Source organism: Papaver somniferum, chromosome 11, assembly GCF_003573695.1.
Source record: "Papaver somniferum cultivar HN1 chromosome 11, ASM357369v1, whole genome shotgun sequence".
Taxonomy (NCBI): domain Eukaryota; kingdom Viridiplantae; phylum Streptophyta; class Magnoliopsida; order Ranunculales; family Papaveraceae; genus Papaver; species Papaver somniferum.
Genome location: NC_039368.1, coordinates 39,891,699 through 39,953,413, shown reverse-complemented (window position 1 = coordinate 39,953,413; position 61,715 = coordinate 39,891,699). Strand labels below are relative to the sequence as shown.

The 61,715-nt window shown below is 40.4% G+C and overlaps 2 protein-coding genes across 2 annotated transcripts; one reads left to right on the top strand and one right to left on the bottom strand.

Annotated features, from left to right (window-relative positions):
• The first annotated feature begins 27,218 nt into the window (after positions 1 to 27,218).
• On the top strand, positions 27,219 to 28,664 carry LOC113324331 (embryonic protein DC-8-like). The gene is made up of 3 exons (XM_026572647.1): positions 27,219 to 27,351; positions 27,741 to 28,329; positions 28,454 to 28,664. The coding sequence occupies exons 1-3, from the start codon at positions 27,219 to 27,221 to the stop codon at positions 28,662 to 28,664; spliced, it is 933 nt and encodes a 310-aa protein (XP_026428432.1).
• Positions 28,665 to 58,483: 29,819 nt separating this feature from the next.
• LOC113323457 lies at positions 58,484 to 60,411 on the bottom strand. The gene is made up of 3 exons (XM_026571774.1): positions 60,180 to 60,411; positions 59,809 to 60,106; positions 58,484 to 58,771 (listed from the first exon to the last, which is right to left on the bottom strand). Exons 1-2 carry the CDS (start codon positions 60,318 to 60,320, stop codon positions 59,861 to 59,863), a joined length of 387 nt encoding a protein of 128 aa, XP_026427559.1. The 5' UTR covers positions 60,321 to 60,411; the 3' UTR covers positions 58,484 to 58,771; positions 59,809 to 59,860.
• Between the last annotated feature and the right edge of the window lie 1,304 nt (positions 60,412 to 61,715).

Genomic DNA, 61,715 nt, shown 5'->3' with positions numbered 1-61,715 from the left:
CCCCCCCCCCTTACACAATGATCCAAAAACCATATATATTTGTAGTGTGAACTACATATTAATTCTCCCCCTTTTTGTCAATAAAATTGGCAAAAGTACAAGAACGGGATCATAATGAAATTTCTGAGAGAGACATTTCATGACAAAAGGAAAAAAATACATACCAACTAATTTAGATGCAATCATAAAGCCGAAACTAAATGCATTCATCAAGGAGTTTAAAGATACAAGATAACCCCTCTAAAATTCCACAGCCGCACACCCCTCAAGATATGACCATTAAGCACAAGTTCAAAATAACTCTCCCCCATTTGATGTCATTCCCTAAGGAACAACAAGACCGACCTTAATTTCAAAAGAAAAGAAGAATTTTATTGGACACCAAAACCATAGGAATGATTTTTATATTCAAAAACTCAATCAAATTAATCACAAGTAAACCCATGATTAATTTAATTGGAATACACAATCAAATTTAAACACAAAAAGTGATCAATTTAATTGATTATGCTCGACATAAGTAAACTTATGGAGCTACGACTAAGTTAACCATTCGAGAAAGATTAGCTTAATCGTCCATATACTTAACACAAGAAAACACTTATGGAGTACTGCAGTATACCCATAAAATATGGATCAGGGATGATCAATACTGCGGAATACACAAGGATTCATTCTATTTTCCATCACCATTTGCACAATGACACACAATAGACATAATCCTTGAAAAAAAAGATTTTAACCTATCTTCCATCAATAATTGACAATATAGGCGTAACTTTTGTATTTGTCAAAAGTCTATTCATTCTTTTATCAATACGTGAATATTGACAACGAATGACTTTACTTTTGACAAAGTATGGGACAATCAAGTTCATGGACGTAAACACACATATCCCATAACAAATTGCAACATATAAAATCATAAAGATTAATACTGCAAAAATCATCCTCCAACAGTTTTTAGAATTTAAACGAATAAATCTAAAAATATGAAGATGAAAACGTTGGAATAGAAAATAGTAATCCTTCTCAAAAACAAGAATAAATTCTCATAAGAAGTTTCCTAGGCATCAAGACAAACTCGTAATGCACATATAAGATGATTTGTCCATAGAGAGTAGAATCAATCTTTTTCGCCCAGATTTATACCAAGAATAGCTATCAAATGCTTATAAAAAGATTTTCAAAGAATAACATACAAAGTCATTAACGACCATGCACCATAGTTCACATAAAATGATTGTGAATATTCAAGAATCCCATAGTAATGCGTACTACTGCCCATTCTTGAACTTCCTTCTTTGTGATTCACCAACAACATTATTGTAAAAGATAAAAATGAGCTTAGAAGAGTACTAATCCACGAATCCAAGTGCCCAAGTCCAAGAGAAGTGGAACAAGTGCAACGAAACGGAGCAAAACACTCAAAAACAAGAGACAGGAAAAATACCAATCTTAACTCATACAAATTCAATAATTATCACCTCCATTTTGAAGAGAATTCAAAGAGGAAGAGAATGTAAAAAGAATGAGGTCATTCCGAGTTCGTACGAAGAAGATATGCCCAAAACAAGGTTACCGAATATTGACGTCAAGTATGCATACGGGTTTGCAAACGAATTTTCAAGTACGCGAACTTAAACCCCTGGATTTTGATTTTAAAAGATGTTATGCATATCTGGTAGGTGTACCATGAATTCCAAACATCCCGAACTACTATTTTCAAACCTAAACGTTTAAGAACCTTAAACACAGATCAAGTTAGGTAGAAAAGAACGATAAGAAAGGTACGTGAATCATTATAAGTTCTCTAAACAAATAAAAGCACAAATATTGCTCAAGTTTATAGACATACCTTTTTTGATGAATCCAATTGAATTCTACATCCTTATCGAACATAATCTATGCGCCCCAATTTTCGTGCTTCCCTCACCGTATACATAGCAGGGCATTCCTTTGGTGAGGATGCACTTACAACACAATCAAGTTGTGTTGGGGTGAACAATGTCTTGTTCACCACAATTGACCTTTGGATTATCATGAGAGGGATCACTTTTATAGCCTTTCACATCCAATTCCATTTTTCCAAAAAAACTTGTTAAGTTTCAACATCATGGATACTGCCTTCTCCATAGTCATGGAATTTTCTGGAAGATCATTCCTTTTCAGACTCAAAGCATCATTAGATTTCTTTGGTACCCATTTCTGAGTGCGTTTAGGAACAATCAGAATCTTCTTCTCATTACTCTCTTCAAGATTTCTCGGAAGGGAATTGGAATTCTTTTGCAAGTTAGTCTTTCTCCAATTGGGATCATCGGATCTTGTCTTCGTCTTTACGAAGTTATCCTTTTGATAACCATTACGATTATGAAAAGTTTTCGTATAACGTTTATAGGAAAATCTAGGTTTATCACAGCAACGATTCCTTTTCCTAAAGGTTAGAAAGTTACAACCTGTAATGTTAAGGGGATTAGCCTTAACATATGATCTTGGTTTCACAACTTCTTGTGATTCCCAAACAAGAACATCATGAAGTTTCTTATTCCTTATACGAAAACGACATCTCCTTTCTAGGTGACCTTTATTTCCGCAATAGTGGCAAACATAAGGAATGTTCTTACCTCGATCCGTATGTGCTGACTTTGGAGGTTGATATTCTTTGCTCTTTTCGAACCTTAATTTTCGGTGAAGGTATTTCACTTTTTCCATCAGTGGAAACCTTTTGTTGAGAAGAATCACTAGCCTTGACAAATTTTACCTCTTTGCTAATACTTGGAGCATCTATTCCCTTATAGCCCAATCCTCGTGTATCAGGATGATTTTTACTTGCTCCTAGCATAGTGGTTAATTTGCTTGAACTAGTATTGAACTTTTTCAAGTCATCTTCCAACATCTTGATTTTATCAAGAGCAGCAGCTAAATCAGCCTCAAGGCGTTTTTCTCGAGCGAGACAAGCACTTTATATGTCATCAAAACTAATTTGTTGAGAGTTAAACCTTGCTTCAGATTCTGCAAGTTTCTCTTCCAACAAAAAGTATGTTTGATAAAGATCATCACATTCAAGTGACTTCATACGTAGGTTTTCCTCATAATCCTTGAGGATCGATTCGTTAGAACGATTCGAAAAATAAACACCTGCGTAACATCTTCTCAATTTCTTGTTTTCTCGACAGAGAGGAGTCAGAAGAGGTGAGAGAAGTTGTAATCTTCTTCATCTTCCACGAATCCAAAAACTTAACATACTCTGAGACTTCCTCATCAACATCTCTATCAATATCTGAATCACCTTCATCATAAAGTTCATCCAACTGTTCTTCTAGGAGAGTTTCACAATCAACAGTTTTTACATCAAAAGAATGTTTAGATATTGACTTAGATGTGATAGTTCTCTCAGGTGAATCCAAGATTTTAGAATCATATGGTAATTTCTGAACTTGTACGTTATTAGAGATAGCACCTCTGTCCATAGAGTCAGATCGCAACAAACACAGACTTGTAAGGTCTTAAACGTGTTTGCCCGCTCTGATACCAATTGAAAAAGCGGGGGTCTAACAACACCACCAATATTTCTCTTAGCAATCTATATGGACTAACTCCGAAATAATTTCTAGAAAATCAACTAGACAGTTAGACTCAATCTAAGTAGAAGTATCTCAAGGAGTTAATATCTCTCTCTTGTTTTGATTTACTCGAGATAATATAAATCAGCGAGTCCTTAATCAAACACAAGGAATAACTTGGATGGTACCAAATACCAATATCCAAGGATCAATCAATGACAATCAACAACCAAAGGTTGGATAACTCCAATTGATGATCTAACGCACAACCTGCATTATTTCAATTATAAATATAAAACAATATAATGCGGAAATTGAAATAACACAGTCACCAGAAATTTTGTTAACGAGGAAACCGCAAATGCAGAAAAACCGCGGGACCTAGTCCAGATTGAACACACACTTTATTAAGCCGCTACAGATACTAGCCTACTCCAAGCTAACTTCGGACTGGACTGTAGTTGAACCCCAATCAGTCTCCCACCGATCCAAGGTACAGTTGTACTCCCCACGCCTCTGATCCCAGCAGGATACTGCGCACTTGATTCCCTAAGCTGATCTCACCCACAACTAAGAGTTGCTACAACCAAAAATCGTAGGATTTGACAATAAACAAATCTGTCTCACACAGATAAGTCTATCAAAGGATCAATCTGTCTCCCACAGATAAACCCTAAAGGTTTTGTTCCGTCTTTTGATAATAATCAAGGTGAACATGAACCAATTGATAATCCGGTCTTATATTCCCAAAGAACATCCTAGAGTTATCAATCACCTCACAACAATCTTAATTGTATGGTAGTGAAACAAGATGTTGTGGAATCACAAACAATAAGACGAAGATGTTTGTGATTACTTTTAATATCTTGCCTATCGGGGATATTAATCTCAAGCCAATCAATCTGATTGTACTCGTACGATAAAAGATGCAAGATCAGATCACACAACTACGATAAAAGTAGTATCGGTCTTGCTTCACAATCTCAATGAAGTCTTTAAGTCGTTAACCTGGTTTTAGAAGAAGAAAACCAAAGGTTAAAGGAGAAACGACTCTAGCATGCAAACTAGTATCACACATGAGGTGTGGGGATTAGTTTTGCAAAATACTAGATGTCTCCTTTTTATAGTCTTTCAAATCATGGTTTGCAATTAAGTTACCTTGGTAACAAAGCAATCAATATCCACTATTAGACGAAAACCTGATTTAGATTCAAGCTAATATTTCTCAACCGTTAGATCGAAAACTTAGCTTGTTACATACACTTGACAATGCACGCTTCTAGGTTTGTTAACCGTACCTAAACGTATGCACTTGTTGGTTCAAAAATAGTTAACCAAATGGTTAGCCATATGAGCCTTTCATATCAACCATGTTCTTCTTCACCATAACTAATTCAACTGACTTCAAGATGAACTAGTTATAGATTTGTTCAATTGCAAGGAAAACATAAGACACAATTGAAGCAAAGATGATTTGATTCACTTGAATCGGTTCATGAAATTTTATATCCACGGTTTGCAAACTGCATTCCTTAGTCTTTTTAAGTTTAAGTTCAGAAATCATCTTTAGATATATAACATTCTCAAGTTCGCAGACTAGGTTGGCGGACTTAAGTTACCGGGAAGAGTTTACAAACTCCAGCAGAAATTCTCGGGTATGAGAACTTCGCCGATTCGCGGACTGGATTCGCAGACTGAGTTCGCGCACGCAAGTAGTTTGTCAAATCCAGCAGAAATTCTCGGGTTTCAGAACTTCGGCAGTTCGCGGACTGAGTTCGCGGACTTGGATCACGCCATTCTTATGGTTCTCTTGATCAACAAAGTTCGCAAACTTTGGTGCAAGGAATAGGACTTATACATAAATGTGTTTCCACAACAATTATTATGTCCACCATTGGTTATGTAATCTAAACTCTCATTTCAATCATTGAAACATTCTTAGAGGACGTTATATAGTTGTTACACCATTTCTCGTCAAAGAAATTTTCAAGATGATTGAAACATATCATGAATTTCGTCACATGGTAAAGATAAACTTGATCGAAGTGAAAAGATTACCAACAAATATTTCGAGATATAGATAGGCGATGTATACTCGGCTCGAAATACCAAATGTGTATAATCCAAGTCTATATATATAGCATACGACTTCTTGTCTCAAAGAGTAGCAGATAGAGTAGATAGACTTTTGAGTGATATATAAGTTCAAGTCTTCACATACCTTTTTGTCGAGAAGTTCCACCGGTTCCTTGAGTAGTTCTTCTACTTGTATGATGAATCGCCATGAAGTCCTTGAGCTCAACTACACTTTCTATCCTAGTCCGAGACTTAGCTATAGTAGACTAGAAATCAAGACTTATAGTTTTGATCACTAACATTGATAAACATGCTTGAGATAGCAACACATGCCAGTTCGACCGAGCAGTGCTCTAACACCTTGGACACCAAGTCCTCTATCTATATAAATAGAGACTTGAACTCTGTATTATATACAGATTAACGGAAACCTGTCATTTCACTGGAAAGAACCTTAGCCTATGGTCCCTTTACTTGTACTTGCGAACAAAAGCCCATGCTTGGGTAATTTTTCCCTTCTGTTTTATTTCCTTCTTTAGGGTTAATTATTAGTTTTTTCCACCCGTTGGGTGATCAAGTAAGAATGGCGGCTATTTATTGGCCATTAAGCTGTAAGAATAAACCAGTGAGGATAATCAAATTATTAGGCTCTTTCCTTAAGTTAGGAAGAGAAGGTATTGTAGTTAGTTTGATATTCAATTATGTTCCATGACATTTGGTATCAACCATTCTCGATCCTGATTCCATGAAGTTATGATCGTAGGTGTTGATAAAGCTACTGCAATAAAGGAGGATGCATCTCAGTTGCAGGCTCACTCAGATCGTTTCCTGACTTTAGAGGAGGCTGTTGATAACATCTCTTCTGAGGTTCGGTCATTATCTAGTGAACTGATTCCTGTTAAAGAATCTCTCACTATCATCACCTTGTTATGTCAACGGATGGGTATTCCTACAACCCCAATTCCGCAGGAGACGCCAGAGCAAGCTTATATACCAAACCCTCATGATTTAATTCCACAGTCTGGTAAATTTTCTCGACACCCTAAAATCGATTTTCCAAGATTATATGGTACTAATCCTAGAGGCTGAATTCGTAAATGTAATAGATATTTCCAGTTAAATTCAATTGGGGAACTTCATAAAGTAGATTTAGCTTCTATTCATTTTGATGGCAAGGAAGACTCATGGTTTTTAGATTACCAATAGGGTAAGCCTTTTATAAATTGGTCTCAATTTTCATCTGATATTTGTTGTCGCTTTGAGGATGTAGCTTATGATAATTATGTAGGCAGTTTTAACAAATTGTCTCAAATTACCACTGCTGAAGAGTATCATGAGCGCTATGAGTCTTTGAAGGCCTTAATGAAATATAAAAATCCCAGTCTCTCTTAAGATTACTTTACTATGAGCTTTGTCAGTGGATTAAAGGAAGAGATTCGTAGTTTTGTACAAATGTTCAAGCCTACTTCTGATACAGATGCCTTCTATTTGGCTAGAATGCAACAAGCCTCTATTGACTTTCAGCATAAACATCCTAAACCATTTTCTAGACCATTTCAATCCCCTTCCACTTATTATTTGGCATCCACCTCCAAACCAATTTTAGCACCACTTACCACTATACCTAAACCATCTTTTTCCAGCTCTAAACCATTTTTTACACTTCCTCCTACACCTACTAAACTGGAACCCACCACACCTCCAATCAAAAGACTCACTCCATCTCAAATGAAGGTGAGAAGAGACAAAGGTTTGTGATATAACTGTGATGAATTACATAAACAGGGTCATATGTGCAAGACTCAACAATTGTTCATGTTAGTAGCCTCATATGATATTGCTTCTCCTTATTCTGTTGAAGACCTTGAAGAGGATGTTTCATCTCCTTCTTCCATGAGTTATCTACAATGGAAATCTCCTTACATGCTTTAACTGAATTAGTAATTCAGAATACTATAAGAGTGACTGGTCAACTTCACTCTCATGATATACTTATCCTGGTGGACACTGGTAGAACACATAGTTTTGTGGATGCTAAATTGGCTGAAAAATTACAACTCCCTATTGAGTCCACAGGACAAATGTTGGTGACAGTTGCTAATGGGGATTCAACTATCTGTAAAGGTGTATGCAATCAATTGGAGTGGCACATACAGGGTTATCAATTGGAGATTTGAGAGTTTTGCCACTTGGTGGTTGTGACATGGTTCTTGGTGTAGACTGGTTTAAACAACTTGGCGATATTACATTCAATTTGGCTGACTCAAGCTTACCTTCTTTCATCAAGGCCACCATATCACTCTACAACGAAGTTCTACATTACCTTCTTTTAACTTGATTAGTGGTAATACCTTTATGAAATTCTTGAAAAACAATACACCAACTATAATTGGTTAGTTCTTTTCTGTTTCCACTACCCCACTAGAACCAATTCATCCTAATTTCACATTGTTAGAATCATTTTCATATGTCTTTGAGCCTCCTACATCTTTACCTCCCCCAAGAGCTTTGGATCACCAAATACTCTTAAAGAAAAATTATGCACCTATCTCTCAAAGGCCATATAGATGTCCACATCTATAAAAGTCAGTGGTTGAAAAGTTAATTCAAGAAATGTTGGATGCTGGATTCATTCAGGACAGCCACAGTCTTTTTGCTTCACCAATACTATTATTCAAGAAGAAGGATGGCTCTTGGAGATTTTGTGTTGATTACAGAAAATTGAATGACATCACGATCAAAGATAAGTTCCCAATTCCTTTGATTGATAATTTATTAGATGAATTGCATGGTGCTATACTTTTTACAAAAATTGATCTTAAGTCTGGTTATTATTAAATTTTAATGAATATAACTGATATCCACAAGACTGCATTTAGAACTCACCAAGGTCGTTATGAATGTAGAGTCATGCCATTTGGTTTGACAAATGCACCTGCCACATTTCAGTCACTTATGAACACCATTTTAAACCATTCTTAAGAAAGTTAATTATTCTAGTGTTCTTTGATGACATTTTTATCTATAGTAAATCCTTAGAAGAGCATGCAGTGCATTTAGCTCAAACTCTCACATTATTAAGACGACATTCTTTGTCTGCCAACAAGAACAAGTGTTTTTTTTCTCAATCCAAACTGGCTTATTTGTGCCACTTGATTACTCCTGAAGGAGTGGCTGTTGATCCTGACAAAATTGCTCCAATGCAACAATGCCCCCGCCAACAACCTTAAAGCAATTGAGAGGATTTCTAGGCTTGATTGGCTATTACATGAGGTTTATTAAAGGATATGGCAACATCAACAAACCTTTAACTGATATGCTTAGAAATGATTCTTTCTTTTGGTCACCCTCAGCTTTGCAGGCTTTTGTATCTCTCAAAAATGCCATGACATCTTCTCCATTTTTGGCCTTACCTGATTTCTCTCAGCCATTTGTTCTTGAGGCCGATGCTTGTTTAACAGGAGTTGGAGCAGTTTTAATGTAATCTGGCCAACCAATTGCTTTCTATAACAAACCCTTGGGACCACAAGCTCTAGCTTTCTCCACTTATGAAAAAGAACTACTGGCCATTGTTATGGAAGTTCAAAAGTGGAACCACTATTTGTCTCACCACCAGTTTATCATCCACACTGATCACCAAAGCTTAAAGTATTTCATGGAACAGAGGATCACCACTGTGTTACAAAAAAAATGGCTTATGAAACTCTTGGGTCTGAACTATATTATCAAGTATAAAAAGGGCTAGATAATAAAGCAGCTGATGCGTTATCCAGAGTTCACCATACTCTTTCTGCTTGTCAATCCTTATCAGAGGCTCAACCACAATGGGCTCAAGACATCATTTCCAGTTATACTGATGATACTTCTGCTCAGAAGCTCATTTCTCAATTGGTCATTTCACCAGTTCACCCTCAGTATTCCTTGTAGAATGGCATTATCAGGTACAAGTCAAGAATTTATGTTGGCTCAGCCTCACAGATTAGGGATCAAATTATGCATTTTGTTCATTCCTCAGCAGTTGGTGGCCATTCTGGCAAGTTAAGCGCTTATAACAGATCTGTCTCTTATTTTTATTGGCCAAAGATGAAAGAAGACATCTTCCAATTTGTTGCTCAATGTGATATTTTTCAGTGCAACAAGAATGAGCATTCTTCACCTGCTGCCCTTTTGCAACCTTTACCAATCCCAGACACAGCCTGGCAGCACATTTCAATGGATTTTATTGAAGGTTTTCCTATGTCTTACAGAAAAAGTGTTATCGGTTGAAAGACTGACTAAGTACAACCATTTCATTTCCTTAAGCCATCCATTCACTGCAATTTATGTGGCCAAGGAGTTCATGCACCATATTTTCAAGCTTCATGGTCTTCCCAGCTCAATTGTGTCAGACAGAGACAAGGTATTTCTCAGTACCTTTTAGCAACATTTATTTAAATCTTTGGGCACTCAGTTAAACCTCAGTACTTCATATCACCCACAAACTGATGGGAAAACTTAGAGGAACAATGCTTGCCTTGAACGATACCTCAGATGTATGACTTGTTCAACTCCTAAACTGTGGCTCAACTGGCTAGATTTGGCAGAATGTTGGCTTAACACAAACTACCACACCAGCCTTAAGATGACTCCATTTCAGGCTTTATATGGATATATTCAACCCTATTTGGCATTTCCAGTCCATGATACCACTTCAGTTGTTGTTGTACATGACTATCTTCTTGACTGAGACCATATGCTCCAACCACTCAAAGAGGATCTATCTAAAGCTCAACACAGGATGAAGCACTTTTCAGATGCCCATAGAACTAACAGATCTTTTGCAGTGGGAGATTTGGTATTCTTAAAGTTGGAACCTTATAGACAGTCCTCTGTTTCTCTGAGAACTAACATGAAATTGTCTGCTAAATATTTTGGGCCATTTGAAATGTTACAGAGGATTGGTACTGTGGCTTACAAGCTCAAACTTCCAGTGTAGTATAAAATTCCAATTTTTCATGTATCATAGTTGAAGAAAAAGATAAGCCAAAATATTACAACAACTGTAGATGTGGATTTTCAACAAAGGTCAAAACCGTAAAATCATGATACATGTTTCTGACACGGCTTTCAGGCATGTGACGATTCAAATTTTACGAAGCCATGATGATTATGCATTTAGGAAGGCCTCCACTAGCTGAACGTTCGATACCTCGCATTTCATCATGCCCTCTATGTAGAATAACATAATTGGGCGGTTCTCCGTAAGATTGAGAGCAATAACGCCTTCAGGACGTCGGTGACACTCACTGTTCCCTGACTACATGAGAGAGACCCCCCTCTACATAGAAGAACGATTGGGAGGTTCTCCGTAAGATTGAGAGCAATAACGCGTTCAGGACATCGGTGACACTCATTGTTCCCTGAATATGTAGAGAGACCGTGTATAGACCCAGGAGGTTCTCCGTAAGATTGAGAGCAATAACGTCTTCACGACTTCGGCAAACATCTGCTGTTTCCTGACTATGCACCTCATAATGGGTATGACGCTTTAACTGGCTAGTATCCCTTCTGCAATAGATTGATTCTACCGTGACATTCACCACTGGATTCCTAGAAAATAATATATCTTATATTATTGCTCCTATTCCATGGTCAAACTCACGACTGGTTATATGGAATGGTAATAGATAAATGTACTGCTCCGATTTCATGATTGAATCCACAGCTTGATCTCATGAAATGGTAATAGATATTACTCCTATTTCATGGTCGAATCCACGCTGATCTCATGAAATGGTAATATCACCACCTATCTTATTACTCCGGTTCTCTGGTCGAATCCACGATCCCATGGAATGGTAATACCTATTTTATTGTTATTCCGAATTCATGGTCGAATCCATTGCTGATCCTATGAATTGATAATAATAAACTACTCACTTTTATTGCTCAATTTCATGAATCATTCTCCACCGAATTTCATAAATTAGTAATAAATACTCAGCAATCGGGCATCTGGACTACCACTGAGTAAGCCCCATAAAATGGTGCAAGTGTACTCGACAATGATGCACGAACGAGCACCCAAATGCGCGAACGCGCATCCAAAATATGGACAAATGAGGAATCCAGCACAAAACAGGAGAGAGAAAATAATAATATTAAAATAATGGAGAAGCGCCCATGGGCCGGGCCCACCGGCCGGCCGATCTTGCCCTAGCCGTGGCCGGTCCCATGCTTCCTCCATTATTTTTCCTTATTTTTGTTGTTTTCATAAACTCATGAAGATTTCTCCATTCCAACAACTTTCCTTGTTTGAGCAAAACTTGTGGTTTCTCCATATTTTCATGGTTTCCCCAATTTTGTGTAGTTTCACAAAAAATAATAATACAAAATAGGGAAAGGTGTTGCGGGACCGGGAAACTTAGCCGGCCGGCCATGCCCTAGCCGTGGCCGGTCCACACCTTGAAATCCCTAATCTTTCATAAATTGTTATTTTTCTCATCTTGTGAAACTCCCCAGTTTTAGTAAAAATCATGGTTTCTCCATATTTTCTCAAATATTGTGCAAATCATGAAAAAGCCAAAAGTCAACATGGTCACATGACCGACTAGGCTACTCATTCGAGCAAAAAAACGAGGATTTCAGTCAAAGATCAAACTCTTCTGAAAACCTGAAATATTGCTCAAACACACATTAGAAAATACTGAAACTCTCATAATTGAAACACGGGAATGCTCCCTTGACCGATCAAGGGCGGCCCCAAGGCTTGCAATAAGTCGCTCCCACACATTTTCACACTTTTGACTTAATTTGCACAATCGCTCATATTGGGTCCAAACTCTTCACAATTAACTCAGAGTTTGTGCAAACACCCATCAGCGGTCCCACGACCACCAAGGGCCGGTATCATGCCACTTTGGTCGGTCCCTCACTTTTATATAATTAGGTTTTATCACCTAATGCTCAATCGAGCACTATTTCAGTAAATGATGAAACCACATTTAATCGTCATTCCTTCACCAACCGGTCGACTCAGGACCCAGGTATACACTCACTCGAGCAAATATGCATCACATGGACGTCCATAGTCCCGTGTGGTCGGTCGCTCCTTGGCTCATGACCTATTTTCATCAATCCGTCAATTAATGAGCAATCGATCAAAATTTGGGTTTCGAACAAACGCTCGACAAATTATCATTCTGAGCATGTTCACACACTGAATAAATTTATGTTGATCCAACAAACAACACGCGGATAAATTATATAATATTTGGTAATCTACCAATATTTTTTAATTATTATTTTTACTTGGTCACGGCATCCCTAAATAATTTGCTGAATTGAGCATTACTTGCTCAATCCATCAAAATTCAGTAAATTATCAGTAATTTGCTAAAATGAGCAATACTTGCTCAGTTGCTCGAATATTGATCCAATTATCAATATTCAGTAATTTTTCAGTAATCCGTCGAATTGAGCAATTGCTCAATTGCTCGAATATTTGATCCAACTGTCAATATTCAGTAATTCGTCGAATTGAGCAATACTTGCTCAATTGCCCAACTATCAATATTCAGTAATTCGCAGTACTTGCTCAATTGCTCGAATATTGGTCCAACCATCAATATCCAGTAATTCGTCGAGTAACACTTGCTCAGTTACTCGAATGTTCCACTGAGAAATTCGTCATTCATGCTCAATTCAAAAAAACCTGGACTGTCTAAATCAGTCAACGTGACTAATTAAACACACGTCTGTCATGCAGACTCCATGATTAGTGAGACATCAATCACGTCACAAATGGGGGATATCACTTAGGGTTTTGGTCTGGAGGCCTACGGCACGTGGATACATCCACAATGAGAGAATGTGAGTAAGTCGTGCAACGATTGAAGGAGTTAGCAAAGTAGTGGGTGAATGATCAACCAAGTCTTCATACGACCTGGAATTGGTTTCACCACGATCTTCCACTTTCCCACTCTTTTACTCAAGAAACCGTCACACTTAAAAGGATCAGGGTGTTCATCATTCTTGCAATATAAATAAGTATAAATCGAGGAAAACCGATAAGGAATCATCATCCGTCAAACAACTCGATTAAAAAACTTATTCACAGAACTCAACTTCAGAAGTTCATCAATTTGCAGAAACCTTCAACACATCCATAATCCTTGATCATCATTGATCCCACACAAGTCTCAGCTTTCCTCCTATAGATCAACTCATCTTCCTCTTTGTGACTGAATTGACTCTGGAACGACCGTTGACTTGGTTTAGGCCGGAGTCCTACAGATTGATCTCTCGAATCTAAGCACTCCCTTTGCAGTGCATCTGTGTGAGGTTCAGCAGTTTGCTCGGTCTAGGAGTCTCGACAACACGTTCGTCCCTTCAATTCCCTGAAAAACCAGCAACCGTTTTTCCCCATCCACAGATTGGCGACCACAGTGGGAGATTAATCTCTCAGTTGAAATTTCACATTTTCGCTAAATGGTTGATCTCAAGTCCGGTTCAGTTACAAATCCTAATGCGAACATCGCTAGCACTAGCAACAATAATGGTATTCCAGAAACCATTCCTGCTTCCAACAATGGCGGTGACAGTACTCCTTCTCGAACCAATGCCGAAAATCATACTCTTTTTGGCCGACATCCCGAGGAAGTCAGAGAAAATCCACCCACTATCGTCGATCTCATGAAAGTCCAGGAAGTTCTCGCCAAAAGTCAAACTGATATGGCTGCTACTCAGAAGGAGCTATGTAACTACCTCAAAACTCTTACTGATAAGATGTCAGACAAAACTCAAGAGAAAGTAAAATAAAAGGAAATATCTCCAAGCACGGATCCTGAAGTTATTCCAGTCCAAGACGATGACGAGGCCCACAAAGCTGCAGAACCCGATGATTTTTAATCACTCGTGAGGACCTGGAACGTTTTATGGAGAATCGGGGAAAGGGCCATACACCGTCCGTGCACCGTCATCAACCTCCATACCCTACTGCTATGCAAAGAATCCCTCTCCCAAAGGGATACACTTCTCCAACGTTCACACTCTACAATGGAACGAGGAATGCTCGAGAACACGTTTCCCGATTCTTGGAAGCCTTAGGAGAGCATGAACACAACCATGTTGTCCGTCTGAATGAGTTTTCAAAATCCCTGACGGGTCGAGCATATACTTGGTACAACAACATCGCACCAGGGAGCATATCAAATTGGGGAGAAATGATTAACGCTTTCTACAGGAAATACTTCTTTGTTTCTGAGCAAGTTACCCTTTCCGACTTAGGAAGGATGGCTCAGAAGAATACTGAAAAATCCGAACGACTATGTGAAGAAGTTCATAATTCAAGCTTTGGATTGTCAGGATCCTAATGTTACTGATCAACAACTGGTGGACTTGCGTATCAACGGAATGATTCTAATCTATAGAGCCTTATTGGAAAATCTCCGATTTCAAACCTTTTCAGAACTTCATGAAGCGGCCAAGAGATCAGCAACCACTGCTCCAGCTTTGTTAGAAAGAACAAAAACTGTCAAAGTCGAGGAACCGAACGCTCGAAGCAGCACCAAAAGGTGTTTGATCAACATGCAGTATAACGTTGAATCTTCCATGAATGTTGCTGAAGGGAGCAAGATAAAATCTGAGGCACAACAACACAAGAATGCTCCTCCGGCGTCTCACTCTCCAAAAACACCAAGGAAGGACAACCAGACCAGAAACATGCAACCACCAGTTCAGCCTCAACAGAACGATCAGGAAGCGCCTGACTTTCCTTTTCCTATTGAAGAAGTGATCCAACTATTAGAAATATGGATTCAAGATGGTGCAATCAAATTACCTTCCGTCAAAAAGGAACCAACTGAGGAACAAATGGAAAATGCACGCTACTGCCATTTTCATAGGTATGTCAGTCATCCAACAAGTGATTGCAGAACTTTGAAGCACATATTCAATGAAAAGGACGACTCAGGGGAACTGGGAACTGAAGGAGTGCACAGAATTCCTCTCCCGATTAGAACGTTTGCACTCTCCGAGCAACCGGTCAAGGAAGCAGTTCAATCCCTAATTAAGCATATCTGCGAGTTGTTGTACTTGTCAAAGGCCCAAAGAGATGACATGTTTACTGCACTAAACCACATTGTGTCAGTGAGACGACTAACAATTCAGGAGACGCTCCCTGAACCTCCAGCAACAGACAAAGAGATGTATGACTGGGGACTTCTCACTACAGTCCATCTCAAAGGAAATGAATTCAAGAGAGCGTTGGTCGACGTTGGCACTACTGTTAACATCATCCCCTTGAAAACTCTCAGAGTTGATGGCATCACTCGACAAGAAGCAACTCATGCACCTATCTCAGTCAGATACCATGAAGGAATATCCAGGGATGCTTACGGTTACATCATTCTCAAAATAAGGAATGATTCAATCTGGACATAAACTAAATTCTTCATAATTAAGGAGGATCCAGGATATGACATGGTCCTTGGGCGAGCATGGACTCATGATGGAAAAGTTGTTGCGATATCTTCATCTTCAGCTGCACATTTCTCCGTGAAAGAAAGCTCTGACTCGGAAGATGACCAACCGTTCGAGCATTTGGGAAAAGTCGAATCCTTGATAAAACTCACACAAAAACCTAGGGAAAGCGCTCACGAATTCGTCAGAAGGTTTCGCACTCAGGCAAGTCTTATTCCCCCTGATGCATATGTATTACCAACTTTCAAATATGTTACCCTAGTTCGAGGACTCAGTTCTGCTCAAAACCTAGCTATCACCATGAGTGGCTAGTTTCACTTCTGCAATACTTCACTAAGTGGTTAGATGCAGAACCTCTCAAAATTCAGCACTCCACCAACACGGTCATCTCCAGAATAATGAGCGAGTTTGATAAACAGTATCCTAGATGCTTCCCTCTGCGCGAGTGTCCACATGTACCACAACCATGGAACTCCACTGCTCGGGGAATCCCAAATCAGCAGAAGATATTCTAGGCACGTACAACCAAGCCTAACAAATTTCAGGAAGGAGATTTAGTTCTTAAGGAAGCTAAACGTGATCTCCATTCTTCAAGGAGCTCCAATTGGGAGGACCTTTTATGGTTGCAAGATCCATAATTGGAGGATACTACAAGCTAATCAACATGGATGGCAGGACCATACCATTAATTCATGAGAATTGGCTCAAAGCTTTTGATGTCTAAGGTATTCGGCAATTCAGACGTTCCCTGCCAGACACAGAAATATTTGGTTTGCTTTTAGGATTTTCTTTCACATGTATTTTCAATTCCTCCAAAACGTTTGCAATACTTGCATCTATTATTTGAATTCAGTAATTTAACAAAGTTCTTTATTTAAGAAAAAATCTCTATCAGATCCAAAATTCAAAAGAAAATCCTGAGTCACTCATGAATTCAAAACCAATAAAAAATTCAAAACCAAAATAAAACATCACATCTCTCAGAAGTTCAATGTTCGGATATTATCGAAAGAAAACTAAAGAAAGCCATCAAAGTATGATTTCTGCTGCTCAGCATTCTCCAAGACTTGCAAAGCCGCTCTCTCCAACTCAAGCTTTTTGGTCAGCCCAACAATCTTGGTCATTTTCTCCATCACGAAGTCACTTGTAAAATGGATGTTCTTCACTACTGCATCCTTGATGGTGTTGATCTTCTGACGAAGCCACTTCAAGTTAAAGCCAAGTCTCTCAGAATTCTCCAGGTTGTACTCCCCATCAAAGAGTACATCTTGAGTAACAGTATTTCTGGCGTTGGTTCGTATATCGTCTATAACACGCAATATGTTTCCTAATTGCATTGTCAAGAAGTAGCTACGTTCAGAATCTCTTGTAATGACAATATGGCCATACATCTTCCACAACTTCTCATACATGCTGGCATACCCAGTGGGAACGCTGAATCCACCAACAAATACATGATACGGGAGTGAAGCACCAAATGGAGGTTCACAAATAATCCCTGCATTGGGATATTCGTGTATTACTACACGATTCTCAGCTACTGGAGCAGCCTCTATTGTCATTGCGACATCTTCTTCTGGGACAATCTCTTCTGTTCTTGGCTCGGTTTCGAAAAAAACTGGAGTCTCAGTTTCCTCCATGGCTTTAGCAGCGATATTCTCATAACCCGGAGGTGCAGAACTCTCTTCTGTTCTTGACTCGGTTTCGACAGCAACTAGAATCTCAGTTTCCTCCACAGCTTCAGAAGCGATATTCTCATAACCTGGAGGTGCAGATCTGGTGATGCCACTGCTTCGATTCACCACATTGCTCGAATTATCAACATTGATTCCATCATTCTCAACTTCAATATTTGGTACCTTATGTGAAGATTACATGGGATTAGAATGATTCAAGCATGGAAATCAAAGACAGAATGTAAGTGAACCAACATCATCTAAGTTCCTTATTATGCACCCAAGCAATGCGCAAATAGTGTAGAAGTCATGAAACACGTTTTCAAACAAGCTCAGCTGAAGAAATTTTACACTGCCTTGTATTCAACGGATAACTGAGAGAAATTATGAATTAAAGGTTGGGTCATATACCATTCTCTTCGTATGGATGTTGTCTACAACATATCAAAATTTCATAGGAACCGGATGAACGAGCTAGGAGATGTGGCCAAAACATCGGACAACATGCAATCTGAAAAAGTTCTGAAGGTCTCCTGCAAGTTCACTATTTCGCCTTTTTCAGGCCCTAAACATGCTCAAAGTTCAAAAATCTTCTTCACTAAAGTTTGGAAATTTCCTGGGCTTTAAGATACATATGTAGACTGCGAAAATCTGACTTCACACGAGGATTCTACAGCGTTTCTAGTAAAATCCAAAGTCTGAAATTTTCTGGTGACGTATCTCGGCAAAGTTGTCCATAAATTTACATGGATTCTTATTCATTCATTTACAAATCAATAAATTCATACTTCTATGAAGAAATTACAGGATATATACTTACTAGAGGAGTCTCTAAATCATTTGAAGGCTCGTCAATGCCGGAATCTCCATTGGCAACCCCGTCATCTTCATTCGTTTCGGGATTTCGGGAATTCTCCATATTCTCACGTCCCAAAGAGGAGTGTGCTTCATCAACATGCTGCTTATCTATAATGATTTCCTCCTGGATCCATCAACAATAGTCATTATTATTTCATTCAAGGAAATGCTGAAATCATTTACATGAAAGGATACTCACATCAACCTCTCCATCGATGTTGGATTCCTGAATTGTTTGTATGGAGGAAAGACGAAGACCATCAATAATCGATGAAGCAAAATTCTGAAACAAATTAACAGCATTCTTTTAAAATTCTAATTGCATGGACGATAAAATTGCAACGGAAGTGCTAACAACTTACCAAAGAAGCGTCTGGAGACTACTATCATTCTATAATTCATCCTACTCCTGCTTTCTCCACCATGGGGACTGTCTTGCCATTCATAGAAATCTACATGAATTCGAGGCCTCACGGCACGACCGCCCTACAATGAGTTGATCGAAACAATCAAAGGTGCGATTATCATGCTTTTACCAAAATCATAAGAAAATATCTACTTGTGAAGATTCTGGAGATGTCTTCCTTTTATCACCACAGGAAAGAGTTTCAACCGTGGGCGATCCAGGAGTATTTCAGCAGAAGGAAACACTCGTGTCGGAGATTTGACGTCCACTGCAAAATTATATAAGCGTCCGAGTTACTGATTCCAGAATTCTGCATAACCCGGAGTTACATAAATATACCGGTCGGTAAAAGAAGACACATACTCATTTCCTTACATATGTGTGTTATCCAAATGAGCCTTCAGATACTCAATCAATGGTTTATTCATTCAATGACCTGGAGTGCACTGATCGAGACCCATTTATCGAGCTGCTATGTCGATATTATATTCTTCCACCTGGAATTCTCCTTGCATCGTTGACACTATGTAACCCGGAGTAAAACTCAGCATAAAAGATTTCTCTCCATCACTCAATTCAGTGCCGGATTTCAAAGTGATAATCTCTTTAGTATCATTGAAAGTGATCAATTGCGAGAAGAAGAAAGGAACTATCGTCCATGGACGAAAGTTGAACTCAGATTCAGTGTCTAAAATGCTGGCGAGACATGTCTTTTTCCGTGGTCGCTTTGTAGACCAGCGCATAATCCTAGCACTATCTTTCTCAAGGATGACATGATGGGAATCCACCTTGGGTCCTTGCAAGACGCTACGAGGAGTTTGAGCATATTTCTCAAGGTGCTCCCACATTAAGGCTTGGAGGAATGCAATATTAGCATATGACTCAATCTTCATGAAACCATTGGAGACGCTGGAATCCATGACTAAAGAATCCAAATTAGCAAACAGTGAACCCAGAAACAAACTACCAATGGGAAGTTTCTCACCTTTAGTCATTTTTATAGAAAAAGGTATCACAAACGGCTTCAATAAATGTCCACTGTCTTCAAGTATGTCTCGGAAGAGCCACAAACATAAGAGAGCAGCAATGTTCAAAGTATCAGGTTCTTCAGGAATCAAGTCTCTCGGCCACCAGTGTTTCAGCCATCGAGCATAGTAAACTATGGGAGACTCATTGAGCTCTTGAATTTTGGCTTCCAGAATACAAGATATTACATTTTCCTCCGTTGAGAGCTCTTCAGGGAAATTATCAGTAACTGGGAGATGCAATAAAGCGACTACATCTTCCAAGGTGACGGTGAATTATCCCCATCTTCATATGAATGTGTGAGTAGGAATGCACCGACGGTCAAGCAGAGCCATCATACCTGGTATGTCGTGATTGATCACTAAATTCCCGGTTGCTTGAATACCTCGTGTCACTTGTGCACGATCCAGCATAGTTTTTACATGACTATAGCCCATAATATGACGTGCCCATCTGGAGAAATGCGCTATGGGTTTTCGAGAAAATTTGAGTTCCACGTGAGAACCCAAATAGTGATTCCCACTCAAACAGAACCTAATTATCGCCTGAGGAGTTACCAGCTTGTTCTGAGTAGTGCTTCTGGGATTTATGAGCAACCGGAATGCGGAACCTGGAGGACGCCTTTCGTGTTTGTACTGAAACACGAAGAACTCGTCATTAGCATTTGGGATGTTCTTGGTTTTATCCTTCTTTCTCCTAGAAGCCCTAGAATCATCATTCCTGGAAGATACATCAGCATAAGCATCCTCTCCAGAAAAATCCTCTCTAGAAGCATCCTCTCTGGAATCGTCCTCTCTGGAAGACTCTTCCCTAGAGGCATCTTCAGAAGCGATGTCCTGGTGATCAGTCATCTTTACAAAGTTGCTGTGACATCTACACATAAATTTCATCAGTGGAATTAAAGTGAAGGAATAATCATGACTTTCATATCAGCTTATACAAAAATGGTAATCCTCAACTCTTACCTATTTACGATTTCGCGAGCTTAGCGATAACAATGTAAAACTCTGAAAACTTGCTCGCTTCTTCAAACCTGCAAGAACGATCAAAATTTAAAGTCAAACACCTGACTTTTCATGAAACCATTAATGATCCATATAACCTTCCATATTAACATTCGCTGATTTTTACGTGTACACACACTAGAATCACCAAACTCATGCGTACACTACGAGTTAATGAACTCACCAAATACTGTTTGCTTTCAGCAATTTTCCGTAAATCAAAGTTTGATTTTTATTTTAAAAACAAAATGTGAACAGGTCACATAATTTAAAAAAAAAAAATTTGTGAGTAATAACTCACGTAAATCATATAAAAAAAAAACTTTTGCTCAAACGAGCATTCGTCTATAAAACGAGGGTCTTTACTATTTTTTGTAAAAGTATACATGTTCCAAACGAAGTTTTGAAAGTTCACACATAAATTTTATCATGAACTACAGGTCTTTTCAAAATTCCTTTAACTCTAAAGATTGTTATTTACTGCTTCTACTACGAACGAACCTACGTTCCTAAAAGTACTTGTGAAAGTTCATTCTTTCAAAATAAATTTGGGTTTTCATGAACCCTCATAAACAAAATTTTCTCTACTGCAACTAGACCATGTCTATTCAATAATATATGTGTCTCTTTCATATTAGGGATTTTTGCTCGTTTCTTAAACTATTAAACGAACGTGCATACGTATTTCAAAACAAACAAATTTCATAAAACCTACGCGTACATGCACACATGGAATTTTGTTTTGAACAACTCATGGAAGATTCATGAACTCATAAAAAATAAATATTCACGCACCTGGTCGGTTTCTGGCCGGACGGTCGTCAATCGCTGGCGACTGGAAAATTCCGGCGTGATTTTTTTTCCTTATCCTCTGCTGCTCTGCTCGGACGTGAGGGTGGGGAAGACTGGTCGGTCAATATAATTAAAAAAAAAGAGAGGAATCCTCCATTTTGTACCAATTTTATTTCCAAAACCTAATAAAACATGGGTTTCCTTTTTTGGGCTTAGGTCCATAAATCCTAAATCGACCAAAACTGGACCTTTGACCGACCAAATCAGCGATGCTTCATCTCTCTGTGCTCACGGAATCACACTCTATCACACTGTCAGGGTCCTCACCCAAACATTTACTCGTACATGACACCATTGGAGTAAATTAAGGATTCTGATAATACCTTTGTGCAACTGAGCTCAACACTGATCTCGGCGGATGAAAATCACCATTTAATGCTTACTGAGGAACATGAATTTCCCCCACTAAGCAGGGGACTTAATGTAGATGGTGGATTTTTAACAAAGGTCAAAACCGTAAAATCATGATACATGTTTCTGACACGGCTTTCAGGCATGTGACGATTCATATTTTATGAAGCCATGATGATTATGCATTTCGGAAGGCCTCCACTATCTGAGCGTTCGATACCTCGCATTTCATCATGACCTCTATGTAGGATTACATAATTGGGCGGTTCTCCATAAGATTGAGAGCAATAACGCCTTCAGGATGTCGGTGACACTCACTGTTCCCTGACTACATGAGAGAGACCCCCCCTATACATAGAAGAACGATTAGGCGGTTATCCGTAAGATTGAGAGAAATAACGCCTTCAGGACGTCGGTGACACTCACTGTTCCCTGACTATGTAGAGAGACCGTGTATAGACGCAGGCGGTTCTCCGTAATATTGAGAGCAATAACGTCTTCAGGACTTCGGCAAACATCCGTTGTTTCCTGACTATGCACCTCAGAATGGGTATGACGCTTTAACTGGCTAGTATCCCTTATGCAATAGATTAATTCTACCGTCACATTCACCACTGGATTCCTAGAAAATAATCTATCTTATCTTATTGCTCTTATTCCATGGTCAAACTCACGACTGGTTCTATGGAATGGTAATAGATAAATGTATTGCTCCGATTTCATGATTGAATCCACAGCTTGATCTCATGAAATGGTAATAGATATTACTCCTATTTCATGGTCGAATCCACGCTGATCTCATGAAATGGTAATATCACCACCTATCTTATTACTCTGATTCTGTGGTCGAATCCACGATCCCATGGAATGGTAATACCCATTTTATTGTTATTACGAATTCATGGTCGAATCCACAGCTGATCCTATGAGTTGATAATAATAAACTACTCACTTTTATTGCTCAATTTCATGAATCATTCTCCACCGAATTTCATAAATTAGTAATAAATACTCAGCAATCGGGCATCTGGACTACCACTGAGTAAGCCCCATAAAATGGTGCAAGTGTACTCGACAATGATGCACGAACGAGCACCCAAATGCGCGAACGTGCATCCAAAATATGGACAAATGAGGAATCCCGCACAAAACAGGAGAAAGAAAATAATAATCGGTCGGCCTTGCCCTAGCCGTGGCCAGTCCCATGCTTCCTCCATTATTTTTCCTTATTTTTGTTGTTTTCATAAACTCATGAAGACTTCTCCATTACAGCAACTTTCCTTGTTTGAGCAAAACTCGTGGTTTCTCCATATTTTCATGGTTTCCCCAATTTTTTGTAGTTTCACAAAAAATAATAATACAAAATAGGGAAAGGTGTTGCGGGACCGGGAAACTTAGCCGGCCGGCCGTGCCCTAGACGTGGCCGGTCCCACACCTTGTAATCCCTAATCTTTCATAAATTTTTATTTTTCTCATCTTGTGAAACTCCCCAGTTTTAGCAAAAATCATGGTTTCTCCATATTTTCTCAAATATTGTGCAAATCATGAAAAAGCCAAAAGTCAACATGGTCACATGACCGACAAGGCTACTCACGAAAAATATATTAAAATATTATTATTTTAATATTTTCAAAATATTGGTCAAACGAGCATACTTGCTCATTCGATCAAAAACGAGGATTTCAGTCAAAGATCGAACTCTTCTGAAAACCTGAAATATTGCTCAAACGCACATCAGAAAATGCTGAAACTCTCATAACTGAGACACGGGCATGCTCCCTTGACCGATCAAGGGCGGCCCCAAGGCTTGCAATAAGCCAGTCCCACACATTTTCATACTTTTGACCTAATTTGCGCAATCGCTCATATTGGGTCCAAACTCTTCACAATTAACTTAGAATCTGTGCAAACGCCCATCAGCGGTCCCACGACCACCAAGGGACGGTCTCATGCCACTTTGGTAGGTCCCTCACTTTTCTATTATTAGGTTTTGATCACCTAATGCTCAATCGAGCACTATTTCAGTAAATGATGAAACCACATTTAATCGTCATTCCTTCACCAATCGGTCGACTCAGAACCCAGGTGTACGCTCACTCGAGAAAATATCCATCACATGGACATCCATAGTCCCGTGTGGTCCCCTCCTGGCTCATGACCTATTTTCAGCAATCCGTCAATTAATGAGCAATCGATCAAAATTTAGGGTTTCGAACAAACGCTCAACAAATTATCATTCTGAGCATGTTCACACACTAAATAAATTTATGTTGATCCAGCAAAAAACACGCGGATTAAATATAATATTTGGTAATCTACCAATATTTTTTAATTAATATTTTTACTGGGTCACGGCATCCCTAAATAATTTGCTGAATTGAGCAATACTTGCTCAATCCATCAAAATTCAGTAAATTGTCAGTAATTTGCTAAAAATGAGCAATACTTGCTCAGTTGCTCGAATATTGATCCAATTATCAATATTCAGTAATTTTTCAGTAATCCGTCGAATTGAGCAATTGCTCAATTGCTCGAATATTGATCCAACTGTCAATATTCAGTAATTCGTCGAATTGAGCAATACTTGCTCAATTTCCCAACTATCAATATTCAGTAATTCGCAATACTTGCTCAATTGCTCGAATATTGGTCCAACCATAAATATCCAGTAATTCGTCGAGCAACACTTGCTCAGTTACTCGAATGTTCCACTGAGAAATTCGTCATTCATGCTCAATTCAACAAAACCTGGACTGTCTAAATCAGTCAACGTGACTAAAACACACGTCTGTCATGCAGACTCCACGATTCGTGAGACATCAATCACGTCACAAATGGGGGATATCACTTAGGGTTTTGGTCTGGAGGCCTACGACACGTGGATACATCCACAATGAGAGAATGTGAGTAAGTCGTGCAATGGTTGAAGGAGTTAGCAAAGTAGTGGGTGAATGATCAACCAAGTCTTCGCACGACCTCGAATTGGTTTCACCACGATCTTCCACTTTCCCACTCTTTTACTCAAGAAACTGTCACACTTACAGGGATCAGGGTGTTCATCATTCTTGCAATATAAATAAGTATAAATCGAGGAAAACCGATAAGGAATCATCATCCGTCAAACAAATCGATTAAAAAACTTATTCACAGAACTCAACTTCAGCAGTTCATCAATTTGCAGAAACCTTCAACACATCCACAATCCTTGATCATCATTGATCCCACACAATTCTTAGCTTCCCTCCTACAGATCAACCCATCTCCATCTTTGCTACCGAATTGACTCTGGAACGGCCATTGACTTGGTTTAGGCCGGAGTCCTATAGATTGATCTCTCGAATCTAAGCACCCCGTTTGCAGTGCATCTGTGTGAGGTTCAGCAGTTTGCTCGGTCTAGGAGTCTCGACAACACGCTCGTCCCTCCAATTCCCTGAAAAACCAGCAAATCGTTTTTCCCCATCCACAACAGCACCCACCTTGCCATTAGTTGATACTTCTGCTTCCTTCATAGTAACTTTAGTGGCATTTCTATACTCCAGACATATTCTCAGAGGCAACAACACAACCCTTCAACTCCTTATCCAATGGGTTGGTGCTCCTTCAAAAGATGCTACAGCCACATTCACTATCGGTTCTCAAACTTTATCCTTGAGAACAAGGATCTGTCAAAAGAGGGGGTATTGTCATGTAACTAGAAAGAACCTTAGCCTATGGGCCATTTACAAAAGCCCATGCTTGGGTAATTTTTCCCTTCTGTTTTATTTCCTTCTTTTGGGTTAATCATTAGTTGTTTTCCACCCGTTGGGTGACCAAGTAAGAATGACGGCTATAAGTTGTAAGAACAAACAGTTGTAGATACCCCGAAATTGGAAAGAAGAACGAGAAAGGGAAACCATTAGAGCAATGGATTATGAGAACCATGACTAAATAGATAAGCACGCCTTGACCAAGATAAGCGGTGCGCTCAGAGAAATGAACCAGTGAGAATTTAGGATAGAACCAAAGAAAGTGTCAAAGGAACACGCGTTTGAAAAGTTATAGAGTGCGCCTCAGAAAGTGCGCTGTGGAGAGTGCTTCCAAAGGCAAGGAAGAGAGTGCGCCTTGGGAAATGGGGGACATATCTCGAACCTAAAGAAGAGTGCGCCTTGTATATGAATCGGAATAGACACACGTCAAATGGACTTAGAGAGTGCGTCGTGGAGAGTGTGCTTTGGAAAGTGGGGGACATATCTCGAACCTAAAGGAGAGTGTGCCTTGTATATGAATTGGAGTAGACTCACGTCAAATGGACTTGGAGAGTGCGCCAGTTCAAGAACAGGGAAGAAGTATGCTTCTACTACTCAAGACCAACGTGCTCCAATGAAGGGGTATGCGATAATGATGAGAAGAGAGAAAGTTTATGATCAAATGAGGAATGGTTCGAACCCATACGTACACAGTTAGCAATAGTGGATCCCAGGGGATTGCCCAGAATCCGTTAAGCGGATGCCAAAAGAAATGTGCCACTAGTAAGGACACGTGTACCATGATCAACGTACAAAAATATCTGAAAGGTCAACATCGTACACCTGTACGATGTTAGAAGATTTGAAAAAATTTCAGAATACTATAAATACCCCCTCAGGAGAGAGATTTAGATTCATTCATGACTTTTCCATTTCCGTGTAAGCTATAGCAGTGTACTACTTTCTTGATCAGGGTTATTCTCTATCCATTTGTGTAAACTGAGAGGTTTCCCTCTTGAATTAATATCATATTTACATTGGCAACTTCACTGGCCTCTGATCTCAGAAATAGGACATTGACTACGGCATAAACACAACCTCCTGCTACCACTGAAGGTGATGATACACCGCGTACTAACAACATTGATGGTGAGGTGATCACACAACTACAACATGCATTACAAGACTTTCGGGAGTCTGAACGACGACGTGTCAAGATGATGGCACGTATTGCCGCACTTACTCCACAACCTCGAGATGAGGTGTCAAAAGCGCATTCCCCAGCTCTCGGTCAGCCCGTATGCTCCATCATCGAGTGCATTCTCTTACTCTCAGCGCACTCTCCATCTCTTGGTCAGTGCGCCTGCGCTTCTAGGAGCACTCTCCATCTCTTGGTCAGTGCGCCTGCGCTTCTAGAAGCTCTGCAACACCTGCTTTGGATTAGAAGACTTGGGTTTGTATTCAATTGATATACTCCGCAAGAATCGAGGTCCTAAATGAAGGAATTAAGCCTGCAATGGTAATACCACCGCATGCACTTCAAGTGCTTGTAACGACTCCACATAGAGGAGCTTGTACACTCTACTCTATTCCGCATCACACAACAACATTACCTCAACAAGTCACAACGAGAGTAGCATCTTCCACCAGTTTCGCTAGTAGTTGAGTACTATGAAAGTGTTATCCCTATGGGCTCTGGTTATGGTGAGGACTACATTGCTACTGTTGCACAGAAAACTAAGGAGATGAGAGATACTGCGGGAGAGAGAACAAAAGAATATATCGGAGTGTCGCTGAGAAAGCCAGACAGGCGAAAGACTCTACGGTCGATACCGCCAGAGAATACACCGGCAGTGCTGCTGATAAGGCAAGGCAGACGAGAGAAGTTGCTGAAAGGAGGAGTAGGGAGTATGCAGATACCATCAAGGATTACGCTGGAAGTGCGGCTGAAAAGGCTAGGCAAGCAAAAGATGCGACCGTCAACACAACCTATGATTATGCTGGAAGAGATGCTGGTACGACCAAAGAGTATGTTGGGGCCGCAGCTGATAAGGCAAGACAAGCAAAGGATGCGACTGTAGACACTACCTATGATTATGCTGGCAGAGCCGCAGATGAGTCCAAGGAGTATGCTGGAGCTGCAGCTGAGAAGGCAAGACAAGCCAAGGATGCGACCGTGGATACAACCAAAAATTATACTGGAAGTGGAACAGATAAGACCAAAGAATATACTGGATATGCAGCTGATAAAGCAAGGCAGGCAAAAGATTCGACATTGGACACCACAAAGGAGTATGCGGGATATGCTGCTGATAAAGGAATATGCAGGAAGTGCTGCTGGGAAGGCTGGGCAGGCGAAGGATGCCACCATAGACACGCGGGTTTTTCCATTTTCTTTCTCCCTCATAGAGGAAATAAGGTCATCCGATGGTATACTATATCTATATGCATGAAGTGCGGCAGAAAAGGCTAGTCTATCTAAGTATGCTACAGTAGACACCGCGATGGACTATGCTGGGAGTGCAGCCGACAAGTCGAGAGAGGCAAAGGATTATACTGCTGAGAAGGCTGTCGAAGGCAAAGATACTGCAGTTGGAAAGATTGTTGATTTGAAGGACTCTGCAGCTGCTGCCGTTAGTAGAGCTATGAATCTCCTTGACTGGTAAAAAGGATGAAGCCAAAGAATGGATTCGCAACAATGACATCAAACTGCCATCAACTTCGAAAGAGCCTATAGAACAAGACATGCGTCATGCAGATTGTTGTTTTTTTCCATCGAAAGGTTGATCACCATACTAATGAATGTCGCACTCTAAAATGGCGTTTTCACAACCGTTTGAAGAAAGGAGAGATGGACTTGGGGACTAACGCAATCAAGGATAACCCGTTCCCAGCTCACATGTTAGCAATGTTCACTCTTGGGCCAATAGAAGACGAGGAGGTTATCATGGCGCAAGATGATTTCAACACAGAGCTCACTGACCACACCGATCGAGATGTACTGACAGAACTGCACCAAGCACTGCTAGACTTTCAATAGGTTGAACGACATCGCATTAAGTTGGTGGCACACATCCTGGCACTGACTCCATCACCTCGAGGCGACAGATCATATGGAGAGGAAGAAAGACAAGATGAAGTCATTCAACAACGTGGAGACAATACAATGCCACTATGGAGACCATTCACTAACTCGTCACCAAGATGGACATCCTACGAAAGCAGCATCATAAACTGCAGAGTCTTACTAGACAAGATGCACGTCAAAGTGACGAAGTCAATCACCCACTAGGATACCCACAAGAGGCGTATATCCTATATGCCCTCCAGCACACCTCACCACAACCTGACCAAGGAGGGACTCAGCCCCAATACGTACCTCCGCCATTTCTCCAAAGTAAGTATAACAGCTGCACAAAGGCGCTTCACAACGAGAAGCATAGAACCAAGGATATTGAAGAAAGTTATACCTTTGATGTACAACCTTGTGTTTGCAACACCCAGCCACCAGCATAAGCAAAGACCCTACGATGAGCAGGGGCTCTCCGATAAGCAGAACCCTGAGCAAAGACCCTACGATGGGAAGGGGCTCTCCGATGAACAGAACCCTAAACAACGACCCTACGATGGGTAGGGGCTCTCCGATGAGCAGAACCCTGAGCAAAGACCCTACGATGGGAAGGGGCTCTCCGATGAGCAGAACCATAAACAAAGACCCTACGATGGGCAGAGGCTCTCCGATGAGCAGAACTCTAATCAAAGACCCTACGATGGGCATGGGCTCTCAGGTGAGCATAACCCTAAGCAAAGACCCTACGATGGGAAGTGGCTCTCCGATGAGCAGAACCCTAAACAAAGACCCTACGATGGGCAGGGGCCCTCATATGAGCAAAACCCTAAGTAAAGATCCTAAGATGGGCAGGGGCTCTCAGATAAGCGGAATCCTAAGCAAAGACCCTGAGATGGGATGAGACTCTGTGATGAGCAGAACCCTAAGCAAAACCCTGAGATGGACCGGGGCTCTCAGATGAGCAGACTCCTATTTCAAAAAAAATAAATAAATAAATAAATAAAGGATAACTTGAATTTTCCTAAACATACATGAATGAACAACCTGACAAGGTGAAAAGACCATACATCGATCTCAGAGTGAGTACATACCCCAGAATGAGGGGACTATATACTCGAGCATACCAATAATAAGTTGCACTCTAACGCGATTCTAAAAAAGAAGAATATCCTTGTACGCATATACAAGAGATCAAGACGTGGTGTTGACGAAAGAAAGCGAAAGCATGAGAATCTACCAAGACTCTGGGTGCGGTTTATTTTGGAACAAAATAAAACAAAAAATGATGAGAATACACCAAGACGGGGTGTTGCTTGCTTTAGAGCGAAAGCAAGCGAAAATAATAAGAAAACACCGTAATAGTTAAAAAGCCAATCGGAAAGGCATTGAGCATATGAATATAACTCCTCTGACAAACGAGGTCGCGCATCATATGAACATGAAGCTCCTCTGACTAATGAGGGCGTGGAGCATATCTAAAACTCTTGTCGTGGAAGACCCGTGATACTATACATTCTAAAACGATTAAAACATCTCAGAATAGGTGAGACACCCTTAGTACCCCAATAAGAGTAAATACTTACACTCCAACATGAATAAACACCCATAGGAGTTGACAAAACCACCACACTCAAAAGAAAAGACATCTGAATTCATACATGCCCATGACAAGGATGACCCTAATAGTAAGCCGCATTGCAACGAATTTTCAAAAAAAAAAGAGAGAGAGAGAGCGAACATCTTCTTAAATATATACATAATAAAGTGAAAGAAATGAAACCACACCACGACAGGGTGTTGTCTAATTTAGAACGAAAGAAAGAAAGCGCAAGGGATGAGAACACACCAACATTAGGTGTTACATGATTTAGAAAGAACGAAAAATGAAAAAAATAAGAATACACCAAGAGGGATGTTTCTTTCTTTAGAATGAACGAAAGCGAAACAGTGCATACTCCAATACTGAGTGTTACTGTTAGAGCACTGCTCGGTCGAACTCGCATGCGTTGCTATCTCAAGCATGTTTGTCAAATTTAGTTGTCAAAACTATATGTCTTGATTTCTAGACTACTTATATCTAAGTCTCGGTTTAGGACAGGTTAGTGTAGTTGAGCTCCAGACTCCATGGCGATCATCTTACGAAGAAGAAAAACTACTCAAGAACCAGTGGAACTTCATCCGACTAAAAAGTATGTGGAGACTTGAACTTATCTATCATTCAAAAGTCTATCTACTTTATCTCCTACTCTTGAGACAAAGTCGTGTAAGTATGATAGTTTTCATACATACACATTTGCTATTTCGAGCCGAGTTTACTCGCCTATCTTTTTCTCAAAATACGTGTTGGTAAGCTTTCGCTTTAACCACTTTTCATCTTTATCCGTGACGAAAGTTATGATGACGTTTCAATCTTGAAAATAGCTTTGATGACGATAGTCGTGAATAACGATTGTTATAACATTATAGAAGAATGTTTCAATGATTGAAACGTAGAGTTGAGATTATGTAACCAACTATGGATATAAACATGTATAGTGTGTTCGCACATTAGTGTATAAATCCATGTGCCGGAAACCAATTGTGTACACTTGTGCATACGACATTGGTAAAGGAGACAGGTTGGGTACGCGTACTGGCGGAAGTTTTCTAACCGAAAATTTGTGTTGGTGTTTGTAGTTTACTTACCGGAAAACCAATCACCTTAGGTACGCGTACTCACGGAAGTTTTCGAACCTAAAATTTCTGCTGAGTTTCCAAACTCAAATCTGATAGCTAAGGTACAGGACCCGTACGCGTACCCAAGCTGGTTATTTCTAAAATCGAAAGTTCATGAACTTAAAGCAATAAATCAATAAGGAATGCAATCTTTGCAAACAACGGATATATTGTTCATGAATTGATTCAAGTGAATGAAACCGATTTTGTTTTAATTGTGTTATGTATAAAGACCTAAGCAATTGAAAAACTCTTCAACTAGTTCTTTTGAAGTCATTTGAACTAGTTGCGAAGAAGATGAATATGATTGATATGAAAGTACTCATATGTCTAACCTAGGTTAACTATTTATGAACCAACCAAGTGTACACGTTTAGGTACGGTTACTCAAACCTAAATGGAACACATTTCATTTGTGTATGAAAAGCTAAGTTTAGATCTAACGGTTGAAAGATATTAGCTTGGAGAAATCAGGTTTTTCATCTAACGGAGAATATTGAATGCTTTGTTACCAAGGTAACTTAGATTGCAAACCCTGATTTGAAAACTATATAAAGGAGACATCTACCAACTGGAAAAACTAATCCCCACACCTCCTGTGTGATACTAGTTGGTTTGTTAGAGTCGATTCTCCATTAACCTTAGGTTTCTTCCCGAGACCCTGGAGGTTAACGACTGAAAGACTTCATTGGGATTGTGATACCAGACGAAACTCTTCTCTTGTAGTTGAGCGTTATGATCTTGCCATTTTCTATCGTACGAGTTCAATTGAATAATTGACTTGAGATTTATCTCCGATAGGGCTTCGTCTCATCGTTTGTGATGCCGCAACATCTTGTTTCGCTACCGTACGATTAATATTGTTGTGAGGTGATTGATATTTCTAGGTTGTTCTTCGGGAATATAAGTCCGGATTATCAACTAGTTCCAGTTCACCTTGATTTATCAAAAGACGGAACAAAAACTCTAAGGTCTATCTGTGGGAGACATATTTACCTATCATAGACTTTATGTGTGATACAAATTTTGTTAGAGCACTGCTCGGTCGAACTCGCATGCGTTGATATCTCAAGCATGTTTGTCAATGTTAGTGATCAAAACTATAAGTCTTGATTTCTAGTCTACTATAGCTAAGTCTCGAACTAGGATAGAAAGTGTAGTTGAGCTCAAAAACTCCATGGCAATCATCATACAAGACGAAGAACTACTCAAGGAACTGGTGGAACTTCATCGACTAAAATTTATGTGGAGACTTGAACTTATCTATCACTCAAAAGTCTATCTACTCTATCTCCTATCTTGAGACAAAAGTCGTTTTGCTATATAGACTTTGATTATACACATTTGTTGTTTCGAGCCGAGTTTATCTCGCCTATCTATTTCTCGAAATATGTGTTGGTAAGCTTTCGCATTGGTCAAGTTCATCTTTACCTAGTGACGAAAGTCATGTTATATTTCAATCACTTTGAAAATGGCTTTGACGAAAAATAGTGTCTGAATAAAAACTATATAACGTCCTCTAAGAATGTTTCAATGATTGAAATGAGAGTTCAGATTATATAACCATTGTTGGATATAAGTATTGTGTGGCAACACATATATGTATAAGTCCTTATTCCTTGAACCAAAGTATGCGTACTTTGTTGATCAGGAAAAACGGAACAAGAGCTGGGAACTCAGTCCACGAACTCAGTCCGCGAACCCAGTCCACGAACTGGCGGAGGTTCTCTTTCCGAGAATTTCTTCTGGAGTTTGTGAACTCTTTCCGGGAACTTAAGTCCGCGAACCTAGTCTTCGAACTTCAGTTGGTTATATCTAAAGACGATCTTTTGTGAACTTATGTTTATTTAAACTAAGGAATGCAAATTGCAAACCGTGGCTATAAATTTCATGAATCGATTCGAGTGAATCAAATCGTTTTTGTTTCAATTGTGTTTTGTGTAGTTACATAAGATTTCTTCGCAATTGAAAAACTCTCTAACTAGTTCATTTGAGTCATTTGAACTAGTTATGGTGAATAAGAATATGGTTGGTCTAAAAGTGATCATATGGCTAACCATTTGGTTAACTATTGTTGAACCAACGAATGTACATGTTTGGGTACGGTTACACAAACCTAAAATCGTGCATTTCTTTTGTGTGTAACAAGCTAAGTTTTCGATCGAACGGTTGAAAGATATTAGCTTGAATCTAATCAGGTTTTCATCTAACGGTGAATATTGAATGCTTTATTACTAAGCTAACATTGATTGCAAACCCTGATTTGAAAGACTATATAAGGGAGAACTCTAGCAACTGGGAAACCTAATCCCCATACCTCATGTGTGATACTAGTTGCATAAGCTAGAGTCGATTCTCCTTTAACCTTTGGTTTCTTATTAAAAACCAGGTTAACGACTTAAAGACTTCATTGGGATTGTGAATCCAAACCGATACTACTTTCTCGTAGTTGTGTGATCTGATCTTGTTAATTCTATCGTACGAGTACAATCGTAAAGATTGGCTTGAGATTAATATCTTTTATAGGCAAGATATAAAATTAATCACAAACATCTTCGTCTCATTGTTTGTGATTCCACAATATCTTCTTTCGCCGCGTCGATTAAGATTATTGTGAGATGATTGATAATACTAGGCTGTTCTTCGGGAATATAAGTCCAGGTTATCAGTTGGTTCCTGTTCACCTTGATTTATCAAAAGACCGAACAAAAACTTGTAGGTATTTCTGTGGGAGACAGATTTATCTATTATCGTAAACTTTTCTGTGTGATATAAATTTGTTTATTAAAGTCTTCGACTTTGGATCGTAGCAACTCTTAGTTGTGGGTGAGATCAGCTAAGGGAATCAAGTACGTAGCATCCTGCTGGGATCAGAGGGTGTAGGAACATAACTGTACCTTAGATCAGTGTGAGATTGAGTGGGGTTCAACTACAGTCCAGACCGAAGTTAGTTTGTAGTAGGCTAGTGTCTGTAGCGACTTTAATACAGTGTGTGTTCAATCTGGACTAGGTCCCGGGGTTTTTATGCATTTTCGGTTTCCTCGTTAACAAAATTCTGGTGTATGCGTTATTTCTTTTCCGCATTATATTTTTTATATAATTAAAATATCACAGGTTGTGCGTTAGAATCAATCAATTGGAAATACGACCTTTGGTTGTTGATTGAAATTGATTGATACTTGAACATTGGTCTTTGGTACCGTTCAAGTGATTTCTCTTGTATTCAATTAGACTCGCATATTACTATTTGCTTGAGTAAGAATTGAATTAAGAAAGAGAGATATAACTCTTTGATATACTTAATTAAGATTGAGTCTAGTTGATTCTCTTGAAAGTATATTAGAGTTAGTCCATACAAATTGCTAATCGAAATATTCGATGTGGTTGTTGTACCCCCGCTTTTTCAATTGGTATCAGAGAAGGCAAACACATTAAAGACCTAATAAGTCTGTGTTTGTAGCAATCTGACTATATGGACGAGTCTATCTCTGATAACGTACTAGTTCGGAAATTACCAGATGATTTGCAAAGCTTGTATTCTCCTAAGAAAACTATCACATCTAAGTTAATATCTAAACATGTAGAAACTGTGGATGACTGGGAAACTCTCTAGAAGAACAATTGGATGAACTTTCTGATGAAGGTGACTCAGATATTGATAGAGATGTTGATGAGGAAGTCTCGGAGTATGTTAAGCTTTTGAATTCGTTGGAAAAGAAGAAGATGACAACTTATCATGTCACACCTTTTCTGAATAATCTCTGTCGCACAAACAAGAAATTAAGAAGATGTTACACAGGTGTTTTGTTTCGAATCGTTCAAACAAATCAATCCTCAAGGGTTCTGAAGAAAACCTACGTATGAAGTCACTTGAATGTGATAATCTTTATCAAAAGTGTTTTTGTTGGAAGAGAAACTTGCAGAATCTGAAGAAAGGATTAACTCTCAACAAACGAGTTTTGATGATAGAGAAGGCATGTATCCCGCTCGAGAAAAACGCCTTGAGGATGATTTAGCTGCTTCTCTTGATAAAATCAAGATGTTGGAAGATGACTTGAAAAAGTTCAATACTAGTTCAAGCAAATTAACCACTATGTTAGGAGCAAGTAAAAATCATCGTGATACACGAGGATTGGGATATAAGGGAATAGATGCTCCAAGTACTAGCAAAGAGGTAAAATTTGTCAAGGCTAGTGATTCTTCTCAACAAAAAGTTTCCACTGATGGCAAAAGTGAAATACCTTCACCGGTAGTTAAGGTTCAAAAGAGTAAAGTATATCAATCTCCAAAGTCAGCACACACGGATCGAGGTAAGAACATTCCTTATGTTTTCCACTATTGCGGAAATAAAGGTAACCTGGAAAGAAGATGCCGTTTCTGTATAAGGAATGAGAAACTTCATCATGTTCTTGTTTGGGCATCACAAGAAGTTGTGAAACCAAGATCATATGTTAAGATTAATCCCCTTAACGTTACAGGTTGTGACTGTCCAACCCTTAGGCAAAGAAATCAGTGCTATGTTGAACCTATATTTGCCCATAAACGTCATATGAATACTTTTCACAACCGTAATGGTTATCAAAAGGATAACTTCTTAAAGACGAAGATAAGATCCGATGTTCCCAGTTGGAGAAAGACTAACTTGCAAAAGAATAGTCAATCCAATCCTCTTTCGAGAAATCTTGACGAGAGTAATGGGAAGAAGGTTTCAGTTGTTCCTAAACACACTCAGAATTGGGTTCCAAAGAAATTCAATGATGCTTTGAGTGTGAAAAGGAATGATCTCCAAGAAAATTCCATGACTATGGAGAAGGCAGTATCCATCATACTGGAACTTAAAGAGTTCTTTGGAAAGATGGATTTGGATGTGAAAGGTTCTAAAAGCGATCTCTTTCATGATAATCCAAAAGTCACTTGTGGTGAGAAAGACATTGCTCACCTGAACACAACTTGAGTGTGTTGTTAGTGCATCCTCACCAAGGAATTCCCCCTGCTATGAATACGGTGAGGGAAGCACGAAAATTTGGCGCACAGATTATGTTCGGTAAGGCTGTAGAATTCAACTGGATTCATCTAAAAAGGTATGTCTATAAACTTGAGCAAGATTTGTTTTTTTTTTTTATTTGCTTAGAGTACTTATAATGATCCATGTACCTTTCTTGTCGTTCATTTCTACCTAACTTGATCTGTGTTTAAGGTTCTTAAATGTTTAGGTTTGAAAATAATAGTTCGGGATGTTTGGACTACATGGTACACTTACCAGGTATGCATGACATCATTTAAAATCAAATTACAGGGGCTTAAGTATGCATACTCATTTGCATACTGCTCCAGGATATGAAAATTCGTTTTCAAACCCGTATGCATACTTGACGTCGATATTCGGTAAATTTGTGTTGGCCGTAACTTCTTCGTCTGAAATCGGAATGACCTCATTCTTTTTGCATTTTCTTACTATTTGAATTATCTTCAAGATGGAGATGATAAACCTTGAATTTGTATGAGTTAAGATAGGTATTTGTCCTGTCTCTTGTTTTTGAGTGTTTTTGAGTGTTTTGCTCCGTTTCGTCACACTTGTTCCACTTCTCTTGGGATTGGGCACTTGGATTCTGGGAGTATAACTCTTATAAGATAATTTGTAGATTTTACAAGAATATTGTTGGTGAATCACAAAGAAGGAAGTTCAAGAATGGGCAGTAGTGCGCGTTTCTATGGGATTCTTGAATGTTTACAACCATCCTTTGTGAACTATGGTGCATGGTCGTTAATGACTTTGTATGTTATTCTTTGTTAAGAAAATATTTTTATACGCCTTTGGTAGCTATTCTTGGTATAAAATCTGGGCTAAAAGGATTGATTCTACCCTCTAAAGACAAATCATCTTATACATAGCTCATTCTTGGTATATGCGGTCCTTTATTTTCATTCCGTGCGCAATTGTTGTTGATGTCGTAAGAGTGGGAAAATAATGTAGTGCTAAGAGTGCTTGCAACGGGAAGTTTTATCCTGGATACGAACTTGACCACAGGGTATAGGCATCACTCATTCTTGAGGCGTACCGGTCAAATATCGTGTTAAGGACAGCGTGTTGAACACGTGACTCTGTCCTCTGTTTGCAGTCCAATTGAGTGTCTATTTACTTTCCAGAAATTAATCCTTTTATTCTAACATCTTTCTTGAATGTTTTATTGTTATAGACGCAACAATCTTAACATGATATTTCTGTTTTCTGTCTGTAACAATGGGTAAAAACGATGTTGAAAGGCCTGCAAAGTTTTCTGGAAAAGACTTTAAGAGGTGGCAGTCAAAAATGTTATTTTTTCTGAGTTATCATGAGTTGGACTCCTATGTTCGAACTTGTGGGGGGAAGTTGTCCTCTCAGCCTGCTATATCCTGAACAGAGTACCTTTTAAAGGATCAGACAAAACTCCATACGAATTGTGGAAAGGTAGACAACCTTCTTTAGCATACTTTAAAGTGTGGGGGTGTTTGGCTAAGGTTCAGATCCCTAAACCTAAAGCAACCAAGATAGGACCCAAAACTGTTGACTGTGTCTTCATAGGGTATCCTGAGCATACACCTGCATATAGATTTATGGTTGTGAATTCTGATGTTTCTGAAATTGGTGTGAATACTATTATGGAGTCTAGGGATGTTGTGTCCTTTGAAAATATTTTTCCTTTAAAATTTGACTCTCGTAAGAGAGGTGTTGATCCCCTAGATGTTCCTTAAACCAGTCAGACTTTACCTTTAGAGGAAGATGAAGTAGAATTTGATCTTAGGAGGAGTAAGAGAGCTATAACCAATACCTCTTTTGGACCTGACTTCATAACATTAGCAGAGTCTGATCCCCAGACTTATAGAGAAGCCATGACTTCTTCTGAAGCTCCGTGGTGGAAAGAGTCTTCTATTAGTGAAATGGAATCCATCAAAGAAAATGATACATGGGAGATAGTAGATTTACCTCCAGGGTGTAAGGCCATAGGATGTAAATGGATCTTTAGGAGGAAACGTAACACAGATGGAACTATTCAAAAATACAAGGCTAGGTTAGTAGTCAAAGGCTACAAACAAAAGGAAGGTGTAGATTTCTTTGATACTTACTCACCCGTTACGAGAATTACTTCCATTAGGATGTTAATTGCTATAGTCGCGGTTCATAACCTAGATATACATCAAATGGATGTAAAGACAGCTTTCCTACATGGTGAATTAGACGAAGAAATTTACATGGAACAACCTGAGGGCTTTGTAGTGAAAGGTTGTGAAAACAAAGTTTGTAAACTGAAAAAATCTTTGTATGGATTGAAACAAGCACCTAAAAAATGGCATGAAAATTTTGATCATGTAATGTTCTCTAGTGGTTTTAGAATCAATGAATCTGACAAGTGTGTATATACTAAGCTTGTAAATGATGCATGTGTGATTGTATGCTTGTATGTTGATGATATGCTTATACTTGGTACAAACATGGATGTAATTAATTCCACTAAGAACATGCTGAATGAGAACTTTGACATGAAAGACTTAGGACCTGCAGATGTAATCTTAGGGATGAAAATTAGGAGAAATTCTAACGGTTATAGTCTTAGTCAATCTCATTATGTTGAATCTGTGCTTAGAAAATTCAATCATTTTGATTGTAAACCTGCTTATACTCCGTATGATCCTTGTTGTAAACTCAAAAAGAACAGAGGTAATGGAGTATCACAACTTGAATACTCACGAGTTATAGGAAGTCTGATGTATTTGATGAACTGTACTAGGCCAGACATTGCTTATGTTGTGAGTAGGTTAAGTAGGTATACTTGTAATCTAGGGAAGGAACACTGGGATGCACTTTTTAGAGTGTTGAGGTATCTGAAATACAAGTTGACCTTTTGTTTGAATTATGAAAGGTATCCTGCTGTCCTTGAGGGATTTTGTGATGCAAACTGGATATCAGACTCAGAGGAGTCTAAGTCTACGAGTGGATATGTTTTCACTCTAGCATGTGGGGTTGTTTCTTGGAAGAGTTCCAAACAGACCTGCATAGCTCGATTCACTATGGAATCTGAGTTTATTGCGCTAGATAAAGCAGGAGAGGAAGCCGCTTGGCTAAGATGCTTTTTAGAAGACATTCCTCTCTGGCATAGGCATGTGCCGGCTATATCTATACATTGTGATAATCAAGCTGCCATAGCTAAAGCTAAAAACAGCTACTATAATGGGAAGTCTATACATATAAAAAGAAGACACGATACCCTAAAAAAACTAATCTCAAAAGGCGTTATTTCCATCGATTGGGTTAAGTCCAAGGAGAATATCGCGGACCCTTTGACGAAAGGTTTGTCCAAGGAGATAGTTAGTAATGCATCTAAGGGGATGGGGCTTAGGCTCATTAAACAAACTTGCCATGAAGAATACTCAACCTTGCTGACTGGATATCCCAAGATCAAGGTTTCGAATGAGAAACTAATTTGTGGCGGGTCAAGGTAAACACTATCAGAGAATTCATTCTCTGCCCCTTCCCTATGGTGTAGACGTGATAGTGTGACTGCATGTGAGGATGACTTTCTATTAAGTCTTAATGAGTTCTATAGTTTCAATTTTAGATTGAAGTGGGGTGTAGCAGTAAACACTCTTGATAGAACTCACCTATCTGAATGTGGAAGTGGGTCGCTTCCTATGAGAAAAGAGCTGATTCTCTAGAGCATTCTGAGAAACGGGATTTGTCCAGGGCCAAAAAGGACACAACGACACGAACTCGACAGCACCTAGAGAGATATCACGCGTGGTTATTATCGCGGATTACACCAAACGATGGTAGTTCAAGACATCGCGTTCACTGTCCATCAAGTAGTTCCGGAAATTTCTCACTAAGCAAAGGTTCAAGACCTCATGGACACCTCTTGCCTAAGTGGTATTTCTCGCTTTCCGTTTTCTGATTTTTTATCGGTATTTCATTCATGTGGGGGATTGTTAGAGAAAATGAGTTTATAAAATAGTTTGGTTTTTGGTCTTGGTGGGATTGGAACTTAGGATCTATTGGTCACTAAGGACACTAGCTCATTTTCACTATTTGTGAATGAACCTTTAGTCCCACATAGGGAAAACTAAAGATGATACCTCTCCATAAGTATTGAAAATTTTGATATTAGAGTGGCCCTTGGGTCATTAGCACTTTTGTGCGAGGGAGAGGACTTAGGCAATGGGCTAGTTGGTGCAATCACACATTTTCACACACGCGCGGTGCTTCGCACCGAAGCACGCACGCCGCCGCCGTCCGTCCGGGCGGGCGGGCCGGGCCGGACTCGGGCTCGGGCTCGGGTGTGGGTGTGGGTGTGGGTGTGGGTGTGGGTGTGGGTGTGTCAAGAGTTATCTTTTTGGCGAAACTTCCTTTGAGTTATTATCTAAAAGATTTTAAATAAATCATTTCTTAATCGTTGGGGGCGTCTAACCTGGCGGATGTTTCCTTACTTTTTACAAACACATTATGATGCATGAAACGTGCATGAACGTTTTACAAACACATTATGATGCATGAACGTTTTATAACCACATTATGATGCATGAAACGTTTTAAATCAATACATGAACGTTTTATACTGTTTCGAAAAATTTGAATTAATTGAAATTAATTCCATTCGATTTAATGCGCATCAATGAGACTTCTCTCGTTTCTCCTCTATATAAACCGACCACATTTTTCATTTTCAATTTGTGTCCAGAAGAGCTATTATCCTCTTCTTTTCGTCTTCTCCCCCTGTGTTGTCCTTTATTTTCATTCTGTGCGCAATTGCTGTTGAGGTCGTAAGAGTGGGAAAGTACTGTAGTGCTAACAGTGCTTGCAACGGGCAGTTTTATCCTGGATACGAACTTGACCACAGGGTATAGGCATCACTCATTCTTGAGGCGTACCGGTCAAATATCGTGTTAAGGACAGCGTGTTGAACACGTGACTCTTTCCTCTGTTTGCAGTCCAATTGAGTGTCTATTTACTTTCCAGAAATTAATCATTTTATTCTAACATCTTTCTTGAGTGTTTTATTGTTACAGACGCAACAGGCATATGGAGAAAGATGTACTACGCAACCAAATAAATATGATAGACGAAGGTGAGATAAGGTTTGTGTCATTAAGAAAGCGCGACTCGGGGACTAGAAACTGATACCAAGACATGATACTGGAATACTATAAAGAGATGAAAAGAGACAAGTGATAACTACAATTTTGAGTACCACGACAGGAAGGTATGGAACATAACTACCCTATGCTAAGGGGATATACTGATAAAAACTACAAGGATCAAGGAAAGAAGATGTACCCCGTTCATCCAAGTTACACTGCCGAGAACTAACTACGTACTGCAAACGAAGTAATAGGTGTGGGGACTTCATCACGCAAACGATGCGAAGGACGCAAATAAACATCACCAAACAGCTGGCAAGCATTAGTACACTTTCAGCTATCGGTAGATTGAAGAAATGATAAGAACTTGTCACCACCAAAATCAAGAGACGTCACTGCATCATGGAAAACACCCCAAACATATGTAAGAATACTTAAAATGAAAGTCATCATCATCACAAGGGTTCAGGCAACAATAAATTGCAGTGACGACAATAGGAATTTGATAGGCACATTTTTGTGTCTTATATAATCTCAATTTTATATATTATTAGTGCTCGATTTTATATTTATTATGGTTTTTTATGTCCCTGTAGGTATTTTTGGAGAAATAAGCTTTTGCGGCGAAATTGGCTAAAAAAGTGGTTTTTGCGCTCGTGGGAGAAAATTACTATACGGACTCTCACTTTGGATAAGGGGTAACCTAATTACTAAGGGGTGACCCATTTCCAGGCATCTGCTAAAGGGAGACCGGGACTGGATAGGGGAAGGTCACATTTCTTCACGTTTTCAAACATTCGTTTTTGCGGGAAACTATGGGCAGCGAAGAACAATTTTTAGGGTTCGAATTTTGGAGCAGATTTGAAGAGATTCAATCGCTGGAAACAGTTGGGATGAACGTGATTAAGCTAAACATGGATAGTGTAAGTGATTTCACGAAGCAAATTGGGCTGGATAAGTTGTGAAAAGAGAACAAAGTTCAACAGGGAATGCTGTTTTCACGGGATTCTGTTGGGTCCAGTTTTGGCAATTGCGTGGAGGATTAGGGAGGATATGTTCTCTTATTCGATTCCCTTATATCTTGGGAAAGTTTGGTAACAACAGAAGACGCCTACGAAGAGTTTGAACAAGGATCAGCAGCCGTGTAGAAAAGAAAAGCCGTGACTTGGAAGAAAGGAAGAAGAGGAGATTTTCTCGGGATTTTTGGAGCTGATTGGGTATATAAAGGCTGGTGCGAAGTGAGAGAAGATTATCAAGTGTTTGGGGTCGAGCAGGGACCAGAGAGAGACCGGAGGAGCGAAGAACATGAGTTGCAGGAAAAGTTTCCTGCTGTTTCTGCTGCTGCTCGAGGAGGAAGAAGAAGACGAAGAACGGACCCTCCAGGTCCGTCGTTCTTCAAACAGTGCTAGCAGCAGCAGACTTGCGTCGTTATTCAACAGCAGCGCTGAAGTATTGTTCTTCAGCAGCAGTACGTATCGTTCTTCTCTGGACGCTTATAGAGGGTCGTAGTTTCATTGTTTTATATTTTTCACTCTTTTAATCATATTTTGAGCATCAAGTATGTATTTTGAGAACATGATTATTATGAGTAGCTAAACCCCAATATTGGGATGATGGAGGAAACCATTCTTTATGCATGAGTAATTCTATTTAATTCTTTTATGACTATTTGCACTATTATGAGTTGATTTATGATTTTTCTTGATTATTTGTGGTTTTATCTGATGATGTATGCTTAGTCTAGGAACTCTTGATGCATCATGCTTATGATTTACATCTAATACTTTATAAAATCTATTTTCGCAAAGAAAAGAGTCGATATTTGTTATCAATATAAGCTATAATTGTCTAGAATTAATAGTTGTTTCGCATGAGTATAAGAATTGGTGGAATCCTGAGTCCTAGTATCTCTTGATCCTGTGACAAATTTTGTATATATTTTTGTTTTAAAAATCTTTTCAAGTCCGAGCAACGAACACTTTACTTACCACTACAAAACTACATCAGAATTATACCCTCAAGATGTCCAAGACTTGGAAGAAATGGATAATGCAAAGATAATGAAAGCAACGGCTACATGCATACACATGCTTCATGACTCATATGCACGAATACTGAGAAAAATTTCACTAACTCTTATAGCGCGTGCATATCAACGATGACCCGGGAACTTGAAGGAGAAAAATAGTGGTCGCCAGAAAATGACATAGTTTCGGGTATATGACTGCTGGATAGTCTGACGCCTAGACAAACATCCAGGGGGATTAATGTGGATACCCCAAAATTCAGAGAAGGATAAAATGAGAATTTATTTAGAAACACAAGGTGGCAAAGGTCGAATACAAAGTTGAAGTAGGAGTTCATGGAGCGCTCAACGAAGCGCTGGAGAGTGTGCCCAAAAGCACTTTGAGTAAGAGCTGGGTAGCGCGCCCGAACATTAGAGCATGTGTCAGTGACTAAAGGATGAGCACTGACGAAGAGATTAGAGGGTGCGCCGGTAGACTTGGAGGGTGCACCTGGAATTGGAGGAACATGCACCATAGTTGAAGGATGTGCCAGAAGGTGGAATATGAACCAAGGATGGAGCATGCGAGGAAATACAACAACAAACATGACGGGGGGAAATACCCCAGATTCGAGAGAAAGACGAGATAAAAATCACCTAAGATGATGCGATCAAGACAAAGGATTGAAAATGGGCAGGTATGCACCAAAACAACTGGAGAGTGCGCCATCTTGGATGGTATGTCAATAGCAACCAAGAAATGTATCAAGGAGCGGAAGGCGCACCAGTCAATAGGAAATGGAAAGTGCGCCTAAAAGCAACTGGAGGATGCGCTCGAAGATGGAGGACACACCTGGAATAAGAGGAACACGCACCAAGGTTAAAGAACTCACTGAAGATAAGATGTGTACCAAAGGTGAATTATACGTGGAAACACAAGCAATCAGTGGGGACTCGAAATTAAAAGATTTATCAAGAAATTTATGATATGACTGCTGGATAACCTCACGTCTAACCAGATATCCAGGGGACTTAACGTAGATACCCCAAAATCGGATAGAAGAACAAGAAAATGAAACCATTAGAGCAATGGATTATGAGAACCATGACTAAATAGAGAAGCACGCCTTGACCAATGTGTATACATATATCTCACCATCAGACACGTGTATATAGAAAAATACGTGGAAAGCAGGCAGGCCAAGACATCAAAATACGATGTACTACGGAACACCGAATAAACCCCAAGGAGTTACTTTATCTCATCCCAAAAGAAGCTAAGATCAACGGTGGAGAGAAAGTTAGCTGACACGGACGTGACAGGGGCAGAAGACACTTGTCTGACAAGAGCAGGCATCTCAACCACCCTCATTAAACACTCTGAGCAGTATACGTGTCGATCAATCCGCGGGACGAGCGAGGATGTCTCTGTGCGATCAAGTGGCAAACGCAGACATCTGCGTGATGGACACAAGACACTAGAAGATAAGGTTCCAACGGCCTTCAGAGATGGGTCCCACACTCTAACCCTATAAATACCCCTTCTTCACCAAGAGAGAAGGGGGATCGAAAAAGAGGAGGAAGGAAAGGAGAGAGAAAGATTACGAGTGTAAGTTAGTCCTTTAGAAGGGAAAATACATGTAAACCCAAAAGTCATTCGACTACTCTTGTAACCGTGAAGAACATAGTGAAACAACAAACCCCGTGGACGTAGGCCTTAGTGCTGAACCACGTAAACCTCGGTCTTGTTTACATTTCAGCACTTCATATCTGTCTAACCCCGTGGATCTTTACTTGTCCGTTTTGTTTTCTTTGTGTTTATCTATATCCCGTGCGCAAACACCCTGCATAGAGTTGTTGGATGAGGCTGTGATAAACCCGAAGGTTTTGAGCCAAGGAATCAATACTAAGATATCATCATCACAAATTATTCTATATTATGATAATTGGCTGTGAGCATTCTGATTCCTTCGTGATCAGTGTGTTCACAATTTGGCGCTAGAAACAGGGACATCGTCCCGGTAAAAGATTTATCTTGTCCTGTGATTTCGTCTTAAACTGGCATATGATTGCTCTGATTTATTAGCTCGGACTAAATAGATCATTTGTTAACTTCATTATATTCAAAAACGCACCCATTATCTTAGATAAGATTTATTGTTTTGATCCACGGATTTACGTTTTTCTTTCGCAAACTAACCCGATTTCGCAAACTAACCCGATTCACGCGGATATTCCCGTTTTTCGATATTTGAAATTCCCTTATGCAGAAAGAACGGATTGTGAGCAAGGAAGGCAAGTTTCTGCGAGATCTCATTTTCGGCAAAAGGACCCGTGATGGAAAAAACGCAGGAAGCAGGAAAATCCAGAGCTTTCTCATAGGAAACACCCAGGACAACCCCGGTCATCACCCGAAGCAAGCAGAAAGGAGACAAAGCTAAAATGACCAGTCAAAGGCAAGATACTGCGGAAATCACTTCACCTATGAACGCTAATTCAGTTGCAGCCGCGGCTCTCAGAGCAGCGGCGACAAAGTACGGTGCGGCTGCGGTAGTCCCGAAGGCTGCAGAGGCTAGCAAAACTTGCGCTATGAATCAACTTCATCAACCAAGAGAAAGGGTGGATGAATCCAGAACATTCCAACCCGTGCACCTTCCAACTTTCGGAATGCCACCAACAAATGATCAGAATCAAACCATATCGGCGGCTCTAGCACCGCAGAGGGGCACTCACCCCGATTTGGAAATGCCAGCGACCGAAGCTGAACCTCTACCACCGTTAGTACAGACCGTAGAGGAAGGCGGCACCATGGATGTAGTGGCACGAGCTGGGACTCCCAATCAAGGGTCCAACCAATCACATAGACTGATGGATGAGCTTGAAGAATTGAAGAAGAGCCAGCAGGTTTACGCAGATGTTGTATCCCTGTTGGCCAGAGAAAACCAAGATTTAAAGGAGCGGATTGGTCTAAGCACGAAGACCAGCCAACAACTTGATGAAGCGAATTCCAAAGCACCAGAGCCAAACCGAGACCGTAGAGTCGTCATAGCAGTTAATGGAGACGCGACTAGGGGAAGTAGCGTATCCGACCCGGATTATGACGACGGAGAATCAGACGGTAACGAGCAGAAGAACTTAGGGCACCACCGCGCGATGGAAGAGCTACGAGATGAGATGATGGCCGAGATCAGGCAATTAAAAAATAGACAAGGCGGGGGGAGGTTAGAAGAGGTCATGAGAGAATCTAACTCTACGCCTTTAACTCATCGCTTGGCCAACACCCCTATTCCACTGAAATGCCCTGTCCCAACGTTCGAATGCTATGATGGATCCAGCGACCCTGCTGCACATATTCGGTATTATAACCGTGTCTTAGCTAGATGGGGTCAGAACGACGCCGTACTCTGCAGATACTTCCCGTCAAGCCTGAAGGGATCGGCATTATCATGGTTTGATAATCTTCCACCAGACTCCATCCACTCATACGACCAACTCGCAGAGAAATTCTTAAGAACATACATGTATAACAAGACTGTAAACACCGGAATGGATAAGCTCTTTTCACTAGCGATTGGCTACAAGGAAACCACGAGGGAATACACTAACAGATGGCACAAGATCTGCCAAGCCATTGGGAGCGTGGACCCAGTGGTAAGCATCAATTGCTACAAATGGGGATTAGACCGAATGAGTCCCCTATTTGTTGAGATTCATGGAAGCGTGCCTAAGACAGAGGGAGATCTTCGAATAATTATCGAAAAGCACGCTCGACTTGAAGAAATTCAACGGGAAAACCCGAGGGCATATCCGCAGAGATCTCACCGCACCAATTCAGCGGAACAAACCAATGGGGCCAAAAGGAGTGGCTCATTGGAGAGACCTCACAAAGATAGGAAGGAACGAAGGGATGAACGAAGAACAAGTGACCGAAAATTCGAAGATCAAGTTTACACGAAACTCAACGCTAGCTATGCTCGTATCCTACGAGAGATCAAAGGGAGGGAAAACCTGGAATGGCCATGGTCTAAGGGAAAGCAGCCCCTGAGATCCGAGAAGTCCAAAGATTACTGTGAATATCATTGTTTCAACGGACACCAAACCGAAAAGTGCAAGAACCTTAAAATAATGATCCAAAAATTAATTGATGCGGGAGAGATCAAACATTACGTACGAAAGGATATTACCGAGGATAGATCCAAGCGAATCAAAACAGTCCAACTTCCGGAAGGAAACCGCACAATCAACACCATCTCGTGTTCCGAAGCCACCGGGACCTCACTTACAGCGCAGATAGGAAAGAGGTTACGGAAGCAATTCGAAGACCGCTGCGAATTGTATAAGGTCGATGGGATAGAGGTGGACGAGCACAAAGAGTGGATGGAATCTCCTATCATCTTCGGTGCCGAAGATATCGAAGAAGATATGGAAGACCATAACGATCCCTTGGTCCTAACACTATCAGTAGCTGGATGTAACCTCAAAAAGATCCTCATAGACGGGGGAAGCTCCGTAAACGTACTATTTTACGATGCTTTCAAACGGATGAAGCTCCATGATGAACAGTTAATGACCTCTTATTACACCATCTACGGATTCAATGGAACACCCACGAAGCCCTTGGGAGACATCGTGTTGCAGGTCGACGCAGGGCCCATGAAACTAGAAACCCGATTCAGTGTGGTGGACACCCCATCCCCCTACAACGCCATCATTGGAAGAAAATGGATACATAAACTCAAAGGAGTTGCGGCAACGTACCACCAATGTCTTGGATTCCCAACACCTGAAGGAGTAATGGAAATCAAGGGAGATCGGGTCACTACGAGAGAGTGCCAGGCCACTCAGGATCATATCAACAACGAGCAAGAAGAGAAGCGAAAAATCCGAAGAGTAAAAAATAAAGAAACCACGAAAGAGAAGGCCATAGACCTGTTCCTCAAGGAAACTACAGGGAAGGGCTTGACGAAAGATGATAATGTCCCAAGCACAGAGACAAGTACTTCAACAACCAGCGAAGAACAGAAACGCGTTAAATAGCAATTAAAGAACGTCCCAGTCCTTGGAAAACCGAAGCCTTTGTTCACACCAGTGGAGCCCGTAAAAGAAATCAACATAGGAACAGAAGAAAGCCCGAAGATGATCAAAATAGGGACCATAATGGACGAAGGAAGGGAAGATTCTTTGACCAAATTACTTAAGGAATACGCGGATGTGTTCGCCTGGAAGCTAGGAGATATGCCGGGGATTGACCCAAAAGTAATCCAACACGAGCTACGCATCAAACCAGGCACACCCCCGTTCAGGCAGAAAATACGAAAAGTAGCTCTAGAGTATCATGAGGCAGTAGAAACAGAACTTCAGAAACTACTAGACGCAGGATTTATCAAGGAAGTCAAATACCCTACCTGGATCTCCAACATGGTCATTGTTCCTAAGAAAAATGGAGGGGTTAGAATATGCATCGACTTTACTAATCTCAACAAGGCATGTCCAAAGGACAGCTATCCCCTGCCGAGCATAGATCAGCTGGTAGAAGCAGTAGAAGGATATGAAGAACTGTCATTCATGGATGGACATTCTGGCTACAACCAAGTGGCCCTGGCAGAAGAAGATCAGCCACACACAGCGTTCTACACCCCACATGGCCTTTATTGCTACACTAGAATGCCCTTCGGACTTCGAAACGCAGGGGAAACCTACCAAAGAATGGTCGATGCTATGTTCAAGCCATGGATTGGAGGAACCTTATAAGTCTATGTTGACGACATGATCGTCAAAAGCAAGCTGCGCAAAGATCACCACCAGGATCTGAGAAATATCTTCGAAGCAATGAAAAAACATCACATGAAAGTGAATCCGGAGAAATGTACTTTCGGTGTCACCTCGGGGAAATTCCTCGGGTATCTGGTAACAAAAAGAGGCATCGAGGTAGACCCAGCAAAGATTCAGGCCATAGTAGAGATGTCGTCCCCGAAGAATTTAAGGGAAGTACAGAAACTCAATGGATCCATAGCAGCTTTGGGCAGATTTATTGCCCGATCCTCGGACAAATGCAAACATTTCTTTAATATTCTCAAAAAAGGAAACAGGTTCGAATGGACCGCTGAATGCGAGGAAGCATTCCAAAAAATCAAAGAACACCTAGCCTCAATCCCGATCCTGCAGAAGCCAGATCCTGATGAGGTTTTGGCATTGTACATAGCAGCAACAGAAGACGCAGTCAGCGCAGTGTTGGTCAAAACCAATACAAAGATAGAACAACCTATTTATTACGTCAGCAAGACCCTCAATTCTGCGGAAAGGAACTATACCAAGATCGAACAGCTCATCCTCTCATTGGTATGGGCTACTCAAAAGCTGAGAACCTACTTCCTAACTCACCTCGTCAGGGTCCCATGCAAAGCACCATTGGAAGCAGTCCTCAAAAGCACGGGAAAAGTGGGCCGAATAGCCAAATGGAGCACCCATCTGGACCAATTCAACATCATTCATGAAATTCAACATTCTCGGAAGTCCCAAGTTCTGGAGGATTTCTTAGCAGACCTCCCCCTTGACAACGACGAAGAGATTAAGGGAATACCAGAAGCCGAGGAAGAAAACAAGGATCCAATGGATATACTCGAACCTGCGAGTCAAAGACAATGGGAAGTCTTCGTCGACGGATCCAAAAATAAGGAAGGAGCAGGAATAGGCATTGTCATCATCACCCCAACCGGAGAAAGGATTATACATGCACTTAGGTTAGAATTCAAAGAGCATACCAACAACATCGTTGAATACGAAGCTGTCGTACATTCCATCCGTATAATAATAGAGATGGGGGTAACCGATGTAAGGATGACAAGTGATTCGCAGCTTGTCATACGGCAAATAGGGCTCGAGTATAATGTGTACGATGACACCCTCTCATCTTACATGGCCTTGGTCCAAACATTGGCATCACAAATCCCGAACATCAAGTTCCGGCACTTATGCAGAAGGGACCTCAGGCACGCGGATGCCCTAGCATATATATCATCCATGCTGAGGGATAAAAGCGTCAAATTTATTAAAATAGCAAGGGTATACGAGCCTTCGATTGCATCTCAATTCTCCTTCGCTACCAATCAAGATACAGTGGAAGAAAATATCGAAGACCAGGTAGGAGAAGACATCCATAACGACTTTGACGAAGAAGATATCCTGTCAAGAGCAAATCAAGACGAAGACTTCAGAAACGAAGATGACTGGAGAGTGATGATCCATTCCTTTCTCGAAAAAGGAAGCTTACCTGCGGATCAGAAACAAGCTAGGAAGATACTCTCCAAAGTAGGAAGATATGATCTTCGGGATGGGGTCCTGTACAAGAAATCCTTCCTCGGACCATTACTACGTTGCTTGTCCCGGAAAGAGGGGCATCGAATTCTAAATGATATCCATTATGGTGACGCGGGGAATCATAGCGGCATGCGATCACTAGCTGACAAAGCAAAAACGCAAGGATATTACTGGCCGACAATGATACAGGATGCCGCGAGGATGTCCCGACGGTGTGAAGAATGTCAGCGCTTCGCCAAAAAGATCCACGCGCCGGCAACAATGTTAAACTCCGTCGATAGCCCGTGGCCATTTGCAAAATGGGGCGTAGACATCGTCGGGCCTTTCATCGAAGGATCAGGGAAAAGACGATTTTTGATAGTAGCCACGGACTACTTCAGTAAATGGGTGGAGGCTAAGGCCTTGGCCAGGATCAGAGATGTGGATGTGTTTACTTTCATATTCCAGAACATCATTTGCAGATTCGGTATACCCGCTGAAATTGTATCTGATAATGGTAAACAATTACAGGGGAAAAATATAGACATGCTCTTCGATACTTTCAAGATAAGAAAGAACAATTCCACCCCCATATACCCTCAAAGCAACGGGCAAGCGGAAGCTACCAATAAGACCCTCGCCCTTATACTCAAAAAACAATTAGACGAGCATAAAGGGAGATGGTGTGAACAGCTGCACAATGTGTTATGGGCATACAGGACAACGCGAAGATCCGCCACGGGGGAATCCCCGTTTCTTCTCACTTATGGAGCTGAAGCAGTCATCCCTACAGAGATACTCATGCCAACCAAAAAGACCGAAGCGTGGGAGAAAAATCTCACAACAGACATGATGTTAGAGAGATTGGACGACCTAGAAGAAAGAAGGGAAGCAGCATTGCAGAAGATGGAAAATTACCAACGAAGACTTGCAAGGGAGTACAACAAAAAGGTAAAGCTCCGGAATTTTGTAGAAGGGCAGTATGTGTTAAGAACAATCCCACAGTATCAACGAGAGAAGAGATGGGGAAAGTTAGCACCTACGTGGGGAGGACCTTTTATAATACATGATATTGCGGGAAGCGGCTCCTACTACCTTCGTAATCTGAAAGGCGAAGTCCTCCAACATCCTTGGAATGCTAAGTGGCTCAAACCATACTTCCCATAGGGGAAACGCAGCCTTGCAACTGCGTGAAGGGTACCAGAAGAAGAAGGGAGTGTGACCACTCTACATGTTTCTATCTCTATACGAGGAATTGCAGGCCTCAACCTATCAATCAAACAAGCTTTCTATGTATCCACTAAACCTATCGACAATATTGGGGAAAGTAGTTAATCTACAATCTCTCAGGGCTCCCCCGTCAGTGTCCATAAGTGTAAGACCAGGGGGAAGGCACCCAGCAGAAAGAGATACCCAACCAATCTTAAGGCAACGGGTCGACGGAATGGGTGTATGTAAATTTTTTAACCCCATATCCTAGAACGTTGCCTCGGCCCCCACCGTCTGGGAATCCTCTGGCCAAGGGTTCGCCAGCGGGGAGACAGGTTTCAAGCCGATCACGAAGGTACCTCCCTTCGGGATCGCACCCAAACACTTAAAATCCTTTTCTATTTTTAGAGTCTTTCATCACAATGCTTAAAATAAAAACAAACCAACATTGCAGGTATATCAAGAAAAGGATCCATTTCGTAAAGGACGATTACAAAAAGTGGAAGGCCAATTCAAGAAAGAGTACACATCAAAAAATATTCCTTTTACATGATACTAGCAAAAAATATTCTTTTTACATGATTACAAAAAGTGGAAGGATAATGCCGCTGCGGTCTCTACAAAATACAGCGGTCTCTACCTAGATGATGTCGCCCCATCAGCAGGATCGTTCTGAAGACTTGAAGGGACGCTCCCACCAGATGAGGGCCCCGAGGAGCCAGGCAACGCAGCAGGAACTGGACGACGCGGATAATTCTTCACAAGACCATGCTTGTTCTTTAGGCCAAGTTCTATCTTCTCTAGCATCTTGTTCGTCTCCTCAGCCAATTGACACCGAGCCTTGTTCTTAATAACTGTCGTCCGTTGTTGGGCCTGGGATAACAATGAAGACAGACGACTCACTTCTTTAGAAGCAGCACCGACGGCCTCGTCGCGGGATGCCGCCAAACTCTTAAAATGCTTAGTCTGTTCTTCCTGCTGCGCTAAGGAAGATTGAGCCTTTTCAAGTTTTTCATTTGCAACGCGAAGTTGTCCCTCGAGTTCTGAAAAAGACAACACCAGGGAGTTAGCACAGAAAAGACACAATCACACTCGATGGAATAGGGTTATACCTTCGACACAAGCCGAAGCTTCTTCATACTCATTAACAACCGCATCTCGCGCTTCATCAAGATGATCATATTCCGTGGATAATTTCTTATAATCTAGTTGAAGGTTGGTGAGAGTAAATTGACTGGCATCTAATTCTACCTGCTTCATCGAATCCATGTGACGAAGGTGGTCGACTTCTTTGTTTATCTCTGATACCCCCTTGCTCAATCTGTACATACACACTTCAAGATTCCTCTCAGACTCAGCCTGATGAGCTACTTCAACGCGGGACGCGGCAAGGGCCTTGCTTAGAGCATTGGCTTCGGCACGGGCATTGTCCCTTTCTCTGATCAGACACCGCGCACTATCCTCCAATCCTGGAAAAGGGAATGATCGAGCCTTTTGTAATTCCTCTTCCAGAAGTTGTATCCTAGACTCCAACAAAGAAGTACGCTCACGGGATTCCCGCAGACTATCACTTGTCCACAGCAGCGTGCCATTAAATAAAGCACGGTCATGGTTATACAGATTTTGCATGTCGACCATCTGAACATGCCTTGCGCGCCATACCTCAGCCCGAGCATCCCATTTCGTGGCTTCACTTTTAATTTTCTGAACAAGTTCTTTAACACGAGATTTCTGTCGTGCCCTTTCGTTTCGAAGCCATATCAGCTCGGGGACACCACCCACTGGAGATAGGATGGGGAGACTCATACAGAACAACTAACAAATAGAGGAATGACGACACACTGCAAGGGGAAAAGAGAAAAAAAAGAACCAAACCTGTGAAAGCTGAAACTTGGCCGCGAGTTTGCTCTAACTCAGCGCGAACAGCAACAAGCTCTGAACGAAGACTGGCCTCCGCTTCACCCAGCTTTTCTTTCTCCTTGAGGCTTTTCTTCAGCTCTTCTATTTTCACCTCAGCCGCAGATAATTCTTTTTCTCTGCGACGAAGCTTAGCCTCGAGCTTCAGAGATTTCGCTTTGAAGAACTGATACAGAACGTGGTTACAATGCTCACTCCTCATCATCTACACATCAAGAATAAAAACATTATTTCACCGAATAATTGGATCGTCCCGTAGAAGTACGTACGAAAATTTACCTCCAAGACACGCTGCTGAGGAAAGCCATATTGATACCCGTCGGCTATGGCATCATATCTGCAACGGAAATAGGAGGCTCCGACACAAGGGTAGCTTCGGGAACACTCAAATTTCTTCCCCAGGCTTCAGACACCCGCGCCTTGGAAGACATTTCCATCATACGACGGGTATACGCATCAGAATCCTTTTCACCAGCGACAACAGGGGCGGGATGAGGGACAAATAGCAGATTCTTTTCTTTGAGACAATCCATTATGGCGTCCTCACCCTCAGATGTTGGCGAATGAGGGAGATCCGCAGCAGGCGAATCAATCACCGACTTCCCCTTCTCTGACGTGGCCCCATCAGCACAAATGTCGGCATCCACATGCACACCATGCTCCTCCGCGCCACCATCTTGAACAGCAGCAACTCCGTTACTAGCACCCCCGAGGACATCCCAATCATCATTGGGGGACAGTATAGAGAAGTCCTCAGGAAAATCGAGGGCATCATCCATAAACTCCCCTGTAGAATACAGCCGATCAAAAGAAAACTCTTGAGAAAGGGTGGGGAGAGTCTCCGTGGCATCCTCAACAGGGACAGAAATATCACCAATAACACCGGCGTTGTTTCTCCCTTCATCACCATCTTGACCCGCACAGACCTCTTTTTCAACATTGATAGGGGAAGTACCAGTACGTTCCTCCCCATCTGTAATCTCCTCATCCTCAGCAAACTCTTCGTTCACCGGACTTGTAACTTCTTCATGGGCCTCAGCATCACCCATCACAATGGTAGAAGACTATTTCGGCTTAATCTTTTTCTTCTTCGACACCTAAAAACCAAAAGAATTATTTTTCCCGAACAGTTGAATTTCTAAAAGAAAGAGAAGCGCAGCTAGAATCCGCGTACCTGAGCAGTCGAGGCACTCCTCGGTGGAAGTATAGCACCAGAACCTTCCTCCTCGTCTACCTCAACGACGTCAAGGGCATAAGGAAAATTCATACCTGCGAAGTTTAAACGCCAGGGACAGAAATCTCCATAACGAGCAGGAGGAGATTCACGCGGCTTGCTACTCTCAGTAGGACGCCAACCGCGGGGACCAGGAATCCAACCGTACGCCCATGGACCAACCACTTCGATAACGGCAGCGTTCCACTCGTAGTCATGGTCGCGCTTGATCCTCTCGCGGTCCGGGAAAAGTTTCCGCTGACTAGACCCCTCCGTGCCGGGAACATACTTCAGCTTGGCATCGCTGACCGGAACACTACCTTTGGTATTCTTCCCTCTAAATGAACTTATAGGAGGGGGAGGCAGACGCTCGGGCTCTACAGAACGTAAGGGAGGAACATCAAAACAGACAGCACGGGTCGGTGACTGCGTACTCCTAATACCATCCCGCGGACGAGACACCGCGTGATCAACAACCCTTCGAGACCCAGAAGGATTGGTCGAAGGAACCTCTTCCCTAGAAGATGAGGCCTTCGCCCCAGAAGAAACTCGACTTCTACGAACATCATCTTGAGACTCTCTACGCGGAGGAGATCTCGATAGACCAGAACCAAGAGTCTGATCAGGAAGCCGCGGACGGTCAGACATGGCTGCGAAAAGATTAATCATAAACAAGTCAAAAAAAAACTCAAGGACATTACCAACGATCAAAAAACCACATAAATAGAAACCCACACACGATAACGCAGAAACCCTAAAATTAGCGTACATGATCAAAATTCCATAAAATCCCGACCCTAACAATGGCCTCCTTGATTTAAGACGAAGAACAGGGGCAAACTAGCATGCAATCATTGAAAGAACTTCTTCATCACAAACAAGGAACAACAGTAGCAGAAAATTTACAAATCAACATAACGTAAAACCATGGAAACAAAGAAAAGAAAAACTTACCAGCAAAAACAGCAGCAGAAAGAACAAATCAGAAATAAAGAGGAGGCAAACGTGATTAATGCTCAATGGAAAGAATTTAAGGGCTGAAGAATGAAGACTGAAAGAGAATTTAAGGGCTGAAGAATGAAGACTGACAGAGAATTTAAGGGCTGAAGAATGAAGACTGACAGAGAATTTAAAGGCTGAAGAACGAAGAACTAAAACTGAGAGAATGTTTAGGAAGAATGAAATTAATTCTCTCTCCTTAATATACCCGAAAGAAAGAGAAGGAAATTAATGAAGGAATGGGAAACGTGCCCGTTACATGAGCAGTTAATGCACAAATAAAAGACGTGCCCAAGTATCTAGGAAAAGTTATTAGGAGAGATAGAAGAATATGCAACGACTGTTTTCTTCAGTGCACCCATTAAACATTCAAGCCCGAAGAAAAGGGGCAAATTGTGTATACATATATCTCACCATCAGACACGTGTATATAGAAAAATACGTGGAAAGCAGGCAGGCCAAGACATCAAAATACGATGTACTACGTAACACCAAATAAACCCCAAGGAGTTACTTTATCTCATCCCAAAAGAAGCTAAGATCAACGGTGGAGAGAAAGTTAGCTGACACGGACGTGACAGGGGCAGAAAATTTTTTCTGACACGAGCAGGCATCTCAACCACCCTCATTAAACACTCTGAGCAGTATACGTGTCGATCAATCCGTGGGACGAGCGAGGATGTCTCTGCGTGATCAAGTGGCAAACGCAGACATCTGCGTGATGGACACAAGACACTAGAAGATAAGGTTCCAACGGCCTTCAGAGATGGGTCCCACACTCTAACCCTATAAATACCCCTTCTCCACCAAGAGGGAAGGGGGATCGAAAAAGAGGAGGAAGGAAAGGAGAGAGAAAGATTACGAGTGTAAGTTAGTCCTTTAGAAGGGAAAATACATGTAAACCCAAAAGTCATTCGACTACTCTTGTAATCGTGAAGAACATAGTGAAACAACAAACCCCGTGGACGTAGGCCTTAGTGCTGAACCACGTAAACCTCGGTCTTGTTTACATTTCAGCACTTCATATCTGTCAAACCCCGTGGATCTTTACTTGTCCGTTTTGTTTTCTTTGTGTTTATCTATATCCCGTGCGCAAACACCCTGCATGGAGTTGTTGGATGAGGCTGTGATAAACCCGAAGGTTTTGAGCCAAGGAATCAATACTAAGATATCATCATCACAAATTATTCTATTTTATGATAATTGGTTGTGAGCATTCTGATGTCTTCGTGATTAGTGTGTTCACAACCAAGATAAACGGTACGCTCAGAGAAGTGAACCAGTGAGCATGTCTAGACAATATAGACTAGAACCGAAGAAAGTGCCAAAAGAATACGCCTTTGAAAAGTTGGAGAGTGTGCCTTGGAGAGTGCGCCGTGAGGGTACGCCCAAAGGCAGGGAGGAGACTGCGCCTTGGGAAGTGGGGGACATTATCTCGAACCTAAAAAAGAGTGCGCCTTGTATATGAATTGGAATAGACACACGTCAAATGGACTTGGAGAGTACGCCAGCCAAATGGACTTGGAGAGTGCGCCGTGGAGAGTGCGCCCAAAGGCAAGGAGAAGAGCGCGCCTTGGGAAGTGGGGGACATATCTGGAACCTAAAGGAGAGCTTGGAGTAGACACACGTCAAATGGACTTGGAGAGTGCGCCAGTTCAAGAACAGGGGAGAAGTATGCGTTTACTACTCAAGACCATACGTGCAAAGCTGATGATCAAATGAGGAATGGTTCGAACCCAACCGTACAAAAATATCTGAAAGGTCAACATCATTCATTCATGACTTTTCCATTTCCATGTAAATTATAGCAGTGTACTACTTTCTGGATAAGGGTTATTCTCCATCCATTTGTGTAAACTGAGAGGTTACCTTCTTGAATTAGCCATATGACGGGCAGTAAGCTGTAAAAGATTGGTGATACTGATAATATCGCTTCAATCTGGTCGTTAAGTACGAAATAACGAGGACTACATAACCTGGAAATGTAGTTCCTCAGTTTGTCTTCATCGAACAAACATAAATATATATATAGTTTTTGAGTATCAACATGAGCACCTAAAAGATTAAAACAACACTACTAAATCATAGTCGGAATGTTTTGAGCTCAAAAACAACTAACAAGCAAGCAAGCTTTTATTCTTTATTTCCTCAAAGCATTGTGGCTCAGGTGCTACCATAACTGAAACATAGTGAATAGACCATTTGAAATCAAATTCTTGAATACGTGCAATCCAGTAACCTGATCACATAAACAATGAGAAACAAAAAGAAGTTAAATTTGAACCAACTATACAAGGTATTCCATATTCCACAAAGACAACAATCAATCACAAGAATATGATACATATACTGATTGTGGTCAACATTTAAACACTAATAACAAAAATACTCCTACATGTCGAAGGCATAAGGACACCTTAGTCTTGTTTCAACTTGCAAAAATTAAAACCCCTATACTACTTATACAATAACCACAGAACACTGATGCACGACATTATGGACATCCTAAAGTGCCTTGAAGCTTAAGTTATAGAAGCTAAATTTGCAGAAGCTAAATTTGGAAGTAATTCCACATATCAATGGCATGCTTATGAACAAGTCTACAATTGGGAGTGCCTTAATTTGGATTGCTTGTAGCATGTAATATTAACGCTGCTAGGCAAGACCAGAATGGACTTTTTACCGACTTATTTCCTACCAGAAGCCCTATAATTACTAGTACAACTCTCTCTATCTTTATTCTTCATTAAGAAAATGTTATGTTCCAGGTCTATCCAAAAATCCTAATTCAAAAATCAACCAAAAACAACATGTATCAGACTTATCAGGTAGGAAATTCATTTTCACTTGCAGTGCTGATAAGGAAAATATTGAACACTTCAAAACGAAAGTAAGCGATATCTCAAATGAACGCATAAATCTAAAATGCCACCATCTTCCAATGATTTACTAGTCAGACAACCTGAATTCAGTGTTCCTTGTACCCAACCTGATGTTAAGGGATTATTATTTTAATGGCTTCTCTTCACATCTTCGTAATAATGGCACCAAAAAAATACATAAACAGTTGAGATGAAAACATACATTTTATAATCCTTCAAGATGGAAACTTACTTACTTACTTACAACCGAGGGAGTGGGTGTCGTATAAGATCAGAACATACAGAAGAAAAACACAATCTGATTTCTAGTTACAAAGACAGTTAAGCACAGCAAATAAACTCCTAATGATTATGAACATTAAATAATAAAATTGATCAGAATTAACAATTTTACCTTATACTATTCGTAGAACTAACACCTTTCCTTTGAACATCATCCATATCTCCTACTCATCTATATCACTAATTCGTTCATCCACACTGCCCGCAAACTCCTTGTGCTCATCACGCATCAACTTCAAAATTACCCTCTCAATTTCCTTCGTATCCTCAGTCCTAGTTTCCTCAAAAGGACGTTTGTTTTTTGAATACTTGTCCCAATTAATTTTGCACTTATCCTCCCAACTCATTGCATTGAGTGCTGCTATCATTTCTTCCGTAGAGGCATCCTCCTTAAAGGGCAAATCCACCCCCTATAAAAGGAGATGAAACATTCAATCAATCAAAAAAAAAAAAGATTTATGATTTGAAGTAAGAAATTCAGACCTTATCGATCTTTCTTCTGCGGTAACCTTCTAAATCCCAACAGTAACGACGAATCCTTTGTGTCCCTTCAATGAAACCTAATGATGATGTCTTCGAAGAAGCAAAAGAAGATATCTTGGTCAAAATTACTCTAATCGCCATTCTTGTTATCCGCCTCCAAGACTCTGCTACTGATACTGGAGAAATCAGAAACCCTAAAACATACTCCCTCCGTCTCTAAATAGGCTTGTTTCCATATATATATATATATATATATATATATATATATACAAAATCAAATGTTATGATTTTACTATTATAGTTATAGAGGGATCACTTCTCTCTCTCCATTTTCTCTCCTAAATTCCTAATACAAAAAGGGACCACTTCTTTCTCTTTTTTCTCTAATAACAAATGATTGGGGACCAAAGGATAGATTAGGAAAAAACATGGAAAAGTGGCTCCAATGATTAGTTTTCTTAATTTTTATGAAAATCAAACAAGCCTACTTTTTAGAAACTGAGGGAATATTAAACAGCAAAACCACACGTCTTCTTTGGGCTTTGGGCCTATGGGTAAACTCATATAGTTGGGTTAACATTCATGCAAAAATTGCACTCTTTTTCCTTTGTTTCAGATTTTGTCTTGTATAATTTTCCTGACAAGGTTTTAATGAGCATACATCTCGTTAACATTTAATTTTCTAGAGCAGAAGTCTTCTCATGTCCTAAACTCACAATACTGTCTAGGAAGAATCTGACTAACATATGACGATGCCACGGTCCTCAACAAAGACTTCGCTTGGCAATATGGTTCCCAGTCTTGCCATGGTTCCAAGCGATGAAAACAGAAGACCTGGACATAAGATCAATCACAGTGATGACATGAACCAGATAAATAACATTCATTAATTCATATTCAATTTTACATGTGAATTTTCTTTTTCACCGTTGTGTTTCGTTTTATGAAGCTTATCTTTACGGGTGAATGGTTATAGACTCGCATCAATGTACATATATCGTTGTTGTGCCTTAAAGAATTTTACAAGCTAAATAAGGTATAATTCTCTACATGTGTGATTGGTTATGGACTCGCATCATTGTAAACTTTACTTTTATGGGTGATTGGTTATAGACTCGCCACACACATTGATGTTGTTCCTTGAAGAGGTTAAAAATAAATTGTAATTCTCCTACATGTGTAAGATGCTTCCACAATCAAACAAACATTTTTTAAGTTTTTAACATTTCCACTTTAAACATTTTATTAATTCGATCGTAGAAAAATAATTGTTTTTGATACTCTATAGCATAATTTTTTTTCAATGGAATTAGTTTTTTTTGTAGTTCGATTCACAAATTTACTAAAAAAAATCAAAATGGCCTTATACCTATACTCACTTTTAAAGGGATGTAAATGCATCCGTAATGCAGTCAATTTGACAGTGAGTTTCCAGTTTATATAATAAGCATGATGAGGCTTTTTTTTTGAAGTAATCCTACCGTAGTACCATGGGGATTCAGTTGATAATATAAGATCGCTATGAGTTTTCTTTAA

Coding starts and splice junctions, on each gene's coding strand:
- LOC113324331 (XM_026572647.1), top strand. CDS start 27,219: ATGGCACGTATTGCCGCACTTACTCCACAACCTCGAGATGAGGTGTCA. Junction 27,352..27,740: donor AGCGCACTCTCCATCTCTTG/GTCAGTGCGCCT, acceptor CAGAAAACTAAG/GAGATGAGAGATACTGCGGG. Junction 28,330..28,453: donor GATAAAGGAATATGCAGGAA/GTGCTGCTGGGA, acceptor ATATGCATGAAG/TGCGGCAGAAAAGGCTAGTC.
- LOC113323457 (XM_026571774.1), bottom strand. CDS start 60,320: ATGGCGATTAGAGTAATTTTGACCAAGATATCTTCTTTTGCTTCTTCG. Junction 60,107..60,179: donor GCAGAAGAAAGATCGATAAG/GTCTGAATTTCT, acceptor CTCCTTTTATAG/GGGGTGGATTTGCCCTTTAA.